At 46.8% G+C, this 62,637-nt stretch overlaps 2 pseudogenes; one reads left to right on the top strand and one right to left on the bottom strand.

Moving 5' to 3' along the window:
- Positions 1–17,405: 17,405 nt before the first annotated feature.
- Positions 17,406–24,290, top strand: LOC141571781 (non-histone chromosomal protein HMG-14 pseudogene; annotated as a pseudogene).
- Positions 24,291–34,490: 10,200 nt separating this feature from the next.
- On the bottom strand, positions 34,491–52,524 carry LOC109437855 (NADH dehydrogenase [ubiquinone] 1 beta subcomplex subunit 9-like; annotated as a pseudogene).
- Positions 52,525–62,637: the final 10,113 nt, after the last annotated feature.

The raw sequence follows: 62,637 nt of genomic DNA on the forward strand, positions 1-62,637 counted from the left end.
GTAATAAAAGAAGAAACAGAGGGAAACATCATAGAATACCACCACACAGAAATAATAGACAACAACAAAAAGGCAAAGAAACAATGGACACAGCCTCACCAGAAAACTAAAGATAGAATGACAGGAAATCCTCACATATCAATAATCACCCTAAATGTAAATGGACTGAACTCACCAATAAAAAGGCACAGAGTAGCAGATTGGATCAAAAAACTAAACCCAACCATATGCTGTCTCCAAGAGACACATCTCAGCTACAAGGACAAGCATAGACTCAAAGGGAAAGGGTGGAAATTGACACTCCAAGCAAATGGTACCCAGAGAAAATCAGGTGTAGCCATAGTGATATCAGATGAAACAGACTTCAGGGTGAAAAAGATAACAAGAGACAAAACCTTCGATAGATGAATAGATAAAGAAGTTGTGGTATATATACACAATGGAATACTATTCGATGGTAAGAAAAGATGATATAGGAACATTTGTGACAACATGGATGGATCTTGAGAGTATGATGCTAAGTGAAATAAGTCAGACAGAAAAAGCAGAGAACCATATGATTTCACTGATATGTGGTATATAAACCAAAAACAACAAAAGAACAAGACAAACAAATGAGAAACAAAAACTCATAGACACAGACAATAGTTTAGTGGTTACCAGAGGGTAAGGGGGGTGGGGGGTGGGGGGTGGGAGATGAGGGTAAGGGGGATCAAATATATGGTGATGGAAGGAGAACTGACTCTGGGTGGTGAACACACAATGGGATTTATAGATGATGTAATACAGAATTGTACACCTGAAATCTATGTAATTTTACTAACAATTGTCACCCCAATAAATTAAATAAAATAAAAAAGTGTTGGTCCAAGAAGCAGGACCCAAAGCCATTGACACAAGGAGGCTGTGTGATAGAAATTCCGTTTAGCTTCGTGGAGCCTGTGGCCTTCTCCTCTGGTTCATCCGGTCATTCAGGTGGTGGTGTTCACCCAGGTGCTGGGCCTGGGATGGCCTGGAGCAGGGGGCAGGGGACTTCCTATGATTCAGGCTAGGAACACTCTCCTGTTTAAGAAAGGTGGCTAAGATCAGGAACTAGGGAGCTAAGAAACTAGGGAAAAGGAGACTTAAAATTCCTTTAAGTAGTGGGGGGCTCCCCGTATCACACAGTGTTTCACACACACAAAACTCTTTTGGGAAAACGTGATGATTTCTCACAGACCTTTTCTGAAGATTGAAAATCACTAGTGGTCCTGAAGTTATTTAACCTCCAGCAATGTATTAAAAGCGAATCTTCATATTAACAAAAGGTGGGAAGAAAAAATATTTTGGAAAAAGAAGAGATGAGAGGGAGAGAACTGCAGGAGACCCGAGTCTTTGTAGTGAAGGTTGCAAACAGCCTACTGCAGGGGCAAAGCGAGAAATGCAGATGACTAGCACCCTGGGGGTGAGAAAACGCACAGGCTCTTGCTATTTCTTCCTTCTCTCACTTTGAATAAACATGTGGGTAGAGACAAAAATTTCCCAGCTAGAGGAAAAAGAGCTGCTCTAGCGAAATGATTAATGCCAATTGACATTTCCTCTCAGTGTTAGGGATGCCCCAGGACAGCGACTGGATTCTGGCAACTAGAGAGGGGCAACTACCACCCAGCTCCATCGACTCTTACCAGCTATGAATGTGGGCTCCGGGATGCCAGATAGTCTGAATTTTTAAAAACTGGAAATCTGGATTTTTGTATGCAATCTCCCTTTTCCCCCCCTTCTTTCGCCTACCCTCTCCCCGCCCCCAACTGTGGTTCAAGCCATTGTTTCTCAGTCTAGTTGTGTAGGACACAGCTCCCTGACCCATGCTGGTATTATGAGCCTTGTGCTTCCCCCCCCCCCCCCCCCCCACCAGGCAGTGGGTCACTGGTTGGCCACCAGCAGCTCACGGCAGCCCAGCTCCAGGGAGAGCTGTTGTTCACAATCTTAGCTGTAGAGGGCGCAGCTCACTGGCCCATGTGGGAATTGAACCAGCAACCTCAGCATTAGGAGCACAGTACTCCAATCACCTGAGCCACCTGGCTGGCCCCAGTCTTCCATTTTTTAATGTTAGGAATGAATCCAATACTTTTGGTAAATATTCTGTTAGTAAATTGTATTTTTCTACAGATATTCAGGCAGCAGTTTGTCTGTGATTCGGGAGAGCCCCCCACTACAGAAATTTTAAGTCTCCTTTTCCCTAGTTTCTTAGTTCATTAGCCCTAGGTTTTTTGTTTTGTTTTGTTTTTTGGGTTTTTAAAAAGATTTTATTGGGGGAGAGGAACAGGACTTTATTGGGGAACAGTGTGTACTTCCAGGACTTTTTTCCAAGTCAAGTTGTTGTCCTTTCAATCTTAGTTGTGGAGGGCGTAGCTCAGCTCCAGGTCCAGTTGCCGTTGCCAGTTGCAGGGGGCGCAGCCCATCATCCCTTGCGGGACTCGAGGAATTGAACTGGCAACCTTGTGGTTGAGAGCCCACTGGCCCATGTGGGAATTGAACCGGCAGCCTTCGGAGTTAGGAGCATGGAGCTCCAACCTCCTGAGCCACCTGGCCACAGGTACCAGAGGGTGGGCGCCTCTCGGCGCCGTGTCCAGGATCTTGGCGTCAAGCAGAGCTGAACAAGATATCGAGATAAAGTGGTGCAAAAGCAGTTTATTAGAAGAAAAGGTACACTTCAAAGAAATAGAAGCAGACACGAGCAGAAAGCAGTGGCTCAAGGGCCATTATTAAAAGGGATAGTTCACTCCAAAGAGTGTGGAACAGGCTGAGCAAAACAGGTTCAAAAGGGCTAAAAGGCCCAAAGGGCGAAGAGCCTGGGCTCAAAAAAGGGCCTGACTGGCCAAAACTTGGAGCTTTTATCCTTTTTTCTCTAGAAAGGGCTGTTCCTTTCCAGGTGTGGGACCACTTGATTGACACCTGTGATTGACAAGAGGCTATTACCTCATCGTTTTAGACTGCGCATATTCTTTCCCAGAATTTAGTCTGTTATAATGAACTTCCAGGCATATGTATGATATTATAATGATGGCATAATGAGGCCCAGGTGAAATGAAGGTCGTTGTGGCTTTTACTGAGCAGGTGGGAGTGACTGGTTTAATTCAGTTGGGTATTTTGCACCCATTTGTTTCCTCTTGGGGGTAGATAGTTACAAGGAAAAGGTGAAGTTTGGGGCAGAGAGGGGAGGTCTTTTGGGCAGTAATGCAGAGACCCAATGTCTATCTGTAACTGCCTGCCTTGTTTTTTCCTTGAGAGACGTGATCCCCATAAAATCTCTATAAGAAGTTGAGGGACAGGAGGTCTTTTGTTCTGTATCTGCTTCCTGCTGGGCAGGGGCGTAGAGCTGTCCCTATCTATTGGGGATTCATGGAACTCTCTCCCTATCTGATCTTACATGAGAGGAAGGGGTCTCGAGATCCGCCTGGAAGACCGTGTTGGCTTTTTTGGGTGCGACTGGCAATCTTGCTGGGGTATCCTCTGTATTCCCAAGGCCCCTGAATGAGGAAAAATAGCTTTTAATTAATAAACCATTAGCTCTGTGGCACCTGTGGCCATTCAACCAGTCATTTAGGTGGTATCAATTGTCCAGGAGCCCGGCCCAGAATAGGTTGGAAAGAACATTAGGCTTCAGTGATTACAATCAACAAGTAGACTGGCCTGGGGGAATGTTAAACCTATTTGGTCTCTGGGATGGAGTTATACAAGAGTTAGGTCCAGAATAGCTTGGGGTATGTTGGGAAGTCACAGGCTTTTAAGTCATTATCTGAAGCAGGGGTGAGAGACATCCTGTGACTCGGGCTAGGAACAATCTCTAGTCTAGAGTTCAGAAACTGATTAGAAGAGTAATCAAAGCCAGGGGCTAAGGAGTTAAGAAACTAGGGAAATTTTCTATAGTGAGGGGCTCTTCCATATCAGTAATGCCTCTTGTCAATCACAGGTGTCAATCAAGTGGCCCCATGGCCAGAAAGGAACAGCCCATTCTAGAGAAAAAAGGGATAAAAACTCCAAGTCCTCACCAGTCAACGCCTCTTGGGCCTTGCCTTTGCTCGGGGCCTCTCCAAACCCATTGGAGTGTACTTTTTCTCCTAATAATGCCACTTTTGGGCCTTTGGGCCTTTGGGCCTTTGGGCCCTTGAGCCCCTCTCTACTGTTCGGCCAGCTTCTACTTCTTTGAAGTGTACTTTCGCTTCTAATAAACTATTGTTTCACCACTTTATTTCTGCGTCTCTTTCAATTCTTTGCTCGAGATGCCAAGAACCTGGACACCTCGTGGAGGAGGCCCGCTCTCTCGGTAACATTTGCATCCTCTGGTTTGCTGAATGGATGGGATAAGAAGCTGTTGCAAAGATAAGTAGGGGAAAGCAAGGAGCTGCCTGAAAGTAGGCAAGGAAGAGGGAGAGATGGAAAAGAAAAGACCAACGTGGTGGATGGAAAGAAGAAAAAAAAAGGTTGAAGAATGTGAAAGAGAAGAGATTGAGAGGGAGTGAGAAAGAGGAAGACGGCAAAGAAGATGGAGAAGAAAGCGGGAAAGGGGGGAGATTTGAAGAGGTGGGGGAAGTGGGGCTGCTCTAGGTAGAGGGTGGGGGTTTAGTCATTTAACAGAGACCGGAATACTCAGGCACTGTGGAGAGAAGAGCAGCAGCTTTACATGGTGAATGGGAAGCCCTCAGGTTTCTCAGCCTTTGACCATCACCTTTTCTTTTGATAGTCCAGTCACTCAGGTCCCCACTTTTCTACAACTTCCTGCAGGTAGGTCAGGGCCCTAACCCAGGAAATGAGGCCATTTTTCTTATCAATATCACCTTTTGTTTCTCCTTCTCACCACCTCCCTGTGGGGATCCAGCCTCTTTAGCCCCTGCCTTGCAAAGGAATGCAAGCTGACTCTGGGCTAGAGGTGGAAGCTTGAACCATTGTGGGGACAAAGCCCCAGAGAGCAGTTTCCAGGCTCTCGGCCTCACATAGAAAGCTGCTGGCTCAGGTAGTAAATGGCCATCAACTGTGATGGGATGGCCATCAGCTGTGGCTAATTGGCCGTCAGCTGTAACCAGTGAGCCATTGGCCACTAATATAACTGCTGTGGCTACGCTAGCAGAAAATGGGGGCTAGCAAGATGGTGGCTGAGCTAGCAAGCACAGATTGCAGTTAGGAGGGTGGGTTGCGGACAGTGTGGATCCAGCCTCCAGTGAGAGTATAGTGCCGCCAGCGAGAATATACTAGTATGACTCCCCCATCTATGGCTCTGTGGGTGTTCCTTTTTGGCCTAGCCATATCCTCTGTTCTTGTGTGGGGAGCGGGAGCTGAGACTCCGCTTGACACCCCACATGACAAATGGCGCAGTGAGCAGGGTATGGTGCCAGCCAAAGCTCTCCGAAGGGTGGTGGAGCAGTTTGTGTGTATGAACACTCAGTCTCAGGTAGACCAGGAGGAGCAGCTGCCGGAGAGCTGGACCCCCGTGGAGGGGTGGGAAGATGTGGACAGTTCTCCAACCAGCACAGGCCGGAGAAAGCGAAGGTCGTTGCAGCCCTGTGGGCTGGGAAGTGCTTGCTGAGGCAGCCTGGATGCGGGACTTGTCCCAGGAGGAAATGCTTGCTGTCCTCGTTGGGAGATGAGAGTGAGGTCAAGGTCGTCCCTCACACCCAGGACAGCCCTGGTGAATGACTATGGACTATGGGGAATTGCCTTCTATCCCTAATTTAATGGACAGCTTGACTATTTGGGAACATACCACCATGTAGTGGAACTGGGGGATGTTTGCTTTTGTGTCTTGACTGGCCACCATTGAGAATATGTAAGCACCTTGACTGTGAGCCGCTGTTGTTCCAGCAGGGTACCCTGAGAGGCCCAGAGAGAGTGGCAGTGCCCTGAGAGCCCTGGCTGTGCCCAGGAAGTCAGGCTGTGCCCAGAGAGAGTGGCAGTGCCCTGAGAGGCCCTGGCTGTGCCCAGGGAGACTAGTGGTACCCTAAGAAACCCAGGAAGTCTGGCTGTTCCCGGGGAGACTGGTGGTACCCTAAGAAGCCCAGGAAGTCTGGCTGTGCCCAGAAGGACTGGTGGTGCCCTGAGAAACCCTGGCTGTGTCCAGAGAGCCTGGCTGTGCCCAGGATATTGCATTCACCTCCAGGCTCCTCGCACAGGGCCCCTCGCGGAAGACGCTTGTCACGTAGATTGTGAGGCGAGACCCTGTAGGGGTGGAGTGTGGGGGCAGAGCCCCAGAGAGCAGTTTCCAGGCTCTCGGCCTCACATAGAAAGGTGTTGGCTCAGGTAGTAAATGGCCGTCAACTGTGATTGGATGGCCATCAGCTGTGGCTAGTTGGCCGTCAGCTGTAACCAGTGAGCCATTGGCCACTAATATAACTGCTGCGGCTACGACGGAGAGCTGAGGAGAGTGGAGGAGAGTCGTCGGTCGGTTGCAGACAAAACGGACAGCAGGTCGCACGTCCAGTGAACCCAGCCTCCAGTGAGACTGAAGTGGTATGACTCCCCTACCTATGGCTCCATGGGTGTTCCTTTTTGGCCTCACCATATCCTGCGTTCTTGTATGGGGAACGGGAGCCCCGTGGGGCGCCCTCCACGACAAATGGCGCAGCAAGCAGGGTCTCCCGCATGACAAATGGCGCAGCGAGCAGGGTATGGTGCCAGCCATAGCTCTCCGAAGAGCGGTGGAGCAGTTTGTGTGTGTGAACACTCAGTCTCTGGGAGACCAGGAGGAGCAGCTGCTGGAGAGCTGGACCCCCGTGGAGAGGTGGAAAGATGTGGACGGTTCCCCAACCAGCACAGGCCAGAGAAAGCAAAGGTCGTTGCGGCCCTGTGGGCTGGGAAGTTCCTGCTCAGGCAGCCCGGATGCAGGACTTATAGTCCCAGGAGGTAACGCTCGCTGAGTCCTCCATGGGAGATGAGGGTGAGGTCAAGGTTGTCCCTCACACCCAGGACAGCCCTGGCAAATGACTATGGACTATGGGGAATTGCCTTCCATCCCTAATTTAATGGACAGCTTGACTATTTGGGAACATAACACCATGTAGTGGAACTGGGGGATATTTGCTTTTGTGTCTTGACTGGCCGCCATTGAGAATATGTAAGCACCTTAACTGTGAGTCGCTGGTGTTCCAGCACAGTACCCTGAGAGGTCCAGAGAGAGTGGCAGTGCCCTGAGAGCCCTGGCTGAGTCCAGGAAGTCTGGCTGAGCCCTGAGATACCCTGGCTGTGCCCAGGAAGTCGGGCTGTTCCCAGAGAGAGTGGCAGTGCCCTGAGAGCCCTGGCTGAGTCCAGGAAGTGTGGCTGTGCCCACAGAGAGTGGAAGTGCCCTGAGAGACCTGGATGAGTCCAGGAAGTCTGGCTGAGCCCTGAGATACCCTGGCTGTGCCCAGGAAGTCGGGCTGTTCCCAGAGAGAGAGTGGCGGTGCCCTGAGAAACCCTGGCTGTGTCCGGGAAGACAGGTGGTACCCTAAGAAGTCCAGGAAGTCTGGCCATGCCCAGAAGTACTGGTGGTGCCCTGAGAAACCCTGGCTGTGTCCGGGAAGACAGGTGGTACCCTAAGAAGTCCAGGAAGTCTGGCCGTGCCCAGAAGCACTGGTAGTGCCCTGAGAAACCCTGGCTGTGCCCAGAGAGCCTGGCTATGTCCAGGATATTGCATTCACCCCCAGGCTCCTCGCACAGGGCCCCTCGCGGAAGACGCTTGTCGCGTAGATTTTGAGGCGAGAGCCTGTAGGGGTGGAGTGTGGGGGCAGAGCCCCAGAAAGTAGTTTCCAGGCTCTCGGCCTCACATAGACAGGTGCTGGCTCAGGTAGTAGATGGCCATCAATGTGATTGGATGGCCATCAGCTGTGGCTAGTTGGCCGTCAGCTGTAACCAGTGAGCCATTGGCCACTAATATAACTGCTGTGGCTAGGCTAGCAGAAAAAAGAGAAGAAGAACGAGGGCTAGCAAGAAGATGGCGGCTGGGCTAGCAAGCATGGATGGCGGTTTGCGGACAGTGTGGATCCAGCCTCCAGTGAGAGTATAGTGCCGCCAGAGAGAATATAGTGGTATGACTCCCCTACCTATGGCTCCGTGGGTGTTCCTTTTTGGCCTCACCATATCCTGCGTTCTTGTGTGGGGAGTGGGAGCAGAGACCCCGCAGGCCACCCTGCATGACACATGGCGCAGCGAGCAGGGTCCCCTACACGACAGGAATGTTCCAAATCTGAAGGATGAAGTGATATGGGCCAAGCGAGGAGCCCCCCTGTGGGGACAGAGCCCCAGAAAGTAGTTTACAGGCTCTCGGCCTCACGTGGAGGAGTGCTGGCTCGGGTAGTAGATGGCCGTCAGCTGTGGCTGATTGGCCGTCAGCTGTAGCCAGTTAGCCAATTAGCCGCTAATATAACTGCTGCGGCTACGGAGGAGAGTGCAAGAGAGTCGTCGGTGGGTTGCAGACAAAACGGACAGCAGGTCACACGTCCAGGGAACCCAGCCTCCAGTGAGACCGTAGTGGTATGACTCCCCTACCTATGGCTCCGTGGGTGTTCCTTTTTGGTCTCACCATATCCTGCGTTATGTGGGGAGCGGGACCAGAGACCCTGCAGGCCTCCCCGCACGACAAATGGCGCAGCGAGCAGGGTATGGTGCCAGCCAAAACCTACTGAAGCATGGTGGAGCGGTTTGTTCGTGTGAGAGCCCAGCTTCGGGAGGCCCATGAGGAACGACACCAGGAACGGGAGGCGCGGTCTGCCTGGGAGACTCGAGCCTCCAGCTGGCACACCACCTTCTTGGGCATAGAAGGCGGTGTCCTCCTTTTGTTGGTCTGCTGCGGCCTTAGGATCCGAAGCTTGTGGATAGCTTACAAGGAGGCCTCCACCCACTCAGACACCTGCCACGGTGAGCAAGATTCCGACCAGGTAGGAATGGCGTCTGACTCTGGGCAGGAGGATGTGTGGCCCCCACACAGTGTATGGTGTCCAGTGGCCACTGTTCTCAGGAGTTGGACCCCCAAGGAGGGGTGGGAGGACATGGACGGCTCTCCGGCCAGCGTGGAGAGGGCCCTACAGGCTCTGGCTGAGCAGTTGCCGGAGGAGGAGAAGGCTACAGCCGACCGCGTGGGCTGGATGTTCCTCACGGCCTTGAGTCTCAACACGGAAAATGTGCTTAATGCAAGGGCCTGGGTGCCTGACCAGGTGTTCCGGTTGGAAGCGCTGGAAGCCCGGGTCCGCCTGTTAGAACAGGGGCCCCAAGGTGGAGACTCTGAGGCAGAGGAAGCAAGTGGAGAAAATGTACCTCCCAACCCCCAAGCCCGGCCCATCATGAAGCACAAGGTAAAGCATGAGCAACCTTTGGGCCCCGGGGGCGTTGCTGCTGGCAACCCAGCTGGGACTGAGTTCACAACCTACACCCCATACACTCCCACTGAGTTGCAGGAGCTGGGGAGGCGGTACAGACAGCGCCCTGGAGAGCCAGTCTCGGCTTGGCTGTTACGTTTATGGGATGAGGGAGCAGACAGCATTCTCTGCTCCCCAGGCGAGATGGAAAAGCTAGCCTTCGTGACAGTGCATCCGTCCCTGCGACAAAGGTTACAAAACTGCCATAGATTGGCCAACAACCAGGGCAACCATTCTCTAATGGCGTGGCTCACGGCTGCGGTACGCACCGTATGGGAACAGGCTGGCGAGCTGCCAGACACTGTGAGTCAATGGCAGTCATATACAGAACTTACGCAAATAATCCATGAAATGGGTATGAGACATGCTATTTTTAACCTCAACGTGCAGGGCCCAGATGACGAGCTTTTTACTGCCAGCATGAGAGATCTGGTTTTGGACACTGCACCTGCGAGTGCTTTTGGATCCTTGGTTGCTATTCTTACACCGTATGTAGGGCGACGGATCCATGAAGTTACAACTGCCATGGCCACCCTAGGGGATGTTGAAAGCCGGAGGCGAAGGAAGTTAAGACAGGAGGTCCGCACAGTTGAGACCTGGAAGCCCACACCAAAGGTAAAGGGGCGAGGTCGCAGGCCTCAGAGAGTAACACGCGCACAGATGTGGCGTGATCTCGTGGCAGCAGGGGTTGATCAGGAAAAAATAGACCAGCAGCCCAATGCACTCCTGCTTGAACTTTGGAAACAGTTGCGTCCGGAACAACAATTCCGGAGAAACATAAAGGAGGAGTCTGGCAAAGCGCGACCCGTGTCCTTCCAGGACTTCATGCAGCCGCTTGAGGCCAACTCCTTGCAGCTTGATTAGGGGCGGGGCCAAGGTACCTGGTCAGAGGGGACGAGCAGGGACCGGAGGCCCCATGTGGAACTGTCCATACATTGGTCCCCTTCGAATGTACAGAGGGTTTTGGCTCTAGTTGACACTGGTGCTGACTGCAGTCTCGTTTATGGGAACCCAGAACTGTTCCCCGGACCAGCAGTCTGCATTGATGGCTACGGGGGAAAAACTGTGACTGTGAAAGCCGTTTCCTTACCACTGGGTATAGGAAGGCTCCCTCCTCGTACCTACAAGGTTTATGTCTCCCCCGTTCCGGAGTATATTCTAGGGGTGGATGTGCTACATGGCCTCAGCTTACAGACGTCGGTAGGAGAGTTCCGTCTCCGGATCCGGGTGGTGAAAGCGGTGACACGCAGGCATGCTCACCACCCTCCTCAAGCGTTGCCACAGCCCTGGCGCGTGGTTACAGTGTGACAGTATCGCCTGCCAGGAGGACAGGAGGAGATCGGTCGTACAATATTGGAATTGGAGAAGGCACATATTGTGAGGCCAACGCACAGTCCCTTTAACTCCCCAGTATGGCCTGTCAAGAAGCCAGATGGGACCTGGCGAATGACTGTGGACTATAGGGAGTTAAATAAGGTGACGCCACCCTTGCACGCTGCAGTGCCTTCAATTCATGATTTAATGGATCGTCTGTCCGCCTAGGGACATATCACTATGTAGTGGACTTGGCCAATGCTTTTTTCTCCATTGACATTGCACCCGAGTGTCAAGAGCAGTTTGCTTTTACGTGGGATGGGCGTCAGTGGACTTTTCAAGTCCTTCCGCAAGGATACTTGCACAGCCCCACTATCTGCCACGGGCTTGTGGCCCAGGATTTGGCACAGTGGGATCACCCATCCTCTGTGGCCTTGTTTCATTATGTTGATGACATTCTGTTAACCTCAGATTTTCTTTCTGATTTAGAGCAAGCAGCTCCCTCTCTTCTCCGCCACCTGAAGTCATGTGGCTGGGCGGTGAATGAGGAAAAGGTCCAAGGCCCTGGCTTATCCGTCAAGTTTTTGGGTATTGTGTGGTCGGGTAAGACAAAGGTTATACCTGAGGCAATCATTGACAAAATACAAGCCTTTCCCCGGCCGACCAAGGTCTCCCAACTGCAGACGTATTTGGGTCTGCTAGGATATTGGTGGGCATTTGTACCCCATTTAGCACAAATGGCAAGGCCCTTGTACAATATGATAAAAAAGGGGGCCTCATGGGATTGGACAGAGGCTATAGAGCAAGCCTTCATTGCCACAAAACGGGCAGTGCAGCAGGCACAGGCTCTGCAAGTAGTGGACCCCGGCCGCCCATTTGAACTTGATGTTCATGTAACCCAAGAGGGGTATGGATGGGGCCTCTGGCAACGGCAGGAGCATCTCCGGTTGCCAGTGGGATTTTGGTCCCAATTATGGAAAGGAGCGGAGGTCCGCTACTCTCTAATAGAGAAACAGCTGGCTGCTGTGTATGCAGCCCTAGTGGCCACAGAAGCCATCACAGGAACGGCACGCGTATTGGTTCGAACAACCTATCCTGTCCAGGGGTGGGTCCGTACATGGACCCAGGGAACCAAAACGGGGGTGGCACAGACCACCACCCTCGCCAAGTGGGGTGCCTACTTGGAGCAACGTAGCACCCTTAGTTCAAGCCCTTTGAGCACAGAGCTACAACAGGTCCTGGGGCCTGTGGAGCTTGTAGCCCAGGCTGAGCCAAGTGCTCTGCCTAGAGGGGAGGACTTGGAGCCCTCGCCCTACAAAGAAGGACAGTCCCCAGTACCTGAGGATGCCTGGTTTACCGATGGTTCTAGCCGAGGGGCTGCAGCTGTTTGGACGGCTATTGGTGTGCAGCCCAAAACAGACACCATTTGGTTTGATACTGGGACGGGCCAGAGTAGCCAGTGGGCTGAATTACGGGCTGTGTGGATGGTGATCAGCCACGAGCCTGGGCCCCTAGTTATTTGCACTGACAGCTGGGCGGTGTTCCGGGACCTAACGTTGTGTCTCCCTACATGGGAACACCAAAACTGGTTGGTGGGACACCATCCACTGTGGGGTCAAGCCATGTGGCAGGATCTCTGGGACCTAGGGCAGAGAAAGGAGGTGACCTTAATGCATGTCACAGGTCACTCCCCCTTAGTGTCCCCAGGTAATGATGGAGCAGACGCCCTAGCACGGGTACGATGGTTAGAGCGGGCTCCTGCCACTGATGTGGCCCATTGGCTGCATAGGAAATTACAGCACGCTGGAAGCCTAACCATGTGGCAGGTGAGCAGACGCTGGGGCCTGCCTTTGAAATGGCAGGAGATAGCAGATGCCTGCTATGACTGTGCCGTCTGTGCCCAGGACAGCCCCCAAAGGCGGAGGCTCCCCTGGGAGACACAGCAGATTACGCGAGGGAGGGTGCCCCTCACTCGCTGGCAAGTGGATTACATTGGACCCCTGCCTAAGGCCCGCAATGCGATATATGCATTTACAGCAGTGGACACTGCTACGGGGTTGATGTTTGCTTGGCTCTGTCCAGCTGCGGATCAGCGGCATACAGTGGTCGCCCTTACACGGCTGTGCGCCCTCTATGGGCGCCCCCAAGTCATTGAAAGTGACAGGGGTACCCATTTTACGGGGCAAGAAGTGCAGCGCTGGGCTGCCAGGATGGACATGCAATGGTTGTTTCACACCCCGTACAATCCGCAAGCAGCTGGCATGATTGAACGTTATAATGGTCTTTTGAAGCAAGGTCTCTGGGTGTCAAAACACCCTCCCACGATGCGTGACTGGGCCTCACGTCTATGGGACGTCCTGAAAGTCCTGAATGAGAGACCACGGAAGGGAGGGCCCGCGCCAGTAGAAGCTCTGCTACATCGAACGGCCGCTCCCATTCAATTACAAGTTACCACCAGTGAGACTCTGTTAAAGCCAGGCTACGGCAGAAATGGGAACATTTTGCTGCCAGCACCCACATGCTTGAAAGCAGGGGAACGGCAGCAATGGACTTGGCCCTGGCAGGTCAAAAGCCCCCACTGTCGGTGGTTGGGTCTGATAGCCCCATGGGGGGCCGGTTTGACTCATGATTTGCAAGTGACGCCAGGGGTGGTGGCTGAGTGGCCATCTCAAGTGACTGTAGTATACAGAGGTCCCGATACCGGGATGATTTTGCGAGGAAACTATGTGCTCTCACTATGGCCTATTATGGGGTCCCCTGTTCTGTTACATGTTGAAACTATGCAAGGGACCCCAAGCACTGCCATAAAGGTCTGGTACCACAAACCGGGAAAGGTGCCAGTGGCAGCAACCCTCCTTTCCCAGGACAAGAAGCTGGCATGTATCCTCCCAGATGGAAGGGATTTGCCATTGTTGGTTCCTAAGACTACCGTTTCTTTTCGTCCGTAGGTGTCAGTAGGCTAATACAGCACAGGGATCCTCGCGGAAGACGCTTGTCCCGTAGATTGTGAGGCGAGAACCTGTAGGGGTGGAGTGTGGGGACAGAGCCCCAGAAAGTAGTTTACAGGCTCTCGGCCTCACGTGGAGGAGTGCTGGCTCGGGTAGTAGATGGCCGTCAGCTGTGGCTGATTGGCCATCAGCTGTAGCCAGTTAGCCAATTAGCTGCTAATATAACTGCTGTGGCTACGGAGGAGAGTGCAAGAGAGTCGTCGGTGGGTTGCAGACAAAACGGACAGCAGGTCGCACGTCCAGGGAACCCAGCCTCCAGTGAGACCGTAGTGGTATGACTCCCCTACCTATGGTTCCATGGGTGTTCCTTTTTGGCCTCACCATATCCTGCGTTATGTGGGGAGCGGGACCAGAGACCCTGCAGGCCTCCCTGCACGACACCCCCACTGAAAAACTTTTAAGTTTTGTTTCCTATTGAGATTTTACGTTTCCCTTTCCTTAAATTTCCTTTTCCAGAGTTTCTTACCTATCCCCCTGCTTCTTAATTATTTTATAAATCAGTTTCTTAATCATAAACAATAGATTGTTTTTAACCTGAATCATAGAAATCTCCTCCCCCTGCTTTAGGTAATTGCCCTAAAACTGGTGATTTATGCTTGATTGTAATCACTGAAGCCTAATGTTCTTTCCAACCTATTCTGGGCCCGGCTCCTGGACAATAAACGCCACCTGAAGACTGGCTGAATGGCCACAGGCTCTATAGAGCTGACGGATTAGCCATACCCTGCATCAATAGCTTTCAGCTCTGCTCGTTAAGCCAACACTTTTAAATTTATTAACTAAAATCTTTTTCCTCATTCAGGGGCCTTGGGGATACAGGTGATACCCCAGTAAGATTGCCAGTCCCAACCAAAGAAGCCAGCACGGTCTTCCAGGTGGATCTCGAGACCCCTTCTCTCATCTAAGATTCAGATAGGGAGAGAGTTCTGTGAATCCTCAGTAAGTAGGGACAGCTCTACGCCCCTGCCCAGCAGGAAGCAGATACAGAAGAAAAGACCTTCTGTCCCTCAACGTCCCATAGAGATTTTATGGGGATCATGTCACTCAAGGGGAAAAAAAGGTAGGCAGTTAGAGATAGACATCAGGTCTCTGCATTCCTGCACGACCCACAGAACGCAACTGCCCAAAAGACCTCCCCTCTCCACCCAAAACTTCCCATTTTCATTATAATTATCTATCCCTATGAGGAACAAATGGATACAAAATACACAACTAGATTAAACAGGCCACTGACAACTGTGCAGTAAAGGCCACAACGACCTTCATTTCAGCTGGGCTTCATTATACCATCATTATAATATCATACATCATTACAATATCATTCATTATAACAGACTGAATTCTGGGAAGGAACATGTGCAGTCTAAAAAGGTGAGGCAGGGGCAGCCTGATGGCTCAGTTGGTTAGAGCACGAGCTCTCAACAACAAGGTTGCTGGTTCAATTCCCACATGGGATGGTGGGCTGCACACACCCCCACTCCCCCACAACTAAGATTGAAAACAGCTATTGGACTTGAAGGTGAGCTGCGCCCTCCACAACTAGATTGAAGGACAACTACTTGGAGCTGATGGACCCTGGAGAAACACAGTGTTCTCCAACATTCCCCAATAAAATTTAAATAAATTAATTAAATAAAATAAAAAGATGAGGTAATAGCGTCTTGTCAATCACAGGTGTCAATCAAGTGGTCCCACACCCAGAAAGGAACAGCAGTCCATTCTCAAGAAAAAAGGGACAAAAACTCCAACTCCTCACCAGGCCTTTTGAGCCTTTGAACCACAGCCTCTTGAGCCGCATCTTTGTGCTCGGCCTGCTCCTAACTCTTTAGAGTGTACTGTCTCTTCTCATAAACTTCTATTTCACCATTGTTTTTAATTGGGGAATATTGGGTAACAATGTGTTTTTCCAGAACCCACCAGCTCCAAGTCAAGTCGTTGTTTTCAATCTAGTTATGGAGGACGCAGCTCACTGGCCCATGTGGGAATCAAATCGATGACCTTGGTGTTATGAGCACTGAGCTCTAACCACTGGGCTACCCAGCCGCCCCCTCTTTCACCACTTTACCTCTGTGTGTCATTCAATTCTTTGCTCCAAGAACACCAAGAATCTGGACATTGTACTGAGGAGGGTGCACCCCCGGCAACATAGTGGTTAGGATTTCCAGTTTTCCTCCAGGAGGGCTGGGTTCAACCCCCGGTGTGGGAAACAAGCCCAGGCACCACGCCGAGAAGGGCGCCCCTGCTCCAGTAAGAGAAGGAAGAAATGCACATTCAGTGCAGAGGGAACTCTGTTTAGGTCCTGGACACATTACATCATACGTTCAAAAACATATCTGCAATTGTCACCCCAATAAATTTAAAAAATAAATTAAAAAAAACACACATATCTGATGTTACAGAAAATGACCACAGTCGTTTTCTCACTGATCAAATTGCTGAAAAATTGAAACCACTGTTGACTTGCAAGTAACCTCTTTTCTGTGCTTCTGAACAAACAGCAGCATGGTCCACCTGCTCGGCACACTCAGGCCCCACTGTTCACCCCAAATCCACCTCTCGTCCCCTGTGCCTCCTTTACTCCTTCGTCTTCCTCTCCAACATACATTCCTCTCCCCCTTTTCCATCTATTCAATCATCCAGCAGATATGAGTGTCCACCATGTGCCAAGCATTGTGCTGGCAACAGACCAAAACATGGGGGAGATGGGCCCTCCCTGGCCACAGAGCCTTACCACCTAGCATGAGGGCTGCAGAGTCTAGAGCCAACCACCAACGACGCTGCCCACACCTGAGCTCAGGAGATATGGGCAGGAAAAAGGGGTGAGCTTAGTCCTCAGACGAAAAAGTGTGCAGAACCGCAGGTGCAGTGAGCCTTTCCTTAGGGGGCCACAGGCTTAGGTGTGCTGAACCTGGGACTTGATGTCATATGAGTACAGACCCTAAGCGTACCGCTTATGTAACAGGGTGGAATGCTTTTGTTTCTCCCACCTGACTTGCCATAAATCCTAGCTTGCGTTTTTCCCAGGACCTCCAGGATAATAGTTCCTATTGTAGATATGCAAAAACAGCTTCCTGAATAGGTGGGAAAGCTATGCAAAGCCATGATTGTTTATCAAAGATTTACAGGAATGTCAGGACTGGACTCAGATCAGCGGGGGTCAAGAACATCAAGAACAGACTGGGAACAAAGAGGCTTGGAGATTCCCCCTCCCCCTTCCTGGCATCCCACCTCTTGCCCCACCCATTCTCTCTTCTGGTGATATAAGAACCCTGAATTCTGGGCTCTCTGAAGATGGATCTGAGGCACCATCAGGTCTCCCATCTTCTCGGTTGGTGCTTTCTCAACCAATAAACCTTTTCTTATTCCAAACCCTGACATTTTGAGTTTGACCTTTTGAAGCATTGGGCACATAGGGCTTGAATTGGTAACATTTACCTATTTAACCTTATATCTGAGCCTCTTCCTTCTGGGACTAACAACCTTAGCCAACTAACAGGGCAAAAGTCAATGATTTACTCCTTATAAAGCATTTAGCACAGCACCTAGCACCTGGTTGTAGAAACAGTACGTGGGAGCTGGTATTATGATAGGACCTGCCCTGGGTATTACGTGAGCATAGAGGAAGAGGGGTGCCAATCTCCATATTCCACTCTTCCCTTCTGCCCACTTCTCCTCCCTCTGCCATCAGTGTCCTCCAGTTAGAAAGTTAGCACTTCCTAACATGAAAACCAAGAGCCGGAGGTGGGTGCAAATGGAAAACGTGGATCGGCAACAAAAACTGAGCCCCTGATGGCTCCACACCTGGGAGCAGCCCCCTCCAGGAAGCCGTTTTCCACCCCACCCTGACCCTCATGCAGAGCCAGCCCTCCGGGGCGTCTACAGGACCTGTTCCAGATTGAATCACTCTTTGGACAGGTCTTTAGTCCACTCTTCCTGAAGCCCAAAAGGTCATGGCTCCCTTGAGCTGCTGGGGAAAACTGCGCAGAAATCAGAAAGAATCCAGGAAAGAAAAACAGGAAGCAAAATGGAACCAAATGCCAGGAGCTGAACAGATGTTTATTTTGATCCATGTCCAGTTTTAGCAAACCCAAAAAAGAATAAAATGTCCAGGAAAAGGCAAGCTAAAGGGGTGGGGCGAAGGGTGTAGTAATATCAAATTGAGACTCTATGAAAAAACACAAAATTTGATCAATTTATCATAGCACTCAAAAGAATAAATTCCATATAGAATGTAAAAGAAAAAAGAAAAACCATATAAGTACCAGGCAGAAAAAATGGTTGAATTCCTCTGTAACTTAGGTGTGGAGGACTTTGATAATTTTGGCTAAAAATCTAGCTGCAGTTGAGGAGAAAGATTAATAAGTTTGACTGAGACCCAGCAGACTCAGGAAAAGATTTTCACTTCTCCCTTAACTGCCTAAAAGAATTTATTAGGGGCCTGTACCAGGAAGAAAGCTATTACCAGAGAACATTTTTATCTGAAAGATTCTGGGGCTGGGCAGGCCAAACATCTGCTCTTCTTGTCTTCCTGTGATCTGCCCTCCTCCCTGTGAACCCCAGACCCCTACCCCATTCCTTAGCCCCCAATCCTTAGGATGGTACATGAGCCTCAACTGCCTAGCATTGAGTCTCAGGTTTTAATGGACTCCTGTAAGTACATAATGAAATTTGTTTTCCTTCTGTTAATGTCTTCTTTTTTTTTAAAAGATTTTATTGAGGAAGGGGAACAGTGTGTTTTTCCAGGATTCATCAGCTCCAAGTCAAGTTGTTGTCCTTCAATCTTAGTTGTGGACGGCACAGCTTAGCTCCAAGTCTAGTCACTGTGTTCAATCTTAGTTTCTTAGTTGCAGGGCGTGTAGCCCACCATCCCATTCGGGAGTTGAACCGGCATCCTTGTTGTTAAGAGCATGTGCTCTAACTAACTGAGCCATCCAGCTGCCCCTTTGTTAATGTCTTTTATGTCTTTTTTAAAAACTCACAAGTAGGTTTTATTTGTTACCATGAGAAGTCTGAATTTTAAAGAGATTCTTTGACTGGGGATTCATATCCATCAGCTTGTTCAACTGTAGCATCTGTCTCATCCCCAGTAGCTTTTCCAGAACGGCTACCTTCACTATGAAACTCCAGGAGTTTTCCCAGTTCAAACTTGGGCTTCTTCAGCATTTTGACTTTTCTAACAAAGACATCATGGGGCCAGCCGAGAGATAGATTGGCAGGCCTTTCTACGTGTTTTCCAATGCTATCGGGAATCAATTTATTGACCACTTCTTTCAAGTTATTTGTCGGCACCTTTCAGGTCATGATTTCCATCATCTTCTTCCAGATTTGGCGGACCTGTTGATTCTGAGCATAAGAGGTTGTCCGAATCTGATTGTTGCATTTTTGTTTATTTGTCTAATAAAACCAACACAGAATAGACAAAGCAAATAAACATCAGTAGTCTTAACATCAGCATGAGCTTCCATCATGGTCAGCCATTTTTTTACCATGGAGCACGTTTTGTCACAGGTACGATCCAGGCCGTGGACGTGAGTCAGGCAGTTTTGCCCTGAACGTCCTGATCAGCTTGAGTTTCCTACATGCAGCTTCATCGCTCTGCAGGTCAGCGGGGCTCACGTCAAAATCGCAACCTTGAGGCCATCAGATGTGATTTTGGTCCCTTGAGTTCTCATGACTAGTGCTTTTCCAGTATTTCTTAGATTGAACAATGCTGGTGCTTTCACAGCATACCAGTCTTAGACAACGGGTCAGCCACTTTCTTCTTGCCTCCTTTCCTAAGGCACTTGTTCTTGTCCATCACACCGTGCTGCTCAGGGAGCCAAAAGGGTTCCTCTTAATGTCTTACATCAGGTTAATTATTAAACCAGCCGAAGAACCTAGACGAGAAGAAGGGAAAATTTTTCCACCCCTACAAACTCAATTTAAAACGTGCAAGAGACATGAACAATTCACAGAAAGAAATGCAAATGGCTCCATAACATATAAAAGATGTTCAGCCTTCTAAGAAAATGCAAATCAAAACTATAACTAAGTTAATAGTCTTTTAACTATCAGATTGGCAAAACTCCAAGAGTTTGTCAACACACTTTGTTGCCAAAGCCGTGGGCAAACAGCTATTCTGGTACACTGCTGGTGGAAAGGCAAATTGGGGCAACCTTCTAGACGGGAATTTGGTTGGCAATATCCGGCAAAGTTTTATGTGCATCTCCTCTCTGATCCAGCAATACCACTTTTCATAATATACCCCCAAAAAATCACTGGCAAAAATATGGAAAAAGTGATCGCTCCCGTCGCAAGTCCCAGCAGCTGGGGCGGCGGGAGCGGCGCCAAGGCTCTCGGCGCTCGGCCCGCGGGCACCCGGCACGCGCCCGCCCCGCCGCCACGCTGAGCGAGAGGAAGGTCAGCTCCGCCGTGGGGGCCTCGCAGGAGGAGCCCAAGAGATGGGCGAGGTTGTCGAAACCTGCTCCTGCAAAAGTGGAAACAAAGCCCCAAAAAGGCGGCAGGAAAAGATAAATCTGCAGACAAAAAAGTGCAAACAAAAGGGGAAAGGGGAGCAAAGGGAAAACAGGCCTACGTGGCTCACCCAGAAACTAAAGATTTACCTGCAGAAAACGGAGAAGCTAAAAATGAGGAGATTCCGCCTCTGAGGAAGCAGGGGAGAAAGAAGCCAAGTCTGATTAGTATCACACCACGTCTTATCAGTGATCCCGTCTCCCTGCTTCTACAATCCAGAGGAAGATTTCTGTCAACTGGTTTGTAAATGCAAGTTTTCTAGTAGCTCTAGAAACGTTTTTTAAGAAAGAGGAAATTCCACTTCATCCCATTTTTTAAGTGTCAATGCTTTTTTAAAAGAGGTGATATCATTTGCTGGTTGTTTATTTTTTGGTGCAACCAGAAAATGGTGGGACATTGAATATGGGAGGCTTTGATTGTCTTTGGGTGTCAGCTTAACATTCCATAGATGGCGGTAGGTTTTATATCCTATAATACAGAGCATATTAAGTGGCCATTTGGAGTCAGTCGTGCATTTAATAGGTCTTGAACATTTTGAATTATTTCTATTTCCCTGTTTTTGGTAGAATTATTTCCTAAACAAAACCACTCCTTGATCTTGGCTCTCCCTGTCAGGATTTTGTGCACTCTGTAGCACTCTGTATCGTCTTTGGTCGTGGCAGTCCAGTTTTCCTAGTCATTTTGTTAATGTCTAATCCCACCACTATTTCCAGCAGCACAGTTCCCAGTGCCAGGTCTCAGAAGAACAGAAGATCTCAGGAGTCCTGTAGAACTGTTTTTTTTTTCCTCTTGACCAGAGAGTCCTAAAGATGCTGCGGAAAGACCTCACCTACAATCATATCTACGTCAAGAGAACTAGGGCCTTAATGATTTTCAAACCCTGCTGGAAAAGTGCCCATGTTTTCTCTGGAACTGGGATAGTTTGGGAAAGCTATCAAATAATAAAAAGAATGGGAATGAGACACACCTACAGACATTAAATATTTTGCCATGTCACAAATAAACAAAACAGGATCCAAGATGTCAGAGTAGATAAACACCATGCCTGCGTCCTTCCATGAATAAATTAAAATTACAGCTAAATTATAGAACAATCAACCTGGAGAACCATCTGAAGTCTACCTGAACAGAAGTCCTATAACTAAAAATACAAAGAAGAAGCTGCATCGAGACTGGTAGGAGGAGTGGAGACACGGAACAGGCCCCAAACCTCTATGTGATGGTTGAAATCAGGAGGGAAATCTCAGCCGCAGAGGTTCCCCCCGGAGGAGTGAGCAACCCCAAGCCCCCCACACCAGTCTCCTAGCCCAGAGTACAGGTGCTGGGAAGAAGAGCTCCCACAACATCTGGCTGTGAAAAGGAGTGGGAATTTCAACCATTCAAGTGGGACAGAAGGCTGCCAGGAAACCCAGATGTCCTCTTAAATGGCCTGCCCACAGACTCACTTGTTCACAGGCACTCACCTTGGGTTTTAACAGAGGGACAGTGACTTGGGGGGCCTCAGAGACACACAGGGGACAGACTGAGGAGTGTGGCTTCGGGGGAGGACTGGATGACAGTCAACATTTTCTCATTGAGGGGTCCATCTCCCATGCAGCTGTCAATTGGGCGCCTTCTTCCCTATGTTGAGCCTGACCCCATAGGCCAAATATGAATCTGATTGACCTGGTGAGCTCCACTGCTCCACCATGCTGACTCACCTAGGACCCTGCCCTACCCAACTTGTGAACCGCTGGAGGCACTTTCTCTGTGAGCAGCCAGCCCCTCTCTCATTGCACTCTTTCTTGGAAAACTATCGGAATCCAAAGCCCCCAGGCAAGTGGCAACTGGCCTCATTGTGCTCTGAGACTTTTACTGAGTCACTCCAGGCTCAGCATTGGCACTACACCAGAGTCTACATTAACCTGGTGACCACAATTCTTCCCACTCTAGTGACTCCCTGAGATCCTGCCTCACCCAATTTGTGTACTGCACAAGGCTTTATCAGTGGCTGAACCTTCAGGGAGCTGGCAGGTGGCAGCAGGCCTCATGGTGTCCTGGTTTTTTGCAGAGTTACTAGGCCAAGTACTGGTTGTAGCTGTCCTTGGTTCACAGCATGGCCTCCCCATGTACCTCCAGGTTTAACACAGGTGGAAAACAACTGTGGATCACTTTGTATCTCCTACCAGGTAGCTCCCAGCTAGTCACAGGCAGTGGCTGACCTGGGCCTGCACCAGAGTCCCTCCCAAGAGGCCCCAGAACCAACATACTTGGAGGTTGGCTTCAGACCACAGCAGAGCACTGCCCAATTAGCCTCACAAGTGGCAAATGCAAAGGGTGGTCTCAACAGGCACCAGAGCCTACTGGGATGAATCTCATTCAGTGGGTGTAAGCCTCCCACACAGCAGCTCATAGCTGTGTATATAGCCAAACCCCACCGCCAATCAGCTTGAGGGTCAATCCCATCCACTGACCTGCCAAGAGCAATCAAGACTCAACTATAACAGGAGAGCACACACAACGCACACAAGGGACACTCCTGGAGCACTGAGGGCAGGTGATCAGGAAGACTGTGCCACTGGACCCCACAGAACACTTGCTACATAAGGCCACCTGGCCAAGACTGGGACACTACCTAATACATAGAAACAAACACAGAGAGGCAGCCAAAATGAGAAAATAAAGAAATCTGTCCCAAATGAAAAAACAGGAGAAAAATCCAGAAAAATAACTAAATGAAATGGAGGCTAAATAAATAAGAAATGAAGACAAGCAAACTACCAGAGACAGAGTTCAAAACAACGGTTATACAAATGCTCAAGGAACTTAATGAGAACTTCAACAAAGAGATTGCAAGCATAATTAAATGACATAGAAACCATAAAAAAGAACCAGTCAGAAGTGAAGAATACAATAACTGAAATGAAGAATGCACTCACTAGAAGGAATCACCAGCAGACTAGATGAAGCAGAGGATCAAATCAGTGATTGAAAGACAAGGTAACAGAAAACACCCAATCAGAACAGCAAAAAGAAAAAAGAATGGGAAAAGAAATGAGGATAGTTTAAGAGGCCTCTGGGACAACATCAAGCATAACAACATTTGCCTCATAGAGGTACCAGAAGGAGAAGAAAGAAAGCAAGAGCTTGAGAACATATTTGAAGAAATAATGACTGAAAATTTTCCTAACCTGATGAAGGGAATAGACATATAAGTCCAGGAAGCACAGAGTTCCAAACAGGATGAACCCAAACAGGCCCACACCTTGAAACATCATAATTAAAATGGCAAAGATTAAAGACAAAGAGAGAATCCTAAAAGCAGCAAGAGAAAGACAACTAGTAACTTATAAGAGCGTTCGCATAAGACTGTCAGCTGATTTCTCAACAGAAACTTTGCAGACCAGAAGGGATTGGCAGGAAATATTCAACATGATGAAAAGCCAGGACCTACAAACAAGACTACTCTACCAGCAGGGCTGTCATTTAAAATCGAACAACAGATAAAGAGCTTCCCAAACAGGAAAAATGCTAAAGGAGTTCATCACCACCAAACCAGTATTACAAGGAATGTTAGAGGGACTTCTTTAAGATGGAAAAAAAATCAAAATTATGAATAATAAAATAGCAATAACTACATATCTATCAACAATTACTTTCAGTGTAAATGGATTAAATGCTGCAATAAAAAGATATAGGTTGGCTGAATGGATAAGAAAACAAAACCCATATATATGCTGCCTACAATAGACTCACTTCAGATTGAAAGACACACAGAGACAGAAAGTAGAGGGATGGAAAAAGATATTTCATGAAAATAAAAATGAAGAAAAAAATTGAAAACCTGGAGCAGCAAATTTACATAATGTTATTAACCCCCCCAAAAAAAAGCTGGAGTAGCAATACTTATACCAGACAAAACAGACTTTAAAACAAAGCTTATAAGAAGAGACAATGAAGGACCCAGTAATCCCACTTCTGAGTATTTATCCGAAGAAACCCAAAATGCTACTTTGAGGAAACGTGTGCATCCATATATTCATTGCAGCATTGTTTACAATGGCCAAGATGTGCAGACAACCTGGGTGTCCATTGATGGATAAACGGCAGAAGAGTAGGTGGTACATATATACAATGGAATATTGCTAGGCCATGGAAGGGAATGGGTTCTCTCCATCTGCGGCAGTATGGATGGATCTAGAGGGTGTTGTGCGGAGTATGACAGACAGAGAAAGACAGATGCAATGTGATTTCACTTATATGTGGAATCTAAGAACAAAATTAACAACAAAATAGAAACAAAATAGATACAGACATTTTGATGGTTGACAGATGGGAGAGAGGTTGGGGGTGTGGGTAAAAAGAAGGGGAAGAGATTAAGAAGTACAAATTGGTTGTTACAAAGTAGTCATGGGGTGTAGGGTATAGCACAAGGACTATAGTCAATAATGTTGTAATAACTATTATGGGGTCAAATGGATATTAGATTTGTTGGGGTGATAGATGGGAAGTGGTTGGGGGCAGGGTGAAAAAGGTGAAAGCATTAAGAAGTACAAATTTGTAGTTACAAAATAGTCATGGAGATGTAATAGGGAATATATGGTATTATATATTCCCTAGTAACTATGTATAGTGCTAGGTGAGTACTAGTCAGGGGGATCACTTCTTAAATTATATAAATGTCTCAGCACTATGCTGTACACATGAAATTAATATAAAATAATATTGAATGTCAACTGTAATTAATAAATTTAAAAAGGGGGGAAAGGAGAAGGGAAATAAGAAATCCAAAATTCCAGGTGTAAAGCAAATAAGTCATGGGGATGTAATGTACAGCATAATGAATATAGTTAATAATATTGTGATAGCGCAGTCTGGTGTCAGATGGTTTATGGACTTAGGGTAATCACTTCTTTAGGTATATAAATGTTGAATGACTATGGTGTACACCTGAAACTGATGTAATGTTGTATGTTAGTTATATTTTTAATAAAAATCTTTTTCAAAAATACCTTTGTTTCTTCCCAGACAAAAAAAAAAAAAGCTAAAGGAGGAGTTCATCACCAGTATTAGAAGATGTGTTAAAGTGACTTCTTGAAGAAGAAAGAGGAAGAGGAGGAAGAAGAGGAGAAGAAAAAAAAATTATTTTTTAAATATTTTATTGGGGAAGGGGAACAGGACTTTACTGGGGAACAGTGTGTACTTCCAGGCCTTTTTTCCAAGTCAAGTTGTTGTCCCTTCAATCTTAGTTGTGGAGGGTGCGGTTCAGCTTCAAGTTGTTGTCCTTTCAGTCTTAGTTGTGGAAGGCACAGCTCAGCTCCAGGTCCAGTTGCCATTTTTCTAGTTGCAGGGGGCGCAGCCCACCATCGCTTGCAGGACTCGAGGGATTGAACTGGCAACCTTGTGGTTGAGAGCCCACTGGCCCATGTGGGAATCGAACCGGCAGCCTTCAGAGTTAGGAGCATGGAGCTCTAACCGCCTGAGCCACCAGGCTTGCCTGAAAAAATTTTAAATATGAATAATAAAAAGGCAAAAACTACGTACCTATCAGTAATTACTTTAAATGTAAATGAATTAAATGTTCCAATTAAAAGACATAGGGTGGATGAATGAATAAGAAAACAAGACCCTTAATATGCTGCCTACAAGATACTCATTTAGATCAAAAGACACTCACAGATTGAAAGTACGGGATGGAAAAAGATATTTTATGCAAATAGAAATTTAAAAAAAAATCTGGGGTAGCAATAATTATATCAGACAAAATAGACTTTAAAACAAATGCTATAACAAAAGACAGAGAAGGACCCAGTAATTCCACTTGTGGTTATTTATCCAAAGAAACTCAAAACACTAATTCAAAAAGGCACATGCATCCCTACCTTCCTTGCAGCATTATTTACAATAGCCAAGATGTGGAAACAACCTAAGTGTCCATTCATAGATGAATAGATAAAAGAAGAGATAGTGCATACCTATACGTAATGGAACATTACTCAGCCATTAAAAAGAATGAAATGTTGCCATCTGCAACAACATGGATGGACTTAGAGAGTATTGTGCTAAGTGAAATAAGTCAGAGAAAGACAAATATCATATGATTTCACTTCTACTATGTGGAATCTAAAAAACAAACAAACAAAAAAAACAAAACAGAAACAGACTCACAGATACAGAGAACATTTTGAGGGTTGCCAGGTGGGAGGGGGTTGGGGAGGTGGATGAAAAAGGGGAAGGGATTGAGACGTGCAAATCGCCAGTTATAAAAACAGTCATGGGACGTAAAGTACAGCACAGGGAATATAGTCAATAATATTGTATTAACTATGTATGGTGTCAGATGGGTACTAGACTTTTCAGGGGGATCACTTCATAGTGGTAACTGTCTAACCACTACGCTGTACACCTGAAACTAATATAATATTCTATGTCAACTGTAATTGAAAAAGTAATGAAAATGTGAAGAGTTCTGAGAAAGTAATGGTTTTTAGGAATTATAAACCAGGGTAAATTAAAGATGGACATTTTGATCTTGATGGCAGCCCACCTTTCTTAATCCATAATAAATGCAGGATTTCGAAAAGAGATTTGAGAAACTATTTCAGGAAATGTTTTTAAGCAGCTCAAAATTTTCTCACAGACTAAGATACAAAACTTAAGTGAAAGTAGGTACAGTGGTTAACTTGTGGTGAGAGAATATAAACAGGAAGCAGCAGCCTCTCAACATAAATATAACTGAGACTGGCCCAGAAAATCTGGACAAGTGTTTATGTATCTTCTAATTTGGAGATATACAAAGATCTCTAGGGCCTTTTGTTAAGGTTAAAAGGGTCTTTTCTCCTTTCTGCAAGCATGGCCAGTGGATGAATGCACACCAGTCTCCCCTTTTCAGTACTCCTCAACCAAAACACTACAAATGGATTGTGGAGGTGGAAAATTCTGCACTCCCTGGAACAAGCCATCTTGTGGGGAGGGAGGCTGGTAAAAGCAGTCAGCAGGCCAAACATAGGGGCCTCTCCCCAACTGCATAGGCTTCTGGTTCATCTTCCAAGGGCTCATCCTCTCTCTACATAGCTATCATCTAGCACTGTATACACACCTTCCCTCCCTTCCTACTTGATTTATTATTTCACTTTTTTTTTCTTTTTTTAATAAACAACAGTAGTTTATTTCTCACAGTTCTGGAGACTGGGAAGTTGAAGATCAAGGCGCTGGCAGATTCTGTGCCTGGTAAGGGCCTGCTTCCTGGCTCATAGATGGCTGTTGTTCCCCCATGTCCTCACATGGCAGAAGATTATTATTTTACTCTTGTTTAACAATATCCAGATGATAACTTTTATGTCCTCTTTTGTAACTATCAAAGTCTTTTGGGATATAACCTTAGTGTACATAAATAATAATACTAGCTACCACAGATTATAATTATTAATTATATTAACAGTTATAATATTAGTTGTAGTTATATTTTACTATATAGTATAGTGTATAGTATATATATGAGATATATATATATATAATATATGGGGGGGGTGCCAAAAAAATGTACACAAGTGGACACTTTCGTCAATGTTGCTCAAACAGTAGTTCACCATAATCAGCAGTGTCTGGACTCAGATGGTAACCACTTTGAGCTCCTCTTGTAATTGCAGAAGTCAAACATGACTTGTACGAGGTCTGACGATTAAGTTTGCGAATTTTGTTGCAATGCTTTTTTTGATATCAGAGTGATTATTCATTATGAATTTGTACCAACTGGGCAAACAGTTAACCAAGTTTATTATTTGGAAGTGCCGAAAGGCTGCGTGAAAAAGTTAGATGGTGTGAAATTTTTGCCAACAATTCATGACGCTTGCATCACGACAATGCACCAGCTCACATGGCACTGTCTGTGAGGAAGTTTTTGGCCAGTAAACAAATAACTGTATTGCAACACCCTTCCTACTCACCTGATCTGGCCCCCAATGATTTATTTCTCTACCCAAAGATAAAGGAAATATTGAAAGGAAGATATTTTGATGACCTTCAGAACATCAAGGGTAATACGATGACAGCTCTGATGGCCATTCCAGAAAAAGAGTTCCAAAATTGCTTTGAAGGGTAAACTAGGCACTGGCATCAGTGCAAAGCTTCCCAAGGCGAGTACTTTAAAGGTGACGATAGTGATATTCAGCAACGAGGTATGTAGCACTTTTTCTAGGATGAGCTTGTGAACTTAATTGTCAGACCTCTGTGAACTTAATTGTCAGACCTCTGTATACCGATAACAAAAGATGAATACAAGTCATGTTTGACTTCTGCAATTACAAAAGATGCTCAAAGTGGTTACCATCAGCATCCAGACACTTCTGATTATGGCGAACATTGTTTGGTAGGCTTCTGCGGTGAGTGTGTAAACTGTTCCAACACCATAGTAGAAAAATCAGGACTTGTTTCTATGCGAGGCCTCCCAAATCTCCCCTTGTGCACATCACACACAGCACCATGAGTCTCAACCTTATGACGAATGCGTGCGATAGTTAGGCGCGTGTTGGAGGATCTGTCTCATACTCACGCCCCCATTGTCGGTGTACTTCCACAACATTCTCGAATTTCAAATACCACTTCAAGATGTTTTTGCGCTCCTTGAATGACAACCGTGCTTCTGCCATTTTCTTTGACTGTTTTGCCTGTCGCATAGTGACGCTAGCATTCATTTGATCAATTCCATCTTTTGAGTGAACATACTATATATTGCTATCGCAATTCAATTCAACTTTGAAAAGTAATACATAGATAACATTTCTTAAAATGTGTATACATTTTTTGGCTACCCCCTCCCCAGTATTATATGTATGCTATATATAGTACCATACTGTATATAAATACTATACTACGTATATAATATACATATACTCTATATAACAGTTATACTATAATAATATAGTGTTAATATTATAGCATACAGTAACATTCAAATTTACATACATTGTCTTTTATCTTCACAATGCTAGGAGATAGAGAGAATTTACCAAAAACAAGGCACCAGAAATGTGGGCTACTCACTCAAGTTCTCATATCTAGTAAGTGGTCAATTCAGGGTTCAAGCCCAAGTGGAAAGGAAACTGCATCAGGGCTTCTCTCTGGGTAAGTTGCCCCAGTGGTGTGCATCTTGTTACTATCACTCTCTTACCTCTCATTAATTAGACAGAGTATCCACAGTTTTACGAAAGCTGTTTGCCAAGCTGAGCTAAAGAAGGGTTAACCCCACCTCACCGCACACACAATCCCTTTACTCAGCTAGATTCTTTTATCTTTTCAACCAAATGTATCCATGCCTCCTCCAGCCAAACTGGCTCTAGTACAGGAGCCAGGCATGCTCCCTGCCCTCTGGGACTCCCACCTTCTCTCCTGCTCAGTAGGTACTTCGTGATACACCCTGCACTTTTCCCTCATAATGCCCAGTACTCTTTAATACTTGCCCTATGTCTTTCAGCCCATTGTCCTGTGACCACCATGGGGACAAGATGGCTGTCATGTTCGCTTCTATGTCTAATGTCTTGTGTAGCACATGACCGTTAAGAGAAACTTGGTAAACATTTGTGGAATGAATGGATGTGCACAGCAGTGGAAGCAGGTACTCTCAAAGGTTAGAGAAGGTGGTGCCCCAGCCGATAGCTAGCTGATTCTCAGTTTCTGTGCCACAGGGTGCGACCCTCTGCTTCACAGAAACCTGGCAGCCTCAGTGCAAGCCTCCCTCCCATTGCACACATCCATCTTCCATGTCCACCTTGCCAGTGAGGTCAGCCCAGGCCCCCCTGGCATAGAAGCTGTACCAGGGGGTGGAAGCCTGCCCTGCAGAAAGGGCTAATTAATCCTAAATGTCACATCAGTCGCACAGCTCCTACCCTGCAGACACCTATCCAATCTGGGTGTTTAGTCAACAACACCTGAAACAAACGACAACAACCCAACCTCACTGTGTGGGGGTTACCTGGAGACCAGTGGTTTTCCTGCTATGCCCCACATTATAAGGTCACACACTTGGCAGGAAGTGTGGTCTGTAAGAGGTGGTCATTCTGGCAGCAGGAGGGAGAGGTGAGGTAAGTCCTCGGGCAGGGACCTAGAACTCAGAAAGGGAGCTGTAAATAGACAGTGGTGGTAACTTCCACGAGTCGCTAACCTTCTCCCCTCAGACTCAAGGAGTTTCTTTGAGAGGAAGGCAGCAAGCTAGGAACATGGGAGGAGAAGTCCCTGTAAGTGGGAGGTACACCCGCTGTGCCTTGTGAGTCAGATTATCTGACTGCTGCTCACTTCTTTGCTTTCCCTTTTCTTCTCTAAGCCTTTAGGGAAGTCTAATTGATGGCTTCAGTGCCGCTGGGTCAGGGAAACTTCCAGTGGTGGCAGAGCTGGGAAGTCCCTTCTCTTCCCCACGAGACACCCCCCCCCCCACAAGGATGTACCTCTTATTTTATCATGGGAGGTGGCTGTTTCTTTGCAGCATCTCAACTAGCGAGGAAGTCCCCTGACTCCAGTCCTCAAATGGAGACGGCCCAACGCATCCTGAGTTGGCTTAGAGGCCTCTGGCTCAGCACAGAGCCTGTAGCGCTGGGTAATCTGGGGACCATGCCAGAGTAGTCACCACCTGGCAGGAAAAGGACCCCAACTGTAGTCTCAGGGTCAGGAATGTGGTCCACAAACTGCCTCCCGCCCCAGACCTCTTTCTCTCCACAGACAGAGTTCCCCTCTCGGAGTTGTGTAGTGTTCCCCACCCCCGGTCGGAGGCACTTTTCTAGTTTCCACATGAATTGCATCTCTTCTTCCATTGCTCTGAAAGAAAAGGACTCTAATGACAAGCCATAACCCCCGCCCCCCTGCTCCAAGATCCCTGTGGTTAAACACATTGGTACTTTGTCCATGTGTGAATAACCAATATTCTCCACCCTCTTTTCTCTGTCCCATGTGCACACACTTCCTCATTTTCCAACAGATATGTCTATCTTTCCTCAGTCTGCTGCTGAAAGTTAGTGACTACTGGGGGCTGACCCTGTAGTCCTTAGCAATCACTCAGGGCATCAAAGTTAGTGCTCACTTAGGGGCATTTAGGACCTCAGCGGAGGGTTCAGTTATAGTGGCATGCTGATAACTAGCATGGGGGGTTGAAATCCTGGATTTGTAGAGGTTACCAATTTCCACCATGTAAATACTCCCTCTCCCCATGACCAATTTCCAACTACCACAGGTTTTACAACCAGCTTGTATCATTCTGAATACTTAACAGTTACTCTCACCAGTCAGCCTGAGCGGCTCCAGCACACCACTGGTTAAGGGGGAATCATGGGAGCAGACCGTCCCTGGGCCCCTGGGCCCCTGGGATGTCGTGACAAAATGAGCAACAGACCCAGTGGAAGTGAAGGAAGGGAGGGGCCTTTGCCTGCCATTTCAGCGGTGGTTCCCTTGGCTCAGAGGACTTTAGGGACTTTAGGGAAAGCTCTGGGTTCAAATCCCTGTGTGACCTTGGGCAAGTTTCAGTTTCCAAATCTGCAGAATAGGATTGATTAACCCTGTCTATAGGATTACTTTAGGGTAAAATGAGATGCCTAAAATGCCAAATATATAGCAAGCTCTCTCTCAATAAATGTTCTTTTGCTTGCCGCTACCCTTGTCTTAATTTTTCCTGAATTTCAAATAAGTATTTTCCAAAGCATCCAACAGGGGGAGCCCAAACTCAACACTGTCAGGGTGGGGGCTGGTACTTCAACCCAACTCACCATAGTGTTGGGCTTTAACTTCGGAAACTTTGAGAACATATCTCTTTTCCTCTTCAGGACTCTCCTTCGTCCTCATCCAAAAAGAGGTGAATCCATCAAAATATTCTATAACTGGGGCTTATGTCACCTGGCTTCCTTCTCCTCTGAGATGGTAAGCTATTCCGGAATCAGAAACCACAGTTCACCAAGGACCTTCCACATCAGAACCAGAGCAACGGCATGGGCTCACCCAGGCGGTGCCTCACACAGTGCTGCACAAAGCTTCCCACATACCCAAAAGGCCTCCCACATCAAACCAGGTCCCACCATAAACGGTTACACCAAACACTCCTGAAGATTTATGGTAAATTGTGCAGCAGGAGGCTGCGGTCAAGTTATCTAGAACTTTCCAGCTATAAAACTGCCATAGAAGGAAGTGGAGTCTTTGTGTCTGTGGCTGTGGGAGAGTGAGGGAGGGGTGGGGAGTCAGAAGGGGCACAAGCCTTGTTAGATTTTAAAAGTTTGGCTGTTCACAAACAATGGAATCATTGGAATGATACAGCAAATGAAACGGAGGAAATCTAGTTGTGGTTAAGAGCTTTTGGAAATCTGAGAAAGTTTCATAGCACAAACACTCTTAATTAAAAATGAATGAAAAGCCTTGGGTTTGAACCATGTCTGGCCACTTCCCAGCTGACTGAACTATGCACGTTATTTAACTTCTCTAAGTCTCAATCACTCATAGATTCATTCGTTCAGCCTATATTTATTGAGCATCTTGTATTTGTCAGGCACGGGGCTTCCGTGAATCCTGAAGATGCAGTGGTGAGCAAAACCAGGCAGAGTCCTTTTTCTCATGGAGCTCACAATTTTTTTATCTGTAAAAAGGCAAGCTAACGCTGGCACAGCTAGAAATCCACACACAAAAGAATGAAGTTGGATCCCTACCTCACACCACATATGCAAATTAACTCAAAATGGATCAAAGACTTAAGTGTAAGATCTAAAACTATTAAACTCTTGGAAGAAAGCATAGGCATGAATCTTTGTGACCCTGGATTACGTAATGGTTTCTTGGACATAACACCAAATGCATAAGTAACAAAAGGAAAAAAATAGATAAATTGGACTTCATCAAAATTTAAAATTTTTGTACCTCAAAGATCACCATCAAGAAAGTGAAAGATGACCCACAGAATGGGATAAAATACTTGTGAATCATATATCTGTTAAGGGCACGTACATGATTATATGTTATATAAGAACACATAAAGAACTCTTACAACTCAGTAATAAAAGAAAAATAACTCAATTTAAAAATGGACAAAGGATCTGAATAAACAATCCTCCACAGATATTCAAATGGCCAATAAGCACATAAAAAGACGCTCAACACCATTAGGCAGCAGGGAAATACAAATCTAAACCACAATAAGATACAACTTCATACCCACTAACATGGCTAGGATCCAAAAGACAGAGTGGAGATACTGGAACTCTCATATACTGCTGGTGGGAATGTCAAATGGTGCAGTCACTATAGAAAACCGCCTGGCAGTTCCTCAAAAGGTTAAACATAGATTTACCATATGACACACATTCTTGTACACGAATGTTCATATCAACATTATTCATAATAGCCAAAATGTAGAAACAACAAAAATGTCCAAATGAATGGATAAATAAAATTGTGTGCCACATATACCCACACAATGGAACAGTATTTCGGCAATAAAAAGAAACAAAGTATTGATCCATGCTTCAATGTGTGTGAACCTTGAAAACATTATGCTAAGTGAATGAAGCTAGACACAAAAGGCCTTATATTGTATGATTTCATTTATGTGAAATGTCCAGACTAGGCCATAGAGACAAAAAGTAGATTAGTGGTTGCCTAGGGCTAGAGAGGGGAGGCTCTGAGAGGAAATTTGGAGTGACTGTTAATGGCTATGCAGTTTCTTTTGGGGGTCATGAAAATGTTTTAAAATTGATTGTGGTGTTGGTTGCACAACTATGTGACTATACTAAAAACCATTCAATTTTACACTTTAAAAGTGTTAATTGTATGGTATATTAATTATATTTCAATATAGCTGTTATTTAAAACAAAGGCATAAGTTGAACAGATACATACATCCACATTCATAGCAGCATTATTCACCATAGCCAAAAGGTAGAAGTAACACAAGGGTCCATCAAAGGAGGAATGGATAAACAAATGTATATACACACAATGGAATATTATTCAACCTTAAAAAGGAAGAAAATTGTAACACATGATTCAATACAAATGAACCTCGAAGACATTATGCTATGTGAAATAAAAGCCAGTCACAAAAGGACAAAAATTATATGATTCCACTTATATGAGGTATCTGGCGTAGTTAAGTTCAAAGAGACAGAAAGTAGAATGGTGGTTGCAAGGGGCTGAAGGAAGAGGGAATGGGAGGATTTTGTTTACTGGGTACAGACTTCCAGGTGGGAAGATAGAAAAACCCTGGAGATGGATGGTGGTGATGGCTGCACAACAGTGTAAATGTACTTAATGCCACTGAACTGTATGCTTAAAAATGGTTATATTCTATAACTTATTTCCTTGCCAGCATGAATGGTGAGGTGTCTTCCTCTTTCTTTCTCTTCATGGGCCACTCCCAGGGCCTGGTCACAATATGCCACCACAGTGGGGGCAAGTCACCTTCCTTTCAGGCAGGGGGCAAAGCTTCAGTCTTAGGACCACTAGACAAGTGTTGTCCTGCGGCTGCTTAACCTCTCACCCCTCGCTTTCCCTCTGCAGTTCCTTCCACTGCTCTCTCTAGGCAAAGATAACAGGATACATTGCCTTCTCAGAAGGATGCCAGGCACCCAAGCACCACATAGGAACCTGGAACACTTGTATCTCTCAGAGGAGGTGCCCCCAGGAGAGACTGGGGAGACAGATGGCTGTGGATGCTGCCAGAATTCTTCCTCTGGCTCCCTTAGCACCTGGGCAGCCTCACCACAGTCCTTTTCATTCTTATGTTCTTTAAACCACACTCTCACCAAACAAGCAAAGGACTTGCATCTGCCCCTGTTGGATGCACCATGTCTCGAGGAGGCACAGCACCCACCTGTAAAACTGCAACACCGTCTGCTGTTGGGTCAGGTAGGCCAGACCGCCATGATGGCCCGCTCACCCTCAGCGGCCGCCAGTATCCCTAATGTGGTAACTTTTATGCTATGTCTGTTTTACCACAATTTTTTTTAAAGACACAGTAATAGTTCTTACCTCATGGGACCATTGTGAGGATTAAATGTGATGAACATTGGCTGAAGGAACAGCTAAAGTGCATGACAGCGTTTATGAGCCACCAGGACTCGCGGACAGTGGGTTGGGGACGGGCACTTTAACTTTCTACTTTATCTACAGTTTAGTGTTTTTTTTCCAATGCGTATACTTTTGTAATTCAAAAAAGTAAAGAAATGAAGGCTGCTTATATTTCTATGTTACCAATTTATTCTAGACTTGGCATCCACGAAAAGTGCATGAGCGTTGGGATCAACATTCTATTCTTGGCCCATATTTGACCTTCTGCATTTCTATCTTTATGTGTAATTTTTCCAGATTTCCTCAGCTTTGCTTACCTTTCTCCCCCTCCACCCCCAATTTACTTAAGTCTGTTAGTCACAAAATCTTAAACTTCCCAGTCCGATCCCTGGGTCCTCCCCTCTTGCCCCACGAAGGACCCTGGGCCCCAGAAGAGGGGCTCGCTGCTCATCCCCGGCGAGTGTCCTTTGAACTCCTCTTCCCCATTTTTCCGTCCTTCCCTACAGTGAAACCTTCCCTGAGATCTGATTTTCAGTCTCTCACGTTGCAAACGGAGAGGTCTGCTCCTCCGTGAGGCCAGAGATGGCTGAAAGCCCTGCCGGAAGTCTGCTTCCTGGGCGGGAGAAAACTGGCAGAAATCCAGGCAGCTGACGTCACCCAGTCCAGATGGCGGAAGCCATTGCCCAACTGTAGGAAATGGGCCAACAACTCATTTCTCTGTGACTCTCTCGCTCCCTTCAGAAAAGCATTTTACTGGACAGGAGGCAGCTGAGTGGAGTGGAAAGTGCCCTGGCCTGTGAACCACACGTGTTGAGCGTGAGGCCGCTGCAGTAGCCACTGACAAATGAACATGGCCCCTAACAGCTGACTCAGGGTCGGAATATGCAAGGCTGAGTCGGAGCTCTGCCATCTAACTTTTGACCTTTGACAAATCATTTGATTTTCTTTGGACGGTTTTCTTAGCTATGAATAATACCTACTTCACAGAAGCTATTGTTGCAAGGCTGGACTGAGGTCATCACTGTGAAAGATTTCCTAAACTTGAAGCAGGACACCAGTGCAAAATTCTGCCTCTGTGAAAGCCTTCCCAGAACAGCAGACCCCAAGAAGGCAGGAGGGAGAGTGGTCTGGGGCCAGGACACATAACTGAACCTCTCTGTGCCCAGTCACCTTAAGGTCAAAATGGGGATGATAAGAACGCCCTTGTCACCGGTTGTCATGAATGGAGTAGTTACTCCACACAGAGCACACGGAACACCGCCTGGGCTGGGCAGGCCCAATCCCAAGGTATCTCATGAGAAGAGATTCTGTCCCAATACACTGGCCACATAGAAGGCAGAGCAATTCAGCTAAAATATGACCATGTCACTTTTCTGCTTAATCTCCCAAATTTGTCTTTGCCCACCTGATGAAAGCCATGATAAGCCTGTGATAAGCCCTTGAGTTCCTCTCCAACCTCATCTCTGTTGCCCACTGCCTCATATCAAGGCTCCAGCTACCCCAAATCACCTGTAGTTTCTTGCCTCTAACACCTGGTTCCTTGCCCCTCTGCCCAGCATGCCCTCAGCCACCCTGCCTCTGCTGACTCCCAGTTATCCTTCAAGACCGTTTCTTCCAGAAAGCCCTTTCTGACTCTCCCGAGCAGGACTTGGTTCCCCTTCTCCTTTCTTAATACCTTGAAAGCACCTCCATCATTGCATAAGCCAAATTGTGTCCTAACTGTTCATGGGACTGTTTCACACCAGACTGGGGGATCCTTGAAAGCAGAAGGTCTTGCTCATCTCTGTAAATGCAGCACAAGCACAGGGCCAGGCACACAGTAGGTGCTCAGTAAATGTTGGGTGGAAAGACTGATAAATGGATGACCAGAAACTACTAGAACCCAAGCTTATTTGTTCAGCTACCATAAGAGATGATGTTGCTTGACTATCAAAAAGATACAGTTTCCATTTGCCCCAACAGTTGTTTTTCTTAGAATCCCCTGTGTCTCAGGCAGCCTCTGTATCTCTCTTCTCCCTGTTCTTTTACTTTGTCTCTCCTTTATCACTTTGCTTCTCCTCCTTGTTCTGTGTCATAGTTCTGTATCCTTTGTTGCTTTGTATCCTTTTCTCTTCTTATTTCTTTGTGGTTGAGTGGTTGTCTGTCTGTTCTCTTCTCTCTTATCAAGGGTTCTAGGCTGGTAAGAGTTTCTCTGGGTTCATGACTCCTCAGAAAGAAAGGAGATTGTGAAAGGAAGGGAATCAAACCTTAATTTGTTCCCAGAAGTCCCATACATTTTATTTCATATACTGTTGGTAATATCTATAATATGGTGTATCCTCTAAGCAAGCTAGGTTATGCTTCTGTAACAAACAACTTCAAAAACCTCAATGGCTTTATGCAACAAAGATTTATTTATCATTCTTGCCATGTATCAATGGTGGGTTGGCTGAGGCTTTGCTCTGAGTCAACATTGTCCTAATTCCAGGATCCAGATTGACAGAGCAGCCACCATCTAGAATATTGCCAGCTGCACATAGAAGGAGGAAAGAATGTGGGAAAGCACATGCTGGCTCTTAAAACTTCCACGTAGAAGGGACACATTTCAATTGGCCAAAGTAAGTCACATAGCCATGCCTGGGTTCATGGATGAGAGTTAAATGGGGTGGCAAAGTACAATCTTCCTAGGTACATGAAAGGAGACAGAGACTCAAATATTGGTGAATAGGCCTGATAAGCACTGTGGGTATTATTGTTCCCACTTTACAGATGAACTGGCTGAGGCCCAGGGTTATGTAGTTTGTTCAAGGATGTGCAGTAGACATTAGAGAGGGGGGCTGAACCCATGCCTATTGATTCCTGGAACTTTGCCCTTCCCATGTCACTGGATTTATAGGATGCCTAGATCTTTTCTGCCATTTTCTACCAAGTTTTTGGATCCTGGTATAAAACGTGGCTCACTGGCATGCCAGAAGCAAGATGGTAAGAAGACCAGCACTGCTCACGGGCCTCTGCATCACATCCGGTGAGGAACATTGAATCTCTCTCCAAGGCAGGGTTCTGGAGACTTCCAATTTCCAGGACAAAACCAAGTAGGTCACAAAACTTGGAGCACAGTCCTTAGAAACCTTCTGGGCAAAACTAATGTATGATGCTAGTAGTCAGAACAGCAAGCATTTCAGAGGAGGTAGGAAATGGGATGCTGCATATCAACTAGATAGGGGCTCAAGGGAAACTTCTGGAGTGACGCTGTCTTGATCTGGGGGGTCGTTAAATGCGTCAATACAAATGTAAAAATTAATCAAGCCATGCAGTTCAGATTAGTACATTTTGCCATATGTCAGTTATATCTCAATAAAAATAAGTAATAAAAGAAACATTTTTCATCAAAGTAATATATATATATATTACTACATATATATATTACTACATATATAGAACGACATATATATAACCACATATATATATTAGTACATATATTAGTACATATATATATATATAGTGCCAAATATCCTGTTACGAGAATGAGAAGACAAGGTACTAAATGGAAGAAAGTATCACATATCCAACAAAGGACATATATCCAGAATCCATAAAGAACTCTCAAAACTCAACAGCAAGAAAAGACATCCAATTTTAAAATAAGCAAAAGACTTGAATAGATACTTCATCAAACAGGATATAAGGAAGGCAAATAAGTATATAACAAGATGCTCAACATTTTGGCCATTGGGGAAATGCAAATTGAAACCATGATGAACGTTAGAAGAGCTAAATTAAACAATATTGACAGCACCTCCAAGTGTGGTGAGCGCACAAAGCAACAGGAACACTCATCGGGACTGGTAGAAAGCAGCCATGCCCTGCATATTTGGCAATTTCTTATAAAGTTAATACACTTACTGCACAACTCAACAATCCCACTTGAGAGAAATAAAAATGCATTCAAAGAAAAACCGATATATTAAATATTCATAGCAGCTTCACTTGTAATTACCCAAAACTGGGTTACAATGGGTACGTGAATAACTTGGTGTATCCTTACCATGGAATCCTATCCAGAAACAAAAAAGAAACAAATTATTGATACATACAGCAATTTAGGTGAATTGCAAAAGCATTGTGGTGAGTGAAAAAATCTGGTCTCGAGAGACTACATGCTATATTATTCCATTTATGTGATGTTTTGCAAAGATAAATTACAGTGATAGAGAGCAGATCGGAACAGCAAGGGGTTGTGGGGGTGGAAGGGAGGACGTGACTACAAAGGGACAGCATGAGGGAGTTTTGGGGGCAGTAAAACTGCTCTCTATCTTGATTGTAGTGGTGATTACATGAGTTTTTACATGTGTTAACTGAAATGTAGAACCATACATTTTAAAGTCAGTTTTACTGTATGTTAATTTTTAAATAAAATTTTTAACTAAAGAAAAAGTATTTTTAAATGAAAAGGAAACCTTCCAACCCCTCAAAGAGCAAAGAGGAGATCCTGAGAGGAGGTTCTAATGAACTAGATGCCCTGGAAAAGGTGCACACCCCCCTTCGCCCTGCCATCGGGTCTTCCTGGACCCTCTGTGCTTCGCACTGTCCTCTTTGTTCTCCTGCCAGGCCAGTGTGACCCACACAGCTCCTCCTTTGGACTCCAAATCTGGGGATCAACGAGCCCTGTCTGCTTTGTTTACTCCTACATCCTCGGTGCTTGGAACTTAGGGATGAGGTGGGTGCTCATTAACGGAGTGAAGGAATGTTCTAGCACCAGCCCCAATTCATCATGGCAGACTTCTCAGCCTAGTCTATATTTAGCCTTCTGTCCAGTGGCCCAGTGGACACGCCACAGCTGGAAGACATCACTGGCCCTCTTGCAGCCCAGGCCTGAGTCCCAAGCTCACCCCTCCTGGAAGCAGTCACCAGCTGTCCTATACTTTGAAATTTGGAGATATTATCAGTCTGATGAGTTTACTGTTGCTGTCATTTTAATTTTTGAAGTATATTTTTAGTATAAAAATAACATCTGGGTTGGCCGGATGGCTCAGTTGGTTAGAGCACGGGCTCTCAACAACAAGGTTGCCGGTTCAATTCCCACATGGGATGGTGAGCTGCGCCCTCTGAAACTAGACTGAAGGACAATGACTTGGAACTGATGGGCCCTGGAAGAACACACTGTTCCCCAATAAAAGTTTTTTAAAAAATTAAAAAAAAAAAAACATCTGTTCAGTGGTTTTAAAAAAAACCTCAGGCAAAAAAAAAATATATATATATATATAGGACAGACTCAGTCCTACTTCCCAGAAGCCATAATTGTTACCAGTTCCTTGTCTGTCTATCTAGAAACATGAAGCATGTGTGTCCGTATATATGTAACAGGTAGGAAGGGATTCATCATAGACCCACAGCTCTTGGGTCACAGGCAATGTCTTGTTTCTTTGTGGACTCACTCGTATCAAATCTGTCTTTAGCCATGACCATCCCTGACTGGAATTCTAGCGTCTGACAGTTTTCAGACTGCCCCTCTTGGGTCATACAAGGAAGCCAGGGCTCACGCAGTCCCGAGGAAACAGAGGAGAGTCTAATCCTCTGACCATAGTGTCGGCACTGCCTTGCTCCTCGCCCAGGCCTATGCAGTCCATTAGAAGTCAGGCTGCTGAGCTGACCTGGGCAGTGCCTAATCACCCAAACGTGGCATCAGCAAAGCCAGGAAGGAGAAAAAAAACTTTGAAAATAATTTGATATTTGAGAAGAAAGAAGAGGTGGAGAAGATGGAGACAGAGCCGGAGGACATCAACGTAGTTATTTTCCTAGGAAAAAAATCACAAATGTGCAGTTCTTCCTTAAAAATGTTTTTAGTTTCAGATAATCTTTTATTTTTAATTACATACTTTGAGCACTTCTCTACAGCCTTGCCTGGGGGCTGGGGCATTTGGCAAGGCCCTGGAAACGCCTGCCTAGAGCCTCCCAGCACAGTCACCCTGGACCTGGCTGCCAGTCCCCTGTGAGGGGCTGCTTTGGGAAAGGCCTGACCTCCGCATGCCTGCAGAAACTGCATTCCCTCTCTTTTCCCTCAGCCCCTGAAGGCCACAAGTCACCATGGGGGCCAGCCGCTGCCACCACACCTTCCTCTCTCAACCCAGACATGTGTACTTTCCAAAACTGAGGCCTCCTCAGGGATGGGTTTCTTTTAGGGCCCCGCCCAGCCTGATTCTACCCTTTTCTTCAAAAACACACAAAGAGCCAAATTCCTCAAGGGCCAGGAACCCACAAATTCAAGGCAACAGAGTCCTGGCTACGCAGAGGGGGAGGGAAGGACACCTTCACTCTCCTTTTAACTTTCAATAGATTGTTGTTACACTGAATTCATAATAAGCTATCCTGCTACGTAACATATCCTTTTAAATTTGATTATTTCTTCAATATGATGCCTGTTAGGAAAGTTACTGTGGGGAGGAAGCCCACCAATGAAACAGAAATTGCGTCCAGTCTCTGACTCACAAAGGAGGTTGTACCCTCTACTTTGTAATTGGTTGTCTTTGCATCTTATTTCTCAAAAGAACAGGCAGTTCTTCACAGAGGTCCAAGGCAGGTTCTGTGATGTCACTGGACTCGGAGCAAAACCATATTCACTTATTCCAAAGCTAGATGGATTTTTCCTTACAAAGACTAAATAGGAGTGGGGCAGGCAGAGAAAGAAGGGATGATGATGGAGGGATCAGAGTTGCAAGAGATCTGGACATTTCAAAGAACCAAGAGAAATTCAAGATATAGAAGCATGGAGGCAGAAAGGAGAGTGGGGCTTAGAAGAGACTGCTAGGGTGGGCTAGGTCAACAGGGGCCTGGTAGACACTGCTGTGGACTGAGTTGTGTCCCCCAAATCCATATGTTGAAGCCCTAAACTCCAATGTACAAAGGGTGCCAAAAAATGTATACATATTTTAAGAAAGGAAAAAACTTAAAATTATAATACTCAATATATACTGATAACAAAAGATGAATCCAATTGATTTTTGCAATTACAAGCGGTGCTCAAAGTGGTTACCATCAGTGTCCAGACACTTCTGATTACGGCGAGCTACTGCTTGTGCAACGTTGACCAAAGTGTCCACTTATATACATTTTTTTGGCACCCCCAGTATTTGGAAATAAGGTCTTCAGGAGGTAATTAAGGATAAATGAGGTCTTGAGGGTAGGGACCTAATCTGATGTGATTGGTGTCCTTATTAAAGGAGGAAGAGACACAAGAGAGTTCTCTCCTTGTATACACGCACAGAAAAGGCCAGATGAGCACATGGGGCACAGCAGCTACCTACAAGCCAGGAGAAGAGGCCTCAGAATTAAACCCACCTTGCTGGCACCTTAATCTTGGACTTCCAGTTTCCAGAACTGTGAGAAATGAATTTCTGTTGTTGAAGTCCCCCAGTCTATGGTATTTTGTTATGACAGCTTGAACAGGCTAATATACCACACTAAGAATTTTGAACATATTTCTAAAAGCTTGGTGAAAAGATGCTGGGGATAGATATGCTCACATTTAGGTCTGTGAAGTCTCACTCTGGCTGCAAACTGAGAAGGGATGTGAGCAGGGCAAGACTAGAAGCTGGGAGACAAGGTAGGAGGGAGCATAGGCACCCAGCCTGGAGATGACGGAGGCTTGGGGCATGCTGATGTGGCGGTGACGGAAAGTGGACAGATCTGAGAGACCTACACAAGGGAAATCAACAGGACTCGAGATTAATAAAATGTGAGGAGGAGAGAACGGGGGACTCCAAAGGCCCGTAAGGTGCACCGCAAAGTGCACTGGGTTGGGAGTCTGAACATCAAGGTTTTAATCCCGTATCTGCCACCAATAAATTACCCGATGGCTTTGGCCAAGTCCCCTTCCTGCCCTTCACTGTTTTGGTTTCCTCATCTTACAGGAAGGATGGGCCTGTTGATCCCGTGACCCCATCCAATTTTAATATCCTGTGATTCTGTGAAGTAAACACAAATTGAAAGAGTGTCACCTCCCCTAAGGCTAAGTTAGGGGCTCTTCCTCTGTGCTTTACTTACCACTATTCGTCATCTTATACTCCAGGACACATGGGCATGCTTAACTTACTCATCTCTCTCCCTCAAAAGGCTTAGGGAGCCTTGAGGGCAAGAATGGGGTATTCCGTACCTGGGACCATATCAGGCATATGGTAATTGACTGACTGTACTTGTTAAATTAATGAATTTAAAGTCCTGAGAAGACGTGGTTATTCTAGGAAGCTGTCTTGGTGCGATGTGTTGTGTGTTTTCTGTACATGGGACCCTGTGGTGGATGGCAGGGTCATCAGAATAAACAGCAAAGCCAGTCGCCAGTCATGGACATCACGTCAACTCAAGTAGCTAAGACAGATACTAAACACACGAGGGCAAAAACAATGGTTGATTTCTAGTTGTGGTAAGTGCTAAAAGGAAAAGTACTGGGTCCTGTGAGTGTGTAATAGGGAGACCTAACTCGGGGGTAGAGGAAAGGTTTTTCAGAGAGAATGACCTTTATGATAATAAGGATGAGTTGATTCACTCACAGAATGAGGCAGGGAAGAAAGGAAGAGACTGGGGTAAGCAAGAGACTTTTCAGAGGAATAATCAGCATGCATGAAGACCTAAAGCAGGAGGGGGTTCTGCCAAGAAGAATACTAGAAGGAAACTCACCAGAATGGTAATGTTGGCTATATGTAGGCTTTGGAATTATGGGTACTTTTTATCTTGTTTTGTATACATTTTGTATTTTACAGATTTTTCACAACAAACATCTATCATTTTAATCATCAGAGGGGAAAAACAACATTGTTAGTTTAAACAAAATAATAAAGGATGCGGGGAAAATGGATGTCATGGAGGGGGGCACATTCCAGAGGGATTGGTGGCATAAGCAGTGAGTAATTCCTGCGTGGGAGAGAGCAGTAAGCATATTGATGGGCTGGGACAAAGCAGCAAGAGTGACTCACAAATGATACAGTTGAAGCTGGTCCATGAAGGTGAGCCCAGGGGTTGAAGGTGATGTGAGAAGTCACAGTGAGCTACCTGCAGAGGGCCTGAGCAATGAGAATCGAGAATCCGATGGGCAGAAACCAGAGACCCCCTAAGAGCTCCCTGCAGGGCTGGTGTGGGAGAGCAGAGGTCTGGTTAAGATGGTAGTCCCACACATACGGAGCTAATTTTGGTCTTCTTTGTTACTTCCCAGGCGTCAAAGGGTTAGGCTGCCCCATGCTTTCTGCCCCCACAGCAGAAGTGGAAACTGTGGTTTCCAAAGGTCCTTCCTGATCTGCAATCTCTGAGGAGGAAACTGGTAAGCCAGGGACATTTCTAAAGAGATTCAAAGATTAATTGGGGAGGACAGTGTGGCAGGATACAGGAGGCATTTGAAAAACTGAGGCTTGACGTGAGTTCTAAGGTCTGCTCCCACCCACTTCTGAGCCAGAGCAGCACCCCTGCCACCCATATCAGATACTTTGCCAGGATTTCCCCCTGAGGCTGTGCAGCATTTTTAGGGCTGGGATTCGAGTTGGGAAGGGGGCAGAAATTGGCTCCCTCTCAGCTACTGCCTCTGCTCCTTCCCTTCTAGGCTTTCTCTCTTCCTATGTAGTCACCTCAGGTCACCGCCTCATTGCTCCACCTGAACTCTCCTTGGCATCTCCCACTTACCTCGCCCCCCAATGTGGGTGCTGCCTGTTTGTTGCCAGCACAGAAAGCATCTTTATCCTGGGTTTCTTCCCAGCCCAGAAGCTGAATACAGCGTGAGGATTCGTGTCCTAGCCCTTGCCTGTTCCCCTGAGAAAAGAGACACAAAATCATACTAACTCATCATGTTAAATGGGTGTATCCAGTCAGGACCGGTCCATGAGCAGCTGAGGGTTCTCCATCCATAGTCCTGTGCTACTTGCTCTGAGGATGGACGAGGCAGGGGCATTGAAGAAACAGTCCCAGCCCTGAGAAATTTCACTTGCTGTTTGGAGCCATCAAGTTCTTTTAAAAAGTAACATCAGCTCAGAAGACCTCATGTCACAGTTGAGCTCGTGCTAGCTGAGTCATCTGGGATAGCCCACTTACCCCTCTAAGCCTGGAGTCTTCAACTATGAAATGGTCATGCTGGCTTTCATAGGATCAAATGATTCGGTGTATGTGAAAAATAAATGATAGGGGCAGATGGGTGGCTCAGTTGGTTAGAGTGCAAGCTCTGGGCAGCGGGGCTGCCGGTTCAATTCCCACATGGGCCAGTGATCTGCACCCTCCACAAGAAAAAAGCCAGTAAGCTGCCGCTCAGCTCCCAGGTGGCCAGTGGCTCAGTTGGTTGGAGCACGGGCTCAACCACAAGGTTGCTGGTTTCATTCCTTGACTCCCATTGGGCTCCGCCCCCTGCAACTAAGATTGAACATGGCACATTGAGTTGAGCTGCCTCCCGGATGGCTCAGTTGGTAGGAGCGCATCCTCTCAACCACAAAGGTTGCCGGTTCGAGTCCCGCAAGGGATGGTGGGCAACGCCCCCTGCAACTAACAATGGCAACTAGACCTGGAGCTGAGCTGTGCCCTCCACAACTAAGACTGAAAGGACAACAACTTGAGGCTGAACGGCACCCTCCACAACTAACATTGAAAGGACAACAACTTGACTTGGAAAAAAGTCCTAGAAGTACACACTGTTCCCCAATAAAGTATTGTTCCCCTCCCCCCAATAAAAATCTTTAAAAAAAAATACTAAAATAAATGATAGACTTTAAAAGGAATTCTTCCTTCCACAGGTGTCTCTTGTGGGCCTATAACTGCACAAATGTTTAGAATGTGAAACTAAAGAAGATAAAAGTCACATGCCGGATCCCTGCCCCCAGGATAATGTCCTCAAGCTGACGTTATTATTGATGACTGTTGAATAAATGGGGCCACTCATTAGAAGCACATAGAGAACTTTGACAGAGCACGGCAGATTGTATTTCCAAAGATGAGTGCTCCTCCCCCGTGCTCTTCTTGTCATGTGACTGACACTCCAGGATGGGATCATGTTCCTTCGTCTTAAATTTAGGTGGTGCTGTGACTGCTGTGACCAGTGGTACGTGGGGAAACAATGTAGATCATAAAAGGAATACGGTTCACGCCTTTCAGTAACCCAGCCACCATATAAGAGAAGCCCAATATAGGCCACGTTCAGAAGAACTGAGGCCCCCAGCCACCAGCCAGCATCCACTGCCAGACATGTGAGTGAAGGATACTGCAGACGATTCCAGTCCCCAGCTCTCTAGTCTTCCAGCTATGACCCCAGACATCATGGAACAGAGACAAGCCAACACCACTGTGCTCCATCCAAATTCCTGCTCCAAAGAACCCATAACAAAGGCTGTCTCACACCCTCAGTCTTGGGATAATCTGTTAGGGAACATCAGAAAACCGGAACATAGAGTAACTTTAGGACAAGCAAGAATGAGCAGCACGTAAATTGAAGCAGAAAGTGCCCTAGAGGAGTTGAGACTTAGTCAGAATGGAATGGCACTAAATGTTGAAAGCATTATTAGCCCTCACCATGCAGTTTGTAACCCTGTCCTGCTGTGAAACTCTTCCCTCAAAAGCCACCAACAACCTCCCACCTGACAAAAAAAACAAAAAAACACTTCTACATTTTCTCCATTCTCATTCGCCTTCAACTTCTTCCGTTGACTTCCAGTCATAATATAAGGTCAACAACACAAACATGCTTTTCCACTCATCTCTCCTTTGCTTTATCAATTGGTTCCTCTTATCCCACCCACCTTCCCACTAAGGTGTAACCACTTACCTTCCAAAGGCTGGCTCCTCTCTCTCTACCCATGGCCCTCAACGAGCTCATTCCCTCTTGTTAAACTATCACCTGTGTGCCGATCTCCCCCTATAATATCTTGATAGCTAGCTACTCTTCCACGTGAGCTCCTATCTTGTGCCTCCAGTTTTCCACTTGTCATGTGTCAATACCTTATTTCTTTGCCACCTCAAATCCATCTGGCCTCACTCAGATCCTTTTCACCAGCAAATGCGCCCATCTCCCAGCAACAAGGCATGTTGCCTAATAACCACATGTGGGGACAGAGTCCCAGAGAGCAGTTTCCAGGCTCTTGGCCTCACGTGGAAAGGTGCTGGCTCGGGTAATAGATGGCCATCAGCTGTGACTAGTTGGCCGTCAGCTGTTACCAGTTAGCCATTAGCCACTGATATAACTGCCATGGCTGAGCTAGCAAGCATGGGTTGCAGTTAGCAAGTGGGGTTGGTTGGCAGAGAAGCGGACAGCAAATTGCGGATCGTGTGGCTCCTGCTTCCTGTGTCTCCAACCCAGCTGCCAGCAAGAGTATAGTGGTGTGACTCCCCTATCTATGGCTCCTTGGGTGTTCCTTTTTGGCCTCACCATGTCCTGCCTTCTTATGCAGGGAGCGGGAGCTGAGACCCCGCCTGACACCCCACATGACACCACACACAGTGGTTCCCTTTTCTGGAGAATTGCCCTGGACCAAATGGAAGCTAAGCTGCCACCTCCCCCAGCCCACCCCTTATGCACACTTTGGACAGACCTCAGCCAATGACTGCCTGATGTGGGGCTGCAAAAGATCATCCTTCCTGTCTCAATGTGGAGCTGACTCTGGAGCCATTGATGGCAAGAGCCTCCCTATGGGCTTGGACTGCAGCTCAGCCCACAGCCTCGCTTAGCTTCTTCCCCTCTGCCATCCTGTTGGCCTCACTCTCCTCCTCTTCCCCTAATCAATCCTGTGCACAAAAGTCCCATGCCAGGCTCTGCTTCTGGTGACCCACCCTTACACACCTCCCAAGGCAGTTTGCTCTGTTTACAATGTCTCTGTGGACCCTGTGTGTTGGGGCCCCAGCCTGAAAGTCCTCTTCAGGCCATCAAACATTGTCTAGCAAATGGCTTTCAGATTGGCTTCTTCCTCCTCATTCCCAATGCCCCCACATAATCACCTCATACCTGGATTGTGAAATCAGCCTCCTCTCTGACCTCCCTGCCACCGCCTGTATTACCTTCCTCCTCCTACATGTCTAGCTGGTAAGGGCCAGATTAAAATTTCTTAAATGCCTCTGATGATATAGGTCCTCTACCCAAAAGTTCAATGCCTCCTGTTTCTAATGGCATGAGATAAATATTCTTTGGTCTGCTGTCCTGGACCCTCACTGAGATCTTGTCGTGCGAGAGACACTGCTCGCCCCGAGATCACGCCACATCTGTGCGCGTGTTACTCTCTGAGGCCCGCAACCTCGCCCCTTTACCTTTGGTTTGGGCTTCCAGGTCTCAACTGTGTGGACCTCCTGTCTTAACTTCCTTTGCCTCCGGCTTTCAACATCCCCTAGGGTGGCCATGGCAGTTGTAACTTCATGGATCCGCCACCCCACATACGGTGTAAGAATAGCAATCAAGGATCCAAAAGCACTCGCAGGTGCAGTATCCAAAACCAGATCTTTCATGCTGGCAGTAAAAAGCTCGTCATCTGGGCCCTGCATGTTGAGGTTAAAAACAGCATGTCTCATACCCATTTCACGGATCATTTGCGTAAGTTCTGTATATGACTGCCATTGACTCACAGTGTCTGGCAGCTCGCCAGCCTGTCCCCATACTGTGCGTACCGCAGCAGTGAGCCACGCCATTAGAGAATGGTTGCCCTGGTTGTTGGCCAACCTATGGCAGTTTTGTAACCTTTGTCGCAGGGACGGATGCACTGTCACGAAGGCTAGCTTTTCTATCTCGCCTGGGGAGCAGAGAATGCTGTCTGCTCCCTCATCCCATAAACATAACAGCCAAGCTGAGATTGGCTCTCCAGGGCGCTGTCTGTACCGCCTCCCCAGCTCCTGCAACTCAGTGGGAGTGTATGGGGTGTAGGTTGTGAACTCAGTCACAGCTGGGTTGCCGGCAGCAATGCCCCTGGGGCCCAAAGGTTGCTCACGTTTTACCCTTTGCTTAAAGATTGGCCGGGCTTGGGGGTTGGGAGCTACATTGTCTCCACTGGCTTCCTCCACCTCTGCCTCAGAGTCTCCACCTTGGGGCCCCTGTTCTAACAGGCGGACCCGGGCTTCCAGCGCTTCCAACCGGGACACCTGGTCAGGCACCGGGCCACTTCATTAAGACCATTTTCCGTGTTGAGACTCAAGGCCGTGAGGAACATCCAGCCCACGCGGCCGGCTGTAGCCTTCTCCTCCTCCGGCAACCGCTCAGCCAGAGCCTGCAGGGCCCTCTCCACACTGGCCGGAGAGCCGTCCATGTCCTCCCACCCCTCCTTGGGGGTCCAACTCCTGAGAACAGTGGCCACCGAACACCATATACTGTGTGGGGCCACACGTCCTCCTGCCCAGAGTCAGACGCCATTCCTACCTGATCGGAATCCTGCTCACCGTGCCAGGTGTCTGAGTGGGTGGAGGCCTCGGTGTAAGACGTCCACCACCCTCGGAGCTTAAGGCCGCAGCAGATCACCAAAATGAAGGCAATGCCGTCCATGGCCAAGAGGGTGATGTGCCAGCTGGAGGCTCGAGTTCCCAGGCAGATCGTGCCTCCCGTTCCCGGCGTAGCTCCTTGCGGGCCTCCCGAAGCTTGACTTTTGTACGCATAAACCTCTCGACCATCCTTCGGTGAGTTTCGGCCGGTACCATACCCTGCTTACGAAGCCGAGCTTGTATACGTGTAAACTGCTCCAGTATATTCCGGAGAGTTTCAGCCGCCACCATACCCTGCTCGCCGCGCCATTTTTCAGGCGGGGCGGCCTGCGGGGTCTCTGCTCCCGCTCCCCACACAAGAACGCAGGATATGGTGAGGCCGAAAAGGAACACCCACGGAGCCATAGGTAGGGGAGTCATACCACTACGGTCTCACTGGAGGCTGGGTTCACCGGACGTGCGACCTGCCGTCCGCCTTTCCGCCAACCAACCGACCAACAACTCTCCTCCACTCTCTCGACTCTGTTCCTCTCCTCTCTTCCACTCTCCTCGGTTCGCCTGTTCCGCTTTCCTCAGCTCTGCTTGGCTCCTCGGCAGTCCTCGGCTCTCCTCCGTAGCTGCAGCAGTTATACCAGCGGCCAATCGGCTAACCAGCCACAGCCGACGGCCAATCAGCCACAGCTGAGCCAGCACCTTTCCACGTGAGGCCGAGAGCCTGTAAACTACTCTCCGGGGCTCTGTCCCCACAGATCTGACTTCCACCTTGTTTTTTCAACTCAGCTCCCTCACAGTTCCACAAACCACACTCACTTCCATCACATAAGCACCAGTTTCCCATCTGTCATGCAGGGTGTCACGCGGGGTCTCAGCTCCCACTCCCCGCATGAGAATGCAGGATATGGTGAAGCCAAAAAGGAACACCCACGGAGCCATAGATAGGGGAGTCATACCACTATAGTCTTGCTGGCAACTGGGTTGGAGACAAAGGAAACAGGAGCTACACCACCCGCAACCTGCCATCCACTTCTCTGTCAACCAAACTCACTTGCTAACTGCAATCCGCTGTGCTAACTGCAATCTGCCCTTGTTAGCCACGGCAGTTATATCAGTGGCAAATAGCTAACTGGTAACAGCTGATGGCCAACTAGTCACAGCTGACTGCCATCTATGACCTGAGCCAGCACCTTTCCACGAGAGGCCGAGAGCCTGGAAACTGCTCTCTGGGACTCTATCCCCACACCATCTCTCCTACACTTTCCTAAATCCTTCCCATTAGCAAGAGGGACTACCTGCTGTCTTCCAGTATGCACCCAACCTTCTCAGATTACAGCTGGACATATGGCTGCTTGAAGTAAATAACACATGTCCAAGGCTCCCTTGCAGCTAGACATGGTTAAATGTTGTGTGTTACCTCTGTCAATGGACTTAATAGGAAGTGATGTGTATTTCTTTGTCCTTCTATTTCTTATTGGCCGGAATGTGGAACTTGAGCAGCCATTTTAGATCATGAAGTAAAAGTCAGACACTGAGGGCCGTGAGGCAACAAAATAGAGCTACTAGCCAAGCCCAAACTGCCGACCTTGACCTAGACTGTTTCTGTCAGAGAGAATGAACTCATGTCTAGTAAACCACTGTTTGCTATTTTGTCACTTACAGCTGAATCTAGTCCTAAGTGATATGCAATCTTTCATGGTTTTGCACACATCTTATGAAGGAAAGAAAGGTGTGGAGGCAACAGTGTGCTGGTAAATGTTTAACAATTGCCTGAGGGTGATGGGGTGGGTGTCCTGATTTGCAGCACTTTCAGTTTCCATGGTGTAAAATTTCCATCAAGGGCAACTTCATATTACTAATATTATGTCAATTGGCTCACAAAATTCCTAAAAATACAGTGATCAGCTCTCATGAGCTGGTATAAGCTGGCTCCAGCACACCACTGGGGAAGTGCTGGAATGGCAATGACGTTTAATGAACCTTGCTACATGCCAGGCACTGTACGAGGCATTTTGCATGCATTATCTTCTTTAATCTTTTACTCAATGCTGAAGGGTAAGAGCAAACTTCCCCAACCATTAATCCCTTTTGGGAAAAATTTCAATATGGAAGGATTTGTTTATATATATATTTTCTACAACCTTGGAAGGTATGTTTGGCACTCCTATTATCAATAATTAGAAAAAGTAGGAAATGCAGGTTAGGAAAAGAAAATGGGGACTCATGGATATTTGAGTCCAGCTTCCATTCTCTCCTCCCAGAACGGTCATTGGATTCTTTGGGGAGTTCCGTGTGTGCAGTCCTAATGAACTGTCACTTAAGGTGTCCTTTCTTCTCCGCCCATATGTAATTATGCTAATTAGACTCAGCTGGGGATTGGGATGATGGACATGAATAGGGGGAATGGAAAAACTAGTTGTCACTCATTCATTTCAGTAGTAGCAGGGGCAGGACTTGGTTCTTGCTACCGAATCCCCTGGGGCTGCCTTGGTTCCTCTGCTCCTTGAGTCTAGTTCTCTAGCCTTCCTTTGGTGCTATGAGCTAACTAATGTCCTCCCAATACCCCACTTTTCTGTTTAAGTGAGCTACCGTGAGTTTCTGTGGCTTGAAACCAAAGAAATCCAAATGCTGAGGAAGAAAGGTAGAAACGTCAGAAAAATTTAAGCTGAGGCAAAGTGCCCAGAGCTTTAGAAAGACATTTATCAATCACTACTGGCAGGTAAGTGAGTACAATTGTGTAAGGAGAACGTCGGCAAGCCCTGTCAGGGTGAAGGTCATTCCGCCCTGAGGAGTATGTGCACAGCCCATTCGGAGTTTGACAGTGAGACACAGGCAAGGATGCAAACGTCAGCGTAAAACTCCAAAGGTACAATGTGGCCCTTACCTGGGTTCCACGTGTTCTGCGCTGCAGGGATTACGGGCAGAGCCGACGTCATGCAACCCTGAATGATAAGTGAGACTTTTTTTTTTTTTAAAGATTTTATTGGGGAAGGGGAACAGGACTTTATTGGGGAATAGTGTGTACTTCCAGGCCTTTTTTCCAAGTCAAGTTGTTGTCCTTCAATCTTAGTTGTGGAGGGTGCTGTCAGCTTCAAGTTGTTGTCCTTTCAGTCTTAGTTGTGGAGGGCGCAGCTCAGCTCCAGGTCCAGTTGCCATTGCTAGTTGCAGGGGGCGCAGCCCAATATCCCTTCCAGGAGTTGAACTGGCAACCTTGTGGTTGAGAGGATGCGCTCCAAACAACTGAGCCATCTGGGAGCTCAGTGGCAGCTCAGCTCAAGGTGCCGTGTTCAATTTTACTTGCAGGGGGCGGAGCCCACCATCCCTTGCGGGACTCAAGGAATTGAACTGGCAACCTTGTGGTTGAGAGCCCACTGGCCCATGTGGGAATCGAACCAGCAGCCTTCAGAGTTAGGAGCATGGAGCTCTAACCGCGTGATCCACCGGGCTGGCCCCTTAAGTAAGGTTTTGAGATATACCATTGGATGCTCATCCCAGGGTTATTAAAGGCAACTCAAACCATTTTGCAACTAAAGTTACTCTGTGTTTCTAGAATCACAGGTTTTTTGTTTTGTTTTTTAGTACGTTTATCATTTGGGTGAAGAGAAAATATTAAGTGCTCTCAGTCCGCATTTATTAGAGAGGTGAGAGTGGATTCTGGATGGTCAAAGCCCAGAAAATATCCACTAGATCACATTTTATCTTCCAGAAAGTAAAATGAATTTATAATTATCTCATGAAAAACTGCAAGCAACAGAGTAGTCTGGCAGGTTTCTGGTAGGGAAGCCAGGGGTTGTATTCAGGTTTGTGTGACTGTCCAGAGTTCCTGCTAGCTCTGTGCCTCAACCAAAACTTTCCCCATCACCCATCTCTCAGTGAGATCACCCTGCTCTGAATTCCTAGAATGCTTGGTTTCTGTATCAACATTCTATTAATTTGACATTCAACTCAGTGATTTGCTGGGTCTTCATATAAGGAAAAGTACTTAAGTTCTTAAATGTCAAACAGATGTTAGTTATTATGTATGTATATACATATACACATAATGTGTGTGTATATATATATATATATATATATATATATACACATATGTCTACACATGTGTATGCACGTATGTATATATATATATATATATATATATATAAGTATATACATAGATGTGTATACGTACAGTCATAGTTATATATTTATTATGTGTTTGTCTCTTATTTTCCCTTCACGAAGTTATAAACTTGTTGAGGCCCATATTTTATCCATCTTTCATCCTCCCACTGCTCTTAGTTGGAACACATTTGACAGTCCATCTACTGATGTTTTGCGTGTGGACACTAGCCTCCAGAATTTCACAAGTCTGTGATTCTCCACCACTGATCTTCACTGCCCTTCTGTGTCCGACAGGGCAGCTGGGAGGATTGGATGAGATAATGGGTGCAAAGCACCCTGGATTAATTCCATGTGGTCTGTGACAGAAGGAACTCAGCGGCTTTAGTTCCCCCTTCAACCTCCTATCTTCTTTTTCACAGAAATTTGGATCATGGATGTGATCAGAAATATGCTTCCCTTTTTCAATGATAGATTTCTAAAGAGGTGATTTCTAGACCTCTGAATGGGCAGTATGTGACATAATCTAACGAGAGAGGACTTATCTCGACTGTTTTTAAAGTGTTGAAAGCAGATTAAAGCCATCAGCCTACATAAATGTTCTCCCAATGCAGCATTTTTCATTCTCTCACGCCACCCATCATCTGGCCCAGGGATGTCCAACAGAACTTTCTGTGATGATGTAAATATTCTATATCTGCAGTTTTTAATATGGTAACCACTAAGCACATTGTACACTTGAAATGTGGCTGATACAAACGAGAAACTTTAAGTTTTATTAAATTTTAAAATTTAAATAGCCACATGCTACCATATAGGGCAACACAGAGCCAAATTAGGAGAATCCACATATCTCATTCATTCATTCATTCATTCATTCATCATTCAACCAAATCTGTTGAGTCAGGTGCACTTACTAAGTCCTGATAGTAGGTTCAATAATTAGACTCTCATCTGAAACAGCTCACAATTTGTTTGGGGAAGCAAATAATCTTTTGACGTGAGCTCAAGACGGTAACGAGTCTTCTGGCTACATTACGTCTTCTTGAGAAAAGTAGCTGGAGGAGATTTGTTAGGCATGGGCCACCCTGCAGATTACCTCTCCTCCCTGACTTCATCTGCTGGAATCGGATCCTGGTCTGAGCTAGAGGCAGTTTCCAAGGGATGGCAAGAGGCCGATCGGACAGACGTGAGCATGCGCAACGGGCCGCCAGACGAGGTTATTCCGCCCTGAGGAGTATGTGCACAACCTGTTCAGAGCTTGAAAGTGAGGCACAGGCAGGAGGCAAACGTCAAAGCAGTGTAAGGCCCCAAAGACACAAAGAGCTAGCGCAGTGGGCTGAATAACAACGTCAATAATGCGGACGGTTCAGAGGCAGGGCACAGAGGTTGGTAGCCGTGTCTCTGGAGCCAAACTTCCCGGATGCTGATCCCAGCTCTGCACCTCCCTGCTGTGCACAGCCTCCACCTGCAAAATGAACCATATAAAGGCCCTCTTCTCAGAGGCTGACTGAAAAGGAGATGAATTAGAACATGGAAGTGAACCCAAGCGGACTGGCGTCAGCATCCACTCTGACCAATGCACTGCGCCACTGGATTAGACCAGGATTCTGATCTCATCCCCACTACTTCTTGAAGAACTGAGCTGCCTCATCGAAACTCTCCTTACCTCGTCTGTAAAATAAGGATACAGAGAATAATAACAGTAGGAGGCTGTGAAGGCTGAATGAATTGATCCACGTAGACCACCGCAGTGCGTGCGGAGCAGTGTGCACTAACTAGTATTACTTTACATTATGCCCCAGGCCCCTGGCCGATCATGCAGCAGATACTGAATGTGTCCCAGAAAACCACCATAGGGAAGCGCAGACGGAGAGATAAGGAGCCACAGCTGGTCTGGGCAGGAAGCAGGGCTGCTCGCAGAGCTGCTGCTGGGCCTTGAGCTGCTGTGGCCTCCAGAGGCTATGCCTGCATTCCAGCCTGTGCCTGTCCCCTGAGGTGACCTACGTGCACACCCATGCTCTGACAACAAAAACATTCTGACTTGCAGACTGATGCAGAAATTCACAACAGCGACATGACATTTTGAGGCAGCCTCCTTCAAACAGCCCCGTCAGAGTGTAAAATGGTAAACCACTCTGGAAAAAGCCTGGCACTTTCTTATAAAGTTAAATACGAATATATTGCGTTATATACGACTACAGATATTTGCTTAAGCAATAAGCGCACATGTCCACAAAAAGGGTTGTATATGAATGTTCATAGCAGCTTTATTCATAATAGCCAAAAACAAGAAAAAAATTCATCAATGTAAATGAATAAGCCAATTGTAGTATATTTAGACAATGAAATACTATTCAGAAATCAAAAGGAAAGAACTACTGGTTCATCAAGAACATGGATGAATCACAGGACATTATACCAAGCAGAAGACTCCAGATACAAAAGGACACCTACTATAGTTTTATTTATATGACATTCTAGAATAGGCAAAACTGTAGGAGCAGAAATCAGATCAGAATCACTAGGGGCTGGGAGTGGAGAGACGGTAGTGACTACAAAGGGGCATAAGGAACTTTCCAGAGCAGTGAAATGAAATATTCTACAGCATGATGGTGGTGACATTTACCCAACTATATGAGTTTGTTAGGAGTACATCAAACTATACTCCTAAAAGGGATGGACTTTATTGTTTGTAAGGTAGACTTAATATACCTGGCTTTAAAAAAAGTGTAACATCACCAAGCACTACCCAATTCTACGTATGCGAAAGGGCGGAAGTAGGAGAAAGGACGAGCACAGCTGCTTTATCCATTTCTCACTGATTTTCTTTAAATGCTGACAACTTAATAATGCTTTTTGCCTTGTCAAAAGGTCCCTGGCATCCATCACAATATTATGTGCACTTCCAGGCAATCAAAGAGATCAATAGACAATTGACTATGATATGCTGTGTTTGATGTTTCAAGAGATTTATGTACAAAGTAGACAGAGGAGTGAGGATAGGGTTTTCCCAGGAGGATGGAGAGGAAACAGCATGTGTAAAGGGTCCGATGGGTAAGAGTTTGGCATATGTGAGGGGAAAAAACCCAAATCAGACATGACGCTATATCTCAGGGTGTGGGGAAAGCAATGGGGGTGTTGAGAGAGAAGCCCATGGACTTGCCTGGATCCAGGTTTGGAGGCCAATGTAGGCCCCACTAGAGAGCTGGAAGCATAGATGAAGCAGGCACCCACATGGTCAAGTTCGTCTTTTAACAACAAAGCTCTGGGGAAGGCGTAGAAGACCAATGGGAGGGAGGAGTTAGGAAGGTTCTTTGTGGCCCATTCTTGTCGTCATTTCCATTGAAATAAAAGGTGCCTTTCTGCTAGTGGATTGTTCTGAATACCAGAAGTATTAGGTAAGTAAGTCTCAAGTAGGATACAGCAGCCCGGAGGGTAGCTCAGCTGCCTGACAATTTGGAAGCCCCTTTTTCTTTCCTAAACTGAGAAACCTAAACAGCCTCTTAATTCAGGTTCTCAGGGTGAGCACCACTTGGTCTGTTTCGGAGATTCGCGGTCCCAGGAGCAAACCCAAATGGTCACGTTCCACGGTGGAGGAGACCAACAGAGCTAAAGGGATACAATGATATTTTCAGGTCCCGTTGTGAGCAAGCCCCTTCTGTGCAGGTGGGATTCCAAAAGGGGAAATAACTGACCAATCATCTAGGAAGAGAGAGTGTCATAAAAGGGCCAGGGCTATCAGGAGCCAGGATGACAGCAGCAAAAGGCCCAGACACCCTAGGGAATTTATGAGACCATGGAGAAAAAACATGAAGGAGCCCTGGGTTACTGCCTGCCAGGCCCAGCTTCCTCTTTTATGAGATCATGGTCAAAGCCAGGCCAGGCAGGAGGGTGCCAGCAACTGTATGAGCTTGTTTTTTCCCTAACTTGGTTCTGAGTCACACAGGCATCTACCCTTCCCAGAAAACCACCACAGGGATCACCCCCTGGCAGCTGGTCAACCCCAGTGCTAACACGAGATCCCCACTCAGCAGGCCAGGAGCTGGAGGTGGGCCAGCCCCCCAGCACCCGCCTGCCCCCACAAGCCTCACTGGGAGGGTGGGGCCTGGGCCCTGCCCAACCTTCAAAGAAAAGTAGGAGGGAGGCACATCCGACTTTTGAGCATACATGGGAGACGATGTTGAATCATGGGCTCGCAGAGAAGGGAGACTCATTTGAGAGCCTTTAATCTAAGCCCTTGACTTATAAATCAACTCATCCAATAAATACAGGGTGTCTGAAAAAGTGGGACATTTGTTGCACTTTTCCCACCATGATTATACTTTGAGTTAAATCTCAACCATATTCTCCAATGCTGACACTAGAGCGATGTTCAGAGAGACACAGGCTGCTTCCCTCTGGACAGTAGCACAAAGGAACCAAAGAGCTCTCCATTTCTAGCCTTCTCGGGCAGCCTGTCCTGAGAGGCACAGTTCCAGGCTCTGGAAATACAGCCGTAAGCAACATGGATAAAGTCCTGTTCTTATGGGGTGATAATCTGGTGGGAAGGAAACTGAGGCCAGAGAGAGGAGCTACAACACGGGGGGGCTAGGAAGCGAGTATTGACACAGAAAAGAGGTGCTGGGTCTTCTTCCCAGCTCCCCACTCTCAGCAGCCCTCAGGGAATTTTGGCTAAGTTGTGCTGAGCTACATCCCAGCGCAGGGACACCTCTTTCTGTGAACTTGCCTTGGGGCTCCACCCTCTTTTGCCATCCTTTTGCGTCAGGAAAAGTGCCCTGGCCTGATCTTGGCCCTCCTAAGGTCAGAATGAAGTCTTCCAGGGTCACTGATTAACTTGCCGTCAAGAACTTACCCCCTGACCTACACCACGCCTCTGGCAAGAACTGTCCCGGCCAGCATGGACATGCATGGGAGCCCGCGGAAGGATGTTTAAAAGCAATCGCATTGGCTGAATGAGAACTACGAGTGCAGGAGCCTGCTCCTCTGGAGAAAAGAAAAAGCCACAAACATAGCCTGAGATGGAGAAGGAGGGAAGAGGGGACAAAAGGAGAAAGAGAAATCGTTTCTCCTGATGATCTCAGCACTTGGAGGCTATTTTCTCATCCCGGCCTCCTACTCCTGGGTTTGCTCACTGCTGCTCCCATCTGCTCCAAAGCAGCACCTCTTCCCATGGCCATAATAATGGCCACCACAGAACAGGCGCCCATGAGGAGCAGTAAATTCATAGTCTTAATCTTCTCAATAACCTTAAAGCCAATTTGCCTACTTTTCAATTGAGGGAGCATTCTCACAGGAGCTAAGTAGCTGGCCCAATATCACATAAGTAGCAGAGCTGGAATTTAAACCCAGTTTCCTCTAACACCACTAGATGATAATATGCTCTTTTTGCTACCCCATGTTTCCTTTCTGTGGACGAAAAAGGGGCCACACACTAAATCTGACAAATTCAGGAGAGGCCCACATGGCAGCCCCTACAAACTTAGAGACTGAAATTAACCACACAGGATGGTCTGAGCACAAAAATTTCTAACTAAAAGTGGGTCATGGCCGGTAGTCACATCCTTGGCCTGTAGCTTCCATGACAAAGGTCAATCTTTACCTTAAGTGAGCCTGTGTATTGTCTTTTTGCATCTAAAATAACATACCCTTGGAATGTCAGAGTAATCCTCTTTCCCGGACCCCTCAGGGCACAACCCACCACACCAGAGCATGAGACCACAGAACCCCTCATTGTTATCTTGTTCCCCAAATACCATCTCTATGTGCTGTAAATGTTACCTAACTATCCTGTACCCACCGATGTAAAAGAAGTGTGTGTCTCTCCCTTTTACTTTTGATCCAGTCCCAGAGATTGCCCCGCTTTGTTTTCTCCCACACCCTTGATCTACCACCAATGTGTAAGGGTGAAATTCGGTAAATCAATAATGCAGTTAGACTTAGCTAGTTAGCAGTGTGACTCACCACATAGCTCGCTATCTAGCTACCTGTAATTAGACTTAGTTTGCAGTTAGATCCATCTTGATATTCAGCTGCTTCCTCTTCATTTCTCCCCTCACTGATTAACTGAAGAACACTATTCTGTTCCCTTTCTTAAGGCTACACATACCTCATAAATCCATTTAATTAATAAAATCCTAACCTGAAAAGAGCAATTTCTCAATCCTCAGGTGCCCAGACACTGGAATCCAATATATAGCTCCCTTGCAGATTTTACTGGTGACGCATACAGTCTTCAGGCCACCATGGCCGAGCCCGAGTCTGGAGTCCAGGGATAACTTCGTCTTCAAACAGACCAGAGCCCAGGAAGGATGTCAGTCCTCAGACCTGCCTGACCGACTCCCCCTTTCCTATATAAGAAAGCAAAGCTAAAAATCAGCACAGCTGTCCACTCTAAGACTCTGCCCTAGGTGACACCCCTCCCACCCACCCCCACAGGTGTTTCTCTCCTTACTACCTATGGCAGCTGTCCTTATCAGACTCTATCCTGGCAAACTCCTTTTTGCCAGTATTTCTCTTTTAAACAGAAACCCACGGCAGCTGTCATCTTTGGATACAGGCATTCTCTCTTTGCCCAACCTTTAATAAAACTTCCTTTGCTCTCCTACTTTTATGAGTCTGAATTCTTTCACCTTTCGCAAACAACCAGCAGTTAATTTCATGCCAGAACAATTTCCTGCCCTGATTGCAGGACCCTGCTCCATCCCTCCATCTCTGCTTCCCTTTCTCAGAAGCTCCCACTTCCAAACAACTGTCCCCCCTCCCCTGCCCATTCGACCTCCTCCCATTAACTTTGTCTCCCATTCTAGCCTGGCTCTGCGATGCAGCAGTACTACAAGTGGGGTGCAGGTATAGCTCCCCTTTAGGTCAGGGACTGACAAGGGTTGAGGGCCAGGCTTTGCTTCATCGCCTCCACAGTGGTTCCTGAGCCTCAGCTGAGCACCCCCCAACCTCCTCAGTGAAGAGGGAGTCTGGGGGCCTCTGAAGGGGCACAGCCATGTAAACAGACACAGACACCTCTGGGTGTGAGGTGCAGCTCCTCAGAGGAGATGGAATAACGAGTATTTATTAAGCCTCTACTAGTTGGAAGGCCTAGTACTGGAGATCGCACGAAGATATCGTGAGGAAAAGGGCAAATGTGCTCCTGGATATTCATGGAGATCATATTCCAGTGGGGGAGACACGCAACAACAAAAAGTAAACAGATACACAAAAGAATACCCCACTGTGGTGAATGTTATGAAGAAAACAAACAAGGGGCTAAGAAAGAGGTTAGTGGGAGGTCACAGTAACAGGTCAAAGGAGGGGAATGAAGGAACACGGTGATCTCAGGAAGATGGAAGGAAATGAGGAGAGCTGGAAATGAATGGGCCTACGGGCCTGTTTTCCTAGGATTAGGGCAGTGAGAACCAGTCCAGCTGCTGGTCTCAGCCCCTGGCCCTTTCTGGCCTTAACTCATCGCTTGGCCCTCACCTTTGCACTCCCTTATTAGTTTAATGATTCACTTTCAACCTTTCCTAGCTTCCTGTGTGGGGTGGGTGGGGTGGGGCAGAGCCCTGGGTGTCTGAGGGTAGCAGAAGGAATGGCTTCTCTAGTTCTCCTCTTTGTCCCATTCTGGTCTTGCCACAGAGAAAGGTCTCTCTGTGCCAGAAGGACAGTGAGGCTAACTAGGCCCAGCTGGAGGTCCGGATTCCAGATGTGGGAGGTAGTGGTGAGACAAGATCCTGACATCCTCCTTTTACTCCCCTCCCCTGCCTAATGGCCTGGGGAAATTTCCATCATAAACAAGTATGCATTCTTCATCTGGGTGCCTCCCCCCCTCTCCCCCACCGAGCAGTTTTCTTCCATCATCACTATCTCCCCCCGCCCCCAATCTATGTCTGTTTGGGCATGTGGGCCCGTCCACACATGTAAATAATCATGGATTTATGTTGGTCATTGTGTAGTGTGCAGGTTGCCTTGGGATAAGGGTGTAGGTGGTTGTGCAGGCTCACTGTGCTTGGGTGTAGGTGTAAGAATGATGGCGGCTTTGAAAGGCAGGTGTGGGAAAGGGATATGTCTTTGTTTGTAGAGGAGGTGTGTTTTATGCCTGTTAGGAAAAAGCGTGTAATGCTGAAGGGGTCCCATGTGTTTAGATGTAGTGGGTATACCATGTTTCCCCAAAAATAAGACCTAGCCAGACCTTCAGCTCTAATGCGGCTTTTGGAGCAAAAATTATATAAGACCAGGTATTATATTATATTATATTATATTATATTATATTATATTATATTATACACTGTCTTATATTAAAATAAGACCAGGTCTTAATATTAATTTTTGCTCCAAAAGCCGCATTAGAGCTGATGGTCCGGCTAGGTCTTATTTTCGGGGAAACACAGTAAAATAAAGTGACATAGAGGCCTACGAAGCAATTGTATATATACAGCAATAATGTACCAATTTCTAGCCCAATTGTGGGGCTGTCCCTTTGTTTGCATCCCCACACAATCTTGGTTGAGAAATGCTCTTAGGTGTTCCTTGTTTGGTGTCTGTGTAAGAATTGTCCAGCTTCCTTAAGATGTTATAAATTTGAATGTTGGATTTGAAGAAATGTAGCCATGTCTTAAAAGCTTGGGGTGCCCCTGCCAGCGTTTGCATTTTCAGTTTTGCATTTTTACCTTTCATTTATCAAGATTACTGAGTAACTGGTACACACAAGGCCCCGTGCTAGGTTCTACAGCGGACACAAGGACACAAAGACATGTGTGACACAGTCTCTAATGAAGGGTTCATGCATGTGCTCACTGTGTGTGTCAGGCATAGTACGATCCAATGTAAAGATCTGAGCCCGAGGCATTTCACATCTCCGGAGTCAGATTTGCTTCCTTCATTCTTTGCTGTCAGCACACCTTCTCCATGCTCCCTGACTCTACTGAAACCCATCCTATTTACATTCTAGTGATCTCCTC

This window comes from Rhinolophus sinicus, chromosome 2, assembly GCF_057876585.1.
Source record: "Rhinolophus sinicus isolate RSI-liver-muscle chromosome 2, RSI-T2T, whole genome shotgun sequence".
Lineage (NCBI taxonomy): Eukaryota > Metazoa > Chordata > Mammalia > Chiroptera > Rhinolophidae > Rhinolophus > Rhinolophus sinicus.